At 38.8% G+C, this 72,089-nt stretch overlaps 1 protein-coding gene across 3 annotated transcripts; it reads left to right on the top strand.

Moving 5' to 3' along the window:
* The first annotated feature begins 16,773 nt into the window (after positions 1-16,773).
* esrrb (estrogen-related receptor beta) lies at positions 16,774-66,659 on the top strand. Of its 3 annotated transcripts, none has more exons than XM_060880184.1 (8): positions 16,774-16,864; positions 25,100-25,150; positions 33,971-34,392; positions 40,368-40,484; positions 49,526-49,636; positions 50,328-50,489; positions 61,350-61,619; positions 63,714-66,659. In XM_060880184.1, exons 3-8 carry the CDS (start codon positions 33,984-33,986, stop codon positions 63,956-63,958), a joined length of 1,314 nt encoding a protein of 437 aa, XP_060736167.1. In that variant the 5' UTR covers positions 16,774-16,864; positions 25,100-25,150; positions 33,971-33,983; the 3' UTR covers positions 63,959-66,659. The 3 variants fall into 3 exon arrangements, with proteins under 3 accessions (XP_060736167.1, XP_060736166.1, XP_060736168.1); XM_060880183.1 differs by lacking the exon at positions 16,774-16,864 and adding an exon at positions 20,771-20,880; XM_060880185.1 differs by lacking the exons at positions 16,774-16,864; positions 25,100-25,150; positions 33,971-34,392 and adding an exon at positions 36,685-37,363.
* Positions 66,660-72,089: the final 5,430 nt, after the last annotated feature.

Raw genomic sequence — 72,089 nt, 5'->3', positions numbered from 1 at the left:
ATTATAAAATGTTATATAAAAACTCCTCTTTCTTTCCAAAGCTCAAAGTGATGTCTCAATTACTCAATGCCTACAACGCACGCTGGCACTATGGAAAAAAAATTCAATCACTATTTATGTGCACTGGCCTCCCTTACTGTGTTGAGCAGGCTCTCTGCATCAGAATGTGGCCCGGACGACTACTTCTAAGTGTTAAGTTGTAGGAATTTTTCTCTTTTTCATCTCATAGCCTGGGGAATCTCAGTGGGTAGGAGTCTCATTTCCTCATCAAACACTAGGCGAGTGATTTGGAATATTTATGAGGGCTCCAATTTAAGTTAAACATTTAACAAAAAGCATCTGATTAAAATTATACTCCTGAAAGAGTTAATGTCCCTGTAGGGGAGGGGGGCCTGGGGTAAAAAGAAAAAAAAATCTAATATGAAGCTGGAGACAGGTTGAATGAAAGCAGGGTTTTAGTAAGAGGAGCTGTTACTCAGTGTTATCTTTTTCATTACAGATATTGAAGGTGTTAATGAGTCACTATCAGTGTAAATTGTTTGATAAATGCAAACCTTAAAAATGATTCAAATCTTTTTCATTTAATGGTGTTTGGACTGTCAAGATGCTATCTTGCTGAAGGGAATGTGACTTCATGATAACATCGGAGCACAAATTAATTATCATCCTGTTTAGAAATAAGCACGGAGAGGACGCCATGTCAAAAAAACTGGGACTGAAATTTTCTAAACATTGTATAACTCCTTCATTTCTCTTCATCATTACAGTGACTGGGGCTACTGTAGCACTTGTGACTTATGTTTGCTCCAGTTTAATCATCCCAGCCTTGGGGGAATTCTCTGGATCTATGATCCAGGTGAGAGAAAGAGCAATCCAGCTGGTTTGATCACCAGGAAGACAGATGTGCACTTCGGCCCAGTGTGTGAGATACATAAAATCCAACAGCATGATCTGAGACTATGTTATGTAAGGAATAAAAGCCAATGGGGCATGGTGTTACAGGAAAACAATCAACAGAAGCACATCTTGGAGTGTTTTATTGCTTTATTATTTTTGTAACCAGTGTGCAACAGCAAGTTAAAATAAAATAAAGAACTTGTGATGTTTCAGGTCTGTGAAACATTTTAGTTTGTGTTATTAGTTAAGAAATTGGTTGGAACGGCTACAAACAATCCTTCAATCAAAACTCTCTCTCTCTCTCTCTCTCTCTCTCTCTCTCTCTCTCTCTCACACACACACACACACACACACACACACACACACACACACACACACACACACACACACACACACTCTATTCTATCCCATGGCAAAGAATTTACTAACTGTTAGAAATAACTGACACTGGAGACTCCTTCAAAAAATAAACTTCTCCATGCCATCATTTCTACACTTCAGCATATTAAAGATGGTATTTTTTTGTGAAGTGTCTACAATACAAGTTTCTGTGTATGTTGTAGCTTTAAAAACTCTAACATACTTAAACAATCACATCAATATAAGCTTGTCATTCACACTCAGAGCTATTGCTGTAAGAAATGAGCGTTATAAGAGATAATGATGTGTGATGGATGGCAGTGAAATTTAGACAGTGAGTTTTAAATACACAGAGCTATAATTGAGCAGAATTTAAAGTTAATTATAACAAAAATCATGAATCTTAATCCCGTTTTTTACAAGAGTGCTAACTTGTGTTCAGTAAGAGAGACTACACTGTCAGTTAAAAAAAGAAATGCTATGCTGTCATTGGAATAAACTCAGTGTGCTCTGGATTCTCCTCACAGTAGGAGTTCACCTTGCGTTTGTATTGTGAGTGTGAGTTGTGTGTGTGTGTGTGTGTGTGTGTGTGGGAGCCTTCAGGGCACTGACTGATGCGTACTCCACTCTTCTATAGCCTCAGGGCATCATATGCTGCCCCGCTATGGCTCTTGACCTGAATCGTGTTTAAGTGTGTGTGTGTGTGTGTGTGCGTGTGTCACAGCATGTCTAGCTTCCTTTGCATCAAGTGCAACTCGTCTTTCTTACGACACAGACTTGTCAGTTCCATAAATGCACCTCCTGAGAGACAACTTACTGCAGTTTCCCTGACTCTACACTCACAGCAACACAATCACGCTGCACTAGTAAACATTATTTATGCTGTACTTCCTGCTGAACAATCACACACAAACCTAGTGTGAATATGGTTTGCTGGAGGGTCGAGGACGTCGTTGTGTTTTAGTATGTGATCATGCAAAATTCCTGGAATTGTTTTACTCAGACTCAGTTGGATATTTTGTCTTGAATTAAACGAAAGACTTGTGTCTAATGTTTCTTAAATGTATAGAAGAAATAATTTCATATGTTAAGATACTAAGATGACATATTATATGACCTTATAGAGTTAGACAAGTTTATTTATGTGGTGCATCATCCTCAGTCCTAACATGCTCAGAAATGCGTGGATGTCAAAGTGTCAACAACATGCACATAAACTGTAGAGCAGCTTACATAGCACTACACATGATGTAACGCATGACAATGTCCCACTTACTTTCAAACTAACTGCTGTAACTACTCACTAGATTTGCACAACTGCTGGAAAGGTAATAAATGAAAAGAAACGTTAAAAAAAAGAATCCGGAAAAATAAGGAAATCCTTTGGATAAATGATATCTTCATGGTATGACTTTTAATCTGACAAAAAATATGTGTAACTGTGTAGGAATTAGTACAAATGCAGTGATGTAGATTTATCCTTATGATCTACATCTGCCCGGAATTTGCATTTGTGTTTTAGTACTATCAGTCTGAAATCCTATATTTGAGAGGTAATATAGTAAACAACACAGGAATTTTATTCATTATTTATTTATTCTTTTAAAACCAATCTTTAATTTTTAAAACATAATAACAAGTGATTCTGCGTTTGTGACTCCTCTTGTTGTGCATGGTATCAAATGATAAGAGGTCACATGACCCACAAGAATATGAGCTCTCTTTTATCTGATGTGTCATGTTTAGCACTGCACCATAGTCTCTGATTTGCTCTTTAGTGATCTAAAGCTACAGACAGACTGCTGTACAGCTGCTTTGTGAGAGTGTCTGTTGATAAAGTCCTATACAATAACACTGAAATGATATCTATAACGTTGATAAGTTGCATCTGCTTTGACCTTATTTAGTGATGAGCCTTTAATTCCAATATTGTGTACAATCTCTAGTATTATTAGTAGAATTAGTAAATTACATCATACATTTTAATAGTTTGTAACACTATTATGTAACACTGTTTGTAAAGTGTGACCAGAATGATTGTAAAGCACATTATACTGTACCATGTCCTTATTATGTTACAACAGTATATGTAGCTGTTTTATACAGTAATTGTTCATTTTTACATCTACAGTAGGCTATTATTGGTTTAAACTTAGCCACAAGCTCTAAGCCAAATTGGAGGACATCCTTTAGACCAAAATGGTAAGATGAATAGATTTGAGACCTCTTAGACCTCTGGTGACCTTTTGGCAAGTTTGTTGGAGTTGGTCTGTATGGCACAGATGTGATTAGCTGACACGGCATTTGGGTTTTGCAAGCTGTCCTATTCTGGGATGGGGCAGACAGGCTGAAATGAGAATGAAGGTATTGATCCTTGGATGAAAATGATGCATCACAAGCTATTTTGGTAGTAGAGGGGAATTTGTTGTCTTTGAGTGCATTATGCATTATGACGTAGATAAGCTCTTGAACATAGCTTTATGATATTGGCATTGAACAACGTGGCTGCCTTTTTACATGACCTCTGGACCTGCTGATCCAAAATGACAGTTAAAATTGCCCTGGTGTTGTGATAGGGCTATATTCTTCATCTATTTATATAAGCCTTAGCCAGCAAAGTAAGCATTACCTGTAGTCAGCCATTGCTATATATACACCATATTCTTATATGCATGTCATTAACTGTAAGCTGTATTAAATATCATCAACTGTCAGCCATACTGAGCACAATATGCATTTACTGAATTGGCAATATATTCTGCTTACTTGTTCTACATGTCCTGTTGACTCAAAAATTGCCAATTTATGTTAAATAAAGCAATAAAACATGACGGAATGATAAGCAATGACATGGTAATGCCATTATCACCCAAAAGTCGATTATTTTCCAATAACAGCATACCGAATAAACAGAAGTGGTTTATTCCTCTTATTCCACAACAATCTGCCAATAATTACAAGCTTTAGTTTATTAACAAACGGCACGTCATATATTTTCCCCATTTATGGTTGCATTTAATGTCATAATACTTCTGTCAGTCATAATAGTTCTTATCTCTTGTCTTATAGCAGTAATAACCCATCATTCCCTCACTAGCGTCTCTTTTTTCCCCTCTCTTGAAGTTAATAAGACATAAACACTGCTTGTCTTGTTAATGAGAAACCAGAAAATGCCAAGTGTTCTGCCCTGAAGACTCTCCAGTGGTTATAAATTTATTGACTGTTACAAAGCACCGAAATCCTGAGACTCCCTCCATAAATGTCTCCTAATAGAAACCTGCATGATAGCGACAACCATATGTTTGCCTTTGTTAAACTACAGGATTTTTTCAAACTGTTTATGATTAGACTTAGATGATGGTGAAATGTCTTCAGTATATGTCCCTGCCTATGAGCTACTATTAGAACAATCATTTAAATTACAACCTGAGCTATTGAAAAACCATACAATTCTAAATAATTACTCAACAGCTTCTGACCAATCAGATTTGAGAATTAAACAATACTTTAGTTTTGAGAATTTGTTGATTGAAAAACAAAAATATGGAAACAACCTTGTAGGATTAAAAGTGCAAATCTCCATATATTTGTCCGCACACTGAGCTTGGTAGTTGACAGTGATGAATATTTAGCCAAAAGTTTGTGCTTCACATAATGATTTTCCTTAATGAAAATGGATTAAGGTGAAAGGGTGTGGTTAATGTGGTGGAATTGTAGGTTGTGGGCTTGATAGGGTTTACACCTCTCTAAAAAGCCATGTACGGATCAGTGCACCATGCAGACAAAAAAAAAAAGCATTTATTTTCTCTATTTATTAAACGGCTATATGATACAACACTTGTTTCAGACAGTAAAAAATATCCTATTGTATCTTGCGATATCATACGGAAGATTTCGTGCAATTTACCAGTGACCTAAGATCATGCACGTGATTAGTCAGTAATGCGACAGTTCTAGCCAATAGCAGTCATGTCAACAAGCAGCAGTAATAGCAGATGGCATCATGTGGATTTGAAAAACGATGGCCTCCAACGTGCCTCAGGCTATCCCAGAGGTCTGTGCACTAACCCCGCACCACCAGCCCTCCCCCCTTCACATGTGGCTGCCCACTGCAGACATTATCTAGTTAATGGTGTACTAGCTTATTGATATCACACGTGGAGGTTTATGGAGCACATCTACTTTTTTCAGGTGAATAGCTGAACTTCCACGTTCACATTTAAGCTAGTGAAAACACATTCATACACTTTTTAAGGCTTGAACAAACATTGAGTAATGAGTCATGAGAATAACCAAAGCCTGTATAAGCTCATTAGGAAAAAACTTTCCACATTAACACAAGTGTAGCATTTATTTCTCTGTCAAATATCATGTGCTCTCAGGTTATTTATTTAACTTTATACATTATTTCAACCTTCGGGCCTTCATCAAATATTCAGTTCACGATCAGAGGCAAGGTACTTCCATTACTTCCTTAAACATATTTTAAGTTGAATTATAATAGTTATACATTTCTCATCAGTTTTATGAAGGCTTACTGCCTTGTATACTAAGCTGTCAGAGTTAACTGTTTTTTTTTGTGTGTGTTTTTTAAGAATTTCTGTCTCTACTACTTTTCTTTTATTCATTTTTCTATTTGCGGTTACAAACTGACTGAATTGCTAACTCAAAAAAGAGGGACTGTATCAAAGTGAAGCAAAAAATAAAAAGCTAGAAGAATAGAAAAAGAAATACTAAAACTGTAAATGCTTTATAGTTATGATTAATAAATTAAATATGGATTAAAAAAAACAAAGCAGACAAAACATTGGACACTATTCAGTGCTGTGAGAAACTTTTTCGGCTGTGTTCACTATAACTATTTGTTTTTAAAAAAAAAAAAAAGAATGAATATAGGATTGTGGTGATATTTGTGCACCCGTAAAAATTATATACGGTGGATTTACAGACGTTACTCTGTACTGAGTTAACCAGATGCTTTCTGCCTCTAATCTTTCAGCATTTCATTTTATCTGAAGCTCTTTAATCCTAGATTGAAGGCCCAGCACTGGCCATACCAGTCAGAATGGAACTCAGATAGAGAGATAGAGCAGCTTTAATATCCAGCAGCTCTGTCTCTAATACGCAAGCTGGCAGAACGCTGAATGATGACAGCAAGACCGCTGAGCCTACTGAGGAGAACATGACCCCGAGCCCTGGGCACGGCGCCCTCCGCCTGCCACACTCCATTCACCATGCTGAACACTACTAGCTCACTCATAACTGCTGCATCCAAAGAAAAATCAGCAATGAAGGGAAGAGAAGTTCAGACTGAGGCCTGCTTTGTGTAGGTTATGCCATCAGGAGCTTTGTAAGGTCTGCAATTACTTGTGTAGTAAATGTGTATTAGTTATATTTCTGTATGTTTGTGTGTAAATGTTTTACTACAGTGAGGCTACTGTACATATGCTCTTATTATATAAATGTAAGGTGTTTTTTCACTGAGTAGACAGTAGTATATTGGTTTCGTTCTGGCACTACATTCTCACACTGTGTTCAACAGATTCACCACACAATGTCCATTAACAGTTTCATTTGAGCATTTACGCTCCTTACAGTAGAAATAATGTATCTGCAGCTGCACTGAAAGCCATTTAACCACTTTAGAGCTGGCTCTGTAATTGGATTTTAACTGCAAAACCTATCAAATGCCCGCAGTGACCATCATCTCCACTACTGGATTCTTCCAATACTTTTATGCATCAGGTCCTCGTCTGTATTCCTCTCGCTGTTCAAATGACATGCTTTTTAATCAGGGGCTGTGTAAAATGTCCATATGAATTGCACTCATCAAACCTGGACACACACGCTGAGCAGTCCATTAGCAGGCCAGACAGAAGATTGTCTCTAAAATGAAGTCATTAGTTACGCAAAGCCCACGACCAAGTGCTTGTTTGGATAAATCGGATTGATCTGCCTCTCGCACTGGATGGATATTTTAGCCAAAATGAAATTTAAACGCATGGAGGAAAAAAGGCAGCAAAACAAACAACAGCGAGGACAAGCGGGGGTAATGTGGGTGGGTGGGGGTTTGGATTAGAAGTAGGATGGTGGGCACAGGCAGGGAGGTGGAGGCGCATCGGTCCCCCTCTCAGAGCTGCAGGAGGAGGATTACTCCAGGTTGAGTCGACAGGGCTGATGATGAGCCACTGACGGAGGCTTCGGTCTGAATGCTCCCAGTTAAAGGAGAAATTACGGGCCGCGGAGAGGGGCTAATAACTGTTATTAACCCCGCGCGGGCGTCGCCGTAGAGAGAGAGCACCACGGTAACGAGGGCCCGCTGTCAGGGCCGTGAGGCGCGTCGTCGAGCCGCTCGCCCCCTAGGAGAAGCTAACTTATTAAAATAATGAATTAGCCCAGCAGATTACTGCAGCCTGCGGCAAAGGCAATTATCCCTCTCCAAATCCCCGGACGGGGCTCCCCGGCACAGCCATAAAACAAGCGCTTGCACAGAGCAGCAGTAGAAAGCCACACTCCAATGAAGAAGGCTGTTAATTAGGATCTCTCCCACTGCGGGCAGCCCTTTACTTCAGCCATAACACAGGCCCACAACGGAACAGTGAAACAGAAGCATTGAGAGAAAGCAGAGGAGTGTGAGATACAACTGCAGGACAAGAGAAAGGGGGAGTTATTGCATGAAGCAGAGGGAGAACACTGTCCCTAGAGACTCTTACAAAGTGCTTCTTCAGCTTGTTCTCACAGAGGAACAGTTCTGGGTGTCGAGTAGAACCTTATCTCGACGTGAGCTGACACTAAAGGAGCCCTAAACACCATTGATGGCTTAAGAATTTAAAAAAAAAAAAATTTCATTTATTTTATTAGAATGTTCTTTATTATATTTGTTCTATTTATAAAGAAGAAATGCATTGTACATATACATTAATAAAAGACTAAGAAACCTGCAACTGGAAGGAAATTTAAAAAAGCAGAGTGAGCAAGAGAAAGGGATAGACGTGGGGAAAAACTTGAATAATGTCACTCTCTAGACATAACCAGAAAACGGATACTATAAGTGGACACACAGTGTTTGTGGCTGAGTGCATGTTTGAGCATAAATGGCTGAATGGACACACATATATATGTGTGTGAATAGCCTAAAGCCTCTATTCTCAAAATGTCACAAAATGGATAAATCTCCCTTGTGTACTGTATGTGCTTTATCATGGTAGTAACTTCTATGCTGTGACTAAAATAAGTCCTTAAGGACTCCACTGCAGCTCTCTGATGGGCTCAACTCAATTCAGTTCAACTCAATTGTATTTGTACAATGCTTCATGCAATGTCCTTCCAAAGGGCGCGTCATGAAACGCTGTGTTAAAGCTGGTCTTGCTGTCCATGCTTAAGTGAAGGCCTCAGGACTGAATGTTTTGTCTTCCCAGCCCTTGAAGGTGAGAGGGATATTGGTCTAAGAAAGTCGGGCAAGACTAAGTGACGAGTGAAGTAGGCCAGTAGCAACACTGATAAAAGGGTTATTGTGCACACTGTGACATATATACACTTATAAATGATAACAAATACAAAACCTATCACACGTTTGACACTGAATAACAAACCAGAGTTCTCATCATCTAATGTCAACACAAGTAGAAGTTTTGAAGGCTGTTTCCACCTTCTCATGTACTGAAATTAGAGAAGTGAGGAATCATGAAGATAGATAGATAGATAGATAGATAGATAGATAGATAGATAGATAGATAGATAGATAGATAGATAGATAGATAGATAGATATTATAAAATAATGACAGCCTCACAGCACTGTGCTATACAGAAATACACTTTTTGTCTGTCTGCTTGTATTGAAAAATAATCTGTCTGCTGGTATTGATAAATGGCAAGAGTAAGAGCTGCGTCACACAACCCTGTCATTGATCATTTTCTTAAGTCCACACTTCTCATTGTGTTTTTCATGAATAAAATTTCTGCATCTAAAGAAGACAGAGCTGTAACACAACAAGCTGCAGTTTTCTATTATTATCTTCAAAGATAAGTTAAATAAAAGAGGCCGATAAAGGACCAACTATTTATAGCTGCTATAATGTAAGTGGATCCGTGCACAATATTGATATGGATTGATTAAAAAACTTCAATATGTTGAGCATTTATTGTAATCTAGTAATCATTTTTGTGGTATAAAATGAATAAAACATTGGAAAATAATCACCTTCCTACTGTGAAGAGTAAATCCATATCACCCCAAGCTGTATCACACCACCTGTCTTTATTATTTTACTAAAACAACACACACCTCGCCGTGTTTTATTCCTTATGTATCACGCATACGATTCTCTCTATACAAATCACAAGATGATGGAGAAAAGACTCCCTAATGCTGTTCAAATTTCAATCATTTGAAATTATTGATGAGACGCATTATTCAGTTCACTCAATGCTTTCACAGCTCAATTTCCACCCAGTACTGTCAGGATTTACATATTATTTATGAATGCAGGTCTGGATTTGCTTATGCATGAACAGCTTGTTTGCACGACCTACAGCTAGGTGATATTTTGACATGAACATGGCATCAAGATGCGTAGCATAGTGCTTATAGGAATCAAGATGCTAGTGAATAAAAACAGCAGGCTTGTATCTAAAACTCCTGTAACATGACTGACATTTTCCCACATCTACAATTTACATGTCCATATACAATGACCCTATTAATGTTTCATCCACAATGCTCAAACACTCAGAGAATATCCCTGCCATTCCAGTCGCTCCATGCACTGTGACACACAGATTGCCTGTGAAGAACAATCAAACAGCCGCCTACCCCCCACTATTTATCACTTTAAGACATTAGCAAGACATGGGGGGGAATATTAACGAGTTCCTTTACTGCCAAGTCCCACACCAGAGACTCTGCATGGTAACATCCATTTTTAATCAGCGGGGAGATTTAATTCCGTGTGTTTAACACTCCTTCGAGTCCACCGCTGATGCTTCTGAATACCTCAAAGACTAGTACGCTGATTGTGTTAGCTGTGTGTGCAGTCTCTCGAAGAACTTGTGCTCTGGAAGATCTGTCAAGCAGAACCTGACTCACTTTGAGCAGTTTGTCAGAGGTAGAACCGGTACTGTTGTCTAGTGCAGAGATATCAAACTCCATCCAGAAGAGCTACACAATTATAGAGTTTAGCTTTCTGTCTCATATAAAGCATCACATACACATAATGCCTCCGATACAGGGTGTTAGGAGAAGGACATTTGTGGCATGACCAAAATTAGACCAAGGAGAATCTTCTGGTGGTCTATAACTCTCTTTATAGATAATTTAAGTTGGACTCTTCCGATCGTTGACCACCACTTAAATACGAACTGTTGTGTTAAAATCAGACACAACTTCATTTCTATTTCTATTTCTATTTCCTTCATTCATATAGAATGAAAACTAATTCAAACACTTGTTACTTAAGACACCCATGGATGAAACATAAAGATGATGTTTCATGAATGAAATCATTGCCTCCTGAAAGCTACAGGATCCCTTATTCGGTCCTGAGATCAGGTTCCTTCCTGTGCAGAGTTTTGCAAGTTCTTCCTTTTCCAGTGTGGGTTTCCTCCAGGTTCTCCAGTTCTTCAGCTGAATGAATAAATGAAACAATGTTTGACAAAATTTAGAATCAATATTATTGAATTTTTATCATACCAACTAGCACTGCTAAATAATATATATTTAATTCTTTTTTTTTTTCTTTTCTAAATTTACAGTGTGTGTCGAAGGACAACGTAGATTCAGTGCAAATTCAGCTTTCATGTCGGATTAAGTCTAAAGGATCACGTTGTTTGGAGGGGAAATGATGCAAATCAGTTAAATTAGCTAAATTCTAAAGGAAGGGATGCTTGAGAAGCTTCTGTAAGCATGTATCAATCTCAATCCATCTCAAAGCCATGCAAATTAAAAACTAAGAAAGGCATTTTGTGCCCAATGGAAGTTTTCCTTCGGAAACTTTGCATTCCATTAAGAAGCAAATTAAGTACTGGGCCACTGCTCCAACTTCTATTAACCCCTCTTCCAGGACCTCCTCTCATTCTCTCACACACACATACACACACATGATTAATTTGTGATTTATTAAGTTTCAGTAACAACAGGATTGGCATGATAGAGAGAGAGAGAGAGAGAGGGAGAGAGAGAGAGAGAGCATGAGAGAGAGATCTACTCTTTTATAGGAACCAAATGCCCAAGTGATAGGAATAGGGTTGACATTTTTGACACATTTCAATGCTTCCTTATTTGTTTTCATTTGAAAGACTACATATAAATGTAATGTTATTCGTGTTTAGTAAAATACACATCAGTGGAGACAACCCATAAAGCTAGTATCGCAAAACTTAATGTGTGTATGCAGACATGTGCAGAACATTAAAGGTAAAAGAAGAAGAAAAAAAGTACAGAGCTATCATTCATGTTGATGGCTCAGCGCTGCATGTGACATGTTCGGTGACCAGCGGCAGACAGCAAAGGTCATAGACCAGCAGTCCCTCTGTCCTTTCATTTTCTATCCATATTTCTCCCTTCAATTATTAAGATAGAGCTATATATTCAGTATTTCAAACTGAACTCACAAGAGATTCATGTTGTGTTCAAATGAGCAAATGTGACATAGTTGGATTTTCATTATACACTTCTTCTATTAAGCCGTGCACGATGCTATGACCTGAAAGCCCATGTTATATTATTTTCATTCCCAACACTAAAAATCTGAGTGTAGATGATCACACCACTGTTAAGGTGATTATTTTCAACGTTATAATTCTATTTTTTCTTTTATTAAAGAATGTCACGTCACATTTTTACTAACCTTTTATACTTATGTTTAATGGTAATTAGCATCTTTTTTAAATAAGATGCAGCTTGTCTTGCGTTACCAAGAAACTTCAGAGGTCCGAGAGTTACAACTTTACCTGACTGTCACAAGGCACTGACACTAGACAATAAGCCTGCGATAAAAAGATAACAAATAATTACACATTTCTGATTCATTTACATAACTATCTACCATTTAAAGTCCCTATGTGATTTGTTACAACGGAAATAAAAATAATCACAATAATTTATTGACATTTTAATATAAACGTTGCAGTTCACTTGGTGTCAGAGCTGCTGTTATAGAAGTAATCAACATTATTAATTAATCAATAGTTAATCAACAGCACAGCAGCACTGTGGTCCGAAGACTTTAAACACGTTCTTTAAAATAAGTGGTCTACATACGTCTCAGAAATCTTGTTACATGAGTTATTATGAGTTTAGCTGCCTCCCCTGAATGTGTGCATTTTCAGGCCACTGAGCTGACACTGAAGCAGATAAAGGTGTGTTGCTCTGTTTTCATCCTCTCTCTTTCTCTCTTTGCCCTCAGGGCTGTCTTCTCTCTGCCTGCATGAAACCTACTAAAACGTCCCCTAATTAGTTTTTTACCACTGTTTCATCCCTGTGTTTGAGAGTTGATCTGAGGATTTCTCTCTCTGTTTTCCCCTTTTTTTTCTCTATCTCCCTAAACACAGACACATTCAAAGTGAAATTTACAACTTAATCAATACTATAAATGTGTTTTATAGACACATAGTTTTAACTCCCACAATCTTTTCGGTGATAAAGGAACTATCAACTACCAATAGTAGGCAATAATTGCAAAATCACAGTCAAAAGGAGCTGGAAGTATTTGATTGACCATGGCTATTATGCTGAACTGAATCACCTGCATTTCTCTGGCACATTGGGAGTGGATAAAGGTCCCCTCGAGCTACAACTGCAAATGAACCCTTTGTTCAGTACTCTGTGCTGGAAGAAAAAAAAGGCACTGATTGGAAAGCAGATAGCTCTGATCAATAAGAGGTGCACTTTCCCACTTTTCTTCCTGGTGCTCTTTCATATCTCCATGCTTTCTTTCGTCCATAAGGGGTCAGGTTGGGGTATGTGCGTCTGTTAGGGCACTGATGAGAGGAGGGGGGATGTAACTGTGTGGTGGTGAAGGCGGTCTCAAACCCCTTTATCAATCAGGATTTTAATTATACACATCCCAGCCGACAGCTAGATTAGAAACCAATCGACACTATCGGCCACAAAATCTAATTACTGTTTATTGACAGATAAGGCCAGGCCCCCTTCACTTTCCCAAATAAGATAAACCTTCTATTTTACCTCTCTTCCATGCTCAGAGGCCACCATGCTTACTGTCCATGAAAGACTTTGTAATGAGTAGCTTGTTAGTGCTGAATAAATGGTTTTAACACCAGGCGCTACTTACAGATCAAACACAGCTTGGATACAGTATTAAATGCATCTTAAACAAACAGTTGGCAATTACTCAGTCCAGCATTTTGGCAAAACATTAAAGAAACCACTTGGGATACCAACATGTAGACATGCTAGTACACCACAGGGCAACATATGCACACAGCCATTTATACTTCAGAAAATTTAGAGTTACCAATCCACATACATGCAGGTTTTTTGGATCCCAGAGGAAAAACAGGTGAAACAAGCAAAAAGACCTTTTCCTAATGCTAGCTTAAATAATAACCTAACTGTTACACACATTAGCAGAACTATTTTCTCTTCTTTATTTTCTGAGCTGATTAGACATTCATTGTCCCTGACACATGATGATGTGTGCATGATGTACTGTATACTGAACGAGGCCAATGTGCCACAATGAACATACTGCAATGGATGAGCCAAAAGAGTTGAGTGTATTGAAACTCTTTTATGTTAAAGGGGGAAAAAACTTTCTCTCTCTGATATTTTAATCAGCTTGTCTGCAACCTCCATCCTGTGATGAACACCAATGTCTTCACAACACCAATAGCTCACATTGTCATTGCTATCCTTTATAAATACAGTGTATAGCAGCATATTGTTGCCCAGATTACAAGTTTACCTACATTTGAGTCAAAAAGCTTATTTTATTTAGAGTATTTCTGAACACTTGGCCTGTGGATCTTTCATAGTGTCCTAACACTTATTATGTACAAGTGCCAGAACTCATAACAGAGTCCTGTAATGAACCAACACTCTGTTTTCTTCAGTGCATTACTTGACGCTTCACTGTTTAAAAAAGGCTGTGAATGTTCCTCAGGTAAATCTGCCTTAAATAATTGGATTATTGTCCTTTTATTTGGCTGTGTGATAATGGCTCAATGATAAACATTGCAGTGTATGGATTTCCTGTCAGATCCCATGAAGCAGACATCCTCATTTCGCCTTCATACCCCACCTCATGTGTGAAACAGGCTCAATTCAGAACAGCGAGAGAAAACGATAGAGTGTAAGAGAGAGAGAAAAAATAGAAAGAAAGAAAGAAAGAAAGAAGGAAAGAAAGAAAAATAGGGGATCAAAGGTGTATAAAGAAGGAGGAGGTCATGTGCCATAGCTACACTGCACTATCTACTCCAAAATCCATTGAAAGATTTCTAAAACCACTTAGAGTCTGCTGTCTATTTTTGTTAACCAAGTAACTTCACAGGATGAGGTGAAGTGGAGCAAGATACCACCATGGAGAAAGCTCGGTGAGCGTGAGCATCTTCCAAATGAAATTTGAAGATGCAGAAGATAGAGAAGAGTGGACAGAAGAATGACTCCATAGGAGAGCCTGGTATCTGATTCAGTTTGAGCACTGCAAAAAAAAAAAATGCTTAGCTTTTGAATTATGCAATATTCTACAGGGCAGGTTTAAATGGATGCTTGATTCCTTTTGAGCTGAGAACATATTTTATGTGTCTATCCACTCTAAATGTGAGTGATTTTAACTCGGTTTGCCATGATTCTGTAATTCATTCAGGGGGCATCTTTCTGTAGAGGAAAAAATAGCTAGAAACTCCTTTTTTTGTAAAGCAGCTATAGATAAGACCCGGACTAGACCTCTCTATTCTGTGGGTGTAGTCTTCAGTAACATATGAGTCAGTGTGTTTAATATTATATAATACGCTGTCCTGAGACAGGAATTGTTACGTTGATAATTAATAGTAAAACTGTCTGTTGGTAAAATCCACTTACTAGGATCTCACTTTATATTAGTATTGGCATACAACCAGCAATGATAGATTTTCTATGAAGATGTGCATTTTATGTTCAGCAGTTAAATCCTGAGATCTTTGTTTGGTCTGTGTGGAGTTTCAGTTTGGAACCTTTATATAATAATAATAATAATAATAATAATAATAATAATAATAATAATAATAATAATAATAATTATTATTATTATTATTATTATTATTATTATTATTAGTAGTAGTAGTAGTAGTAGTAGTAGTAATAGTATTAGTAGTAGTATTATTATTAGCTATTGTTGTAGTTGTTATACAATTCATACATTAATAAATATGATAAAATGTTAATGCCTGTAATATGAATGGGTTATTACATTAACAATCATAAAATCCTCGCGTTATGTAAATCCACAGACCTATTTATTTATGTATTTATTTATGGGGGGGGGGGTGTTTATGGCTTTAATTAGACAGCTACAAATCTAAGAGATTGCATTCATAAACAAAGACCTCTTTTGAACTCCTTTTGATTCTTGTGAAATGGCGCTCCCTCTAGTGGACCTAATCAAATGATTCACTTTGATTCTTGGATGCTTTAATCAGTTTATAAGATGTTTTATCCACATGGTGGCTTTTAATGAAATCACATTTGTAATGATAAGAACAACAACTATATTTCTCCTTTAGGGCAGTCAGTGTCATTCATGCACTTGGATACTTCTGTATAAATAAATACATTGTCCGTTGTAAATAAATAAATAAATAAATAAATAAATAAATAAATAAATAAGAGTAAAAACAGCTAGTTAAGAGAGTGTGACAGTAGAAGAAGTGATATTTTACTTGTGATATAGATACAGAATTTTGCGCACTGGACCTTGCGCGCACACTGTACCTTTGGAGACCGGAGTGTTTTCTGTCACAAAATGACTTTCTACACGGAAAACAGCCTTCTGACATTATGTACATATCTATTTTATTTTAATCTACTGTTTGGGAGAAGTGCTGGAGTTTAGACGAATGATACACGACACCGTTGCCAAACTCTTAGCTCACCTGGCCTCAGACGCGACGCTAACAGTTATCTCGTAATTTATTCATCGACGGTGGCGTCAAAGCCCGCTCTCTTTTCCCCCAGAACTACGACATGGTTCAAGATTGGCACAGTCTGTCAACCTCTCAACTCTCATTTCGTTTTCCTTTCGGTAAAACTACACGTAAGACAACCGTAACTATTAGTGAAGAAGAAGGAGAAAGGATTTTTGGGGAAAAGAAAGTCCCCGAACGCGTAAACTTCATACCTAAGGTTAGTCCTGAGTTTAAAACTACTCGAGCAATTAAGGTGTGATAAGATTAGTGTGTTGGGATGCAGTGAGTCGGAGCTGGAGGAGGGGTTTTCTCTCTCTCTCACACACACACTCACACACACAGACACACACACACACACACACACACACACACAGACACACACAGAAGTCAGTTTGAAAAGGTAAGCGCAGCCTGGACAGAAGACATCTCTCTTTGCGCACTCACACCTGCATGAGGAGCTCGAAAATGGCCTGCATGTGGGAGAAGGTAGAGTAATTTAACTTCACAATTCTCTTATTTTCTCTCCATGCTGTCATTTACCAAACCAGCTCATTTTTAAATATGTTCTTTGTTTGTTTGTTTGTTTAATTTAATTTGCGCATCTTGGCTTGGCGGGTCGTGTGCGCGCACAGAGCCGCGTGACGCGCAGCGAAAAGTTTTCTAGTTCTTCAGATATCAGAAAACACACCTTATCCGCTGTATAGTGCACTATGGAGCGTTTAGGATGACTGAATCAATCATGTAGAGTATCCAGATCACTCATCAAATCTCATATTAAATTGTAATTGGCCAAAAGATGAGGTCTTGGGGATACTGAGCACTCATGATGCACTTAATACACTCATAATGCACTAAATAGCTCATAGTGCATTTAATACCCTCATGCACTTCACAGGGAGTTTCCCAGGGGAATAGGAAGTAGGATACAATTTCGGAAACGAAGATCGGAATTAAGTTTTTACTGTAATTACTTGAAATCATGACGTTTTTAATTCAGTATTTCTTGTTTTAAAAATATCGCATCTCTCTCTCTCTCTCTCTCTCTCTCTCTCTCTCTCTCTCTCTCTCTCTCTCTCTCTCTCATTTATAGTCTTCTACAGAAGTTACCTTACTTACACATGGTCTCAGGTATAGTTGTGATACAGTATAGCATTGACATCATTTAAGACCACAAAGGAAGAGGAATTGATTTTAGTCAGATTGTGACTATACACTGACCCCTGTCTGCTCCCTCTGTTTTCTGTGTTCACTTCATCAGGAAGCTCCAGTGCACTAGATGGCTAAGTGTCTCTGGCTAGTGCACTGGACTGTGTGGCTTTACACTGTTGACCTGATTTTATATTGTACAGAGCAGTACAGTAAACACTTTTCTGTGACCTCTGTTACAATGAAACTGTCCAACTTTCAATTTCTAGATCTGTCAATCCTGGATTTTTAGCTTTCTCTTTTACGTTCAGTACATCACAAGAGTTTTTATTCACGATTACATATCGACTAAATTCGTATGCCGTTCTGATCAGTCACAATATAGCACAACAAATAGCTGATAAATACACAACATCTCCATGAAAATACATTTATTTTTTCACCTGTTTTGTAATTTGTTACACATTATATATGTTGGACTTGTCATGAATTTTTTCTGCATTTGGATTTCTGTCAGATTTCATGCAATTTCTCTCTAAATCAGGGATTAAATCAATACCCATATATCCATGTTTGACTAGAATGAGGATCTCTGATGCTGCCTAAATGTGATTTGTCTTTATATTTATCACTTACTATAATACTGACTAGTGTTGAGTACATGTGTAAGGCAGAGTGTAAAAATGCATGAGGCAGCACTTTTTTGTGCAGATCCCATACGCCTGCCACTTAATAAGCATTCCAGAGGGATTCTCTCCTCCCCTTAAACCAAATCAGGTGGATTAAAATCTCGGATGAATGACCTTTAATCCCATGTTTTGCAATTAAATTACAGTAGATTCCTAAATTCCTGAAACACCAGTCAGCTGTTTCATATGCACCACAATGTTGATGTATATAAAAATAGCTCTTTTTTTTATTATTATTTCTTTTTTATATTTATTTAAATGATCATAATTCTTAGGGGTTTTATAAGCAATTTTACATGCATATTGGAGCAAACGTGTGTTTGGTGTCTTAGCGTTTCTACCACATATATACATATAATATAAGGAGACGTGTATAAATACCGTACTGTAATTATTCTATCCAGATTTGAGAATATTTAAAGGAAAATAAAAAAATGTCAGCACTATTGATTTTGTCTGGATAAATGTAATCATTTTATTTTAATGCATCGTTTGGGTGTTGATTCAGATTCTCAGATGACATGAAGGACTTTGATTTACACTTTGATAATATTTTTATCCTTAGCTGTCATGTTATACGAACCTATCGTGCACTTCAATTCAGCTGTGATGTCCACCTGAATAAGTGATGTTTTATATGCAAAGTAAATTTGAAGGCCTGCAGTAGAGCTTCAATAGAGCCTGTGATGATCAATAGGGATTGCATGATGCTTTCGTATTGATTATGGAAACGTGAGCAGATGAATAGGATAGGACCGGTTTCTCTTAAGGTTATGCTGAACCGTTTAATAAGAAGACAGCAATTCCCCCCACCCTCACTGCCTTCTGGTATATTCCAGCTGAAATCCGCACAAACAAATAGAAAACATGCAGCTCTTTAGTTAGTTGGTATAAGTATGAAGTAAATAGACGAGCAGCTTCTGAATTTGCATGGCATGCCTCAGTCACAGCAAATGCTCTATAGGATTTATTCGGTTTTGGTTTTGTGGGACGCAGACAGTTACATCTGTTCATTTTACCCACTGCCTTTGCCAAAGCTCCTTTTTGGATGATACGGTGTGCCGTTGCTTTTATAAAATGGGATACAGTATCATGGAGACGCTCATCAACTGTGAAATGGTATCTGCATTCCCTGCATAGTTCCAAGGCTTGATCAACAGTGAGACACTGGTGTTTTTGAAGCCCCGGGACACTGAAGACAGGCAAGGATTTTCTGCCGCCTTAGAAGCTGATGGGTGTCCAGCTTGAGTTATTACTTGAAACATTTCTCACACATACTCTGAAACTTCCACAAGATGGTCACTGTATCAGAGTGCGCACGAAAAACCTCACACACGCTCTGATTTATGGCCAGAGCTGCAATACACTGATTATTGATTTGCCACTTTTCTTTTATTTTCAGTGTGTGGATTTGTCCAAACATCCAATGTGTGCTTTTAAAAAAATGATCTGTTTTCTCCTTTACTTATTTTTTGTCAAATTCAGAAATAAATATTGGTATAAAATGAACTAAATAATTATACAGGTAAATACAAAAGAAACCGTACATTACCTAAAATACCTTTAAATACTAGGCATAAAATATAATTCTCAGTTCAAGAATACACATAATATACAGAAATGAATTCTCTTCATTTATAAGCAATAACTCATTGTTTAAATGTGATAAAATAATATCTAACATTTATTAAGAATATAATACATTATTTTTCTCATTTCTAGGAACAACAGCCATTTTGTTCAATCTGGTCATTTGTAATTTTTAAACTAGTTGCTTTAATTGTATAATTATAAAATTGCTATACAAAACATGTAAGGAAAAAAGTTTTCAAAAGTTCATCTGTGTTTATTTGACCAAAAATAACCCTTTTGATTCTTTTTTTTTTTTTTTTTTTTTTTTTTGGTTTAAGTTAATATCTAATGACTGCTGCAAGTGTGTGTGTGTGTGTGAGAGTGAGTGTGTGTGTATGAGTGAGTGTGTGTGTATGTAGTGGACTATGTGATTGTCTGTGGGGGCATTTAAGCAACCAACTCCCCCACCCCTCAGCCCCCACCGGCCCTTCTCCCCACCCCCTCCCATGTGTTCCACCAGCGCTCTCTGTCGCTTTAAGTCCTGCCCCCCGGAGCCAGCCAACAGCAGCTGTTCCATATTCATCAAGCCCTTCAGTCTTAAAGAGCCCTATCCCGAGCATGGAAAGAGTCATTTCTCTCTCTCGCTCTCTCACAGCCACTCCATCTTACTGCGCTCTCCCACCTCTGCTGCTGCCTCTCTCTCTCTCTCTCTCTCTCTCTCTCTCTCACTCACTCCCTCTCTCTCTCTCTCTCACCCCCCCTTTAGCTCTCTCCCCCCCTCCACTCTCACACATCCTCATCCACACACAGACATATACACACGTGCACACACACTACTAACTTACACACACACACACGTGCACTCACCCACAGGCACACACTCTGTTACCTGTGCAGACTGGGGGGTGACGTGCTGCTGGCCGCTTCTGTTTTTTTGCCTTTTCCTCTGAAGGTGTCTGCCTCATCCTTTTTGGGGGGGAGAAGTAGGTGTCACTTGTTTCCTCTTTCCTCCTTTTCTGCTTCCTGGAATGCTAAAACTGGACTGATGGACGTTTCAGAACTTTGCATCCCTGATCCTCTCAGCTATCATAACCAGTAGGTGCATCTTTCCTGTCTTTCATTTCTGCTTTATTTTAACCCACCTCACTCACTGCGTTTCCTTTACCTCATTTTATTTTATTTCTCTGTCTTTCTTCTACTTTTGTAAAAGTATTTGTTTGGGAACAACTTTTTACTCTTATTCTAGAGGTTTTGCACTTTTAAACACACACAGACACACACACACACACACACACACACACACACACACGCACATTCTCAGTCTTTTTCTTTTGTGGTAAATGAGGCTTGAAGACATTATTAACTACAGGATAGCAGGTGCTCCGAGCTTGCTCTGTGTAGGACGCAAAGAAATCCTTCTCCCGAAAGCCGGCTGTTAGCTGTGTGTGGCACTCTTTGCACATTGCATTAACTGCGTAGCCAATCAATTAGAGACTCCTTAATGTGATTTCCTTTTATTTGTATGTTACTGTGTAAGTGTGTCTATGTGCAATAAAAAGAAGAAAAAAAAAATCAAAGAATTCTGACGGTACTTGTTCATGCAGGACAAAAAGAGTAAAGAAGCTGGTAAGCGGCACTCAAGAGTCATGCGTGCTGATAAAGACGTGGTAATAAAAGAAAGGAGACAAGGTTAAATAGATCCCAGGGAGATTGGTTGAGCTAGGATTATTTGTTGGTGGAGAGGGAAAAAGGAAAGGATGATCGCGGGGATATGTGCTCGCTGCGGTGCGGCTCTGGACTCTCACACTCCCACACTCTCACCCCTGTCCCGCTACACCGCTACTTCTTAAACTTCTGTTTTTAAACCCCCAGTGCGTTCTCATTGCCATCCACTTTTAGTATAATTTAACACTAATTTGTTTGGAGTATTGTTTCTGCACATATATTTTTAGGAGTCTTATTTTTAAAAAAGTATTTTTCTGTACCTTTTCTTTCATAATGTTTAATACTTAACCAATTTAATCAGACTATTATAAATACCTACATATACATTTTAAATAGCGTGTTCTTTCCTCCTGTCCTAGTGCAATATTTCTGACAATTTATAGCCGTCAGAAGTTAATTTATTTCTTTATTTTTGTGCTCACCAAGTAATCTCTACATGTACGGATATATATCATGTTGAAAGAACAATCACAAGCCATATTGAAAGCACTCATAATTTAAGACGATAACTCTTTTCACGCTAAAAATCCAATCATCCAAATGTGTGTGTTGTTGTGGCCGGATTATCATAAAATGATACACACCGTGGCAGCCTGAAAGATTGATATGATTGAAAAGAGTAATGGCAAGTAGCTCAGCTCTATGGATTTTTTTTTTGATTCTGCGACGTATAGGATTACAGAGACACCGAAGGAATGGAATGAAACAGGGCTAAATTGACAGTCCTGGTGTGTGTGTGTGTGTGTGTGTGTGTGTGTGTGTGTGTGTGTGTGTGACCACGCTGTGCCCCGGCCGAGCTCGTTAACTCCTTAGCCACGCATATTTTAATCTGCTTTGTAGCACTAAGCAGGATTAGAAAGGTTCAATAGAGCTCTTTTCTAGATACACACAGGACAGCCTTCGAGTCGAACGTACACACTCACACACTTTCTAAAATTGAATCATAAATCCGAGAAGGTTCTGCCTGTTAAAATGGTAGAAATTATTTCAGAATGTACATGTAGGTATAGCTTGGTGTTGTCTTTTATTTTCCTGTATGCTGGTGGATACTTTTTTCCAATTTTTCAATTAATATGTACACATTTCTATTTCATTATCAAGTGTGTGTGTATGTAAATATAATGAATGTTAATATGGAATGTATTTTCTGTATTAATCACTTAATTTATTTTGCTTCTACAATTTTACTCCAAACTTCTAAGTAATTAGTGGGAAATGTAATTTTTTTTTATTTTTTTTTTTTTGTGGAAAGTCCACATTAATTTAGCAAAACAAAACAAAACAAAACAAAAAACACACCACAACATTTACAGCTAAATAAATATTTATTTTACACCTATTATTCTATTTATGCCTAAAAAAAACATACCGACTTATGTACACTTTATACTATTTTACATTCTTACCTGTCTAGTTTTTAAAAAAAATGTTAATGTAAAATTATTATTTATGTATTTTTTTTTTAACAATGATGTTAATCATATTTAAAATGTATAACATGCTCACAAATACAGAGGGAACACAATTTTTAAAATTGTTACGTACACATTTTTAGGTAAAATTTGCTACACAAAAGCTGATCATATGTGTGTACAAGAAAAAGCAGAGCCATACAGTGTAATTTATATTTTTATATACACTGTATATATATATATATATATATATTTATATATAATTTTATATTTCTAAATTGTGAGGTTATAATATTGGCTGTGATGCACTACAGTGAAGTGTTTAGTAATGCAGGATCGAGGCAGTGTGTAATCACTGGCTCACATAGACATTATTAAAACACGCGACAATAACATGCAATGGGGAAATAGTGAAGTGAAATTTTCTTACATGGAGAGAAGGAAATTTGATCCGAATATCAATAATATGTTTAGGTGTGTGTTCTGTGTGAATCAGTGAGTTAGCTGAACATCAGTTTAGTGTGTGTGTGTGTGTGTGTGCTTGTGTAAAGCCTGCGATTCTTTTATAACATGCTCACAAATGCAGAATGCAGGGAACACAATTTCAATTTTAGTCTAGTCTATTTATAATAAAATTCCTTTTGTGTATAGATTAGATTTTAGGTGCTTGTGTCTGACATGGTTCCAAAGTACACCTCAAAGCGATTTATTTCTCTATTCAGTGTGATTACCTCTGTTTCATTTGGCTTTTGTATTAGCGCTAGAGTAAACTAGAAAAAAACTAGAAAAACTGAAACCTACTAGCTAATTGTAAAACTGGAAAAATGAGCTGATTATTAATAATTTACCTTGTTGGAAATTAAGATGAGGAAAAACAGAGAAATCGTTTCAGTTTAGGTTTTGAAAAATATAATCGCCTTTAATTTGTCTAATTCAATTAAATCGTACGTAACTACGGAGATTGATTTCGACCAAAATGTTCGACTGCTGTTCAGTGTGAGTGTGTTGAGTAGGCTGTTAGTGTGATACCGGTGAATTCAGTATAGATCTCATACATTGAGCTATCGTTTTATTCACACTGATCATGTAAATAACATATTTATTTATATCAGATGTAGAGATCTTATTGAGGATTAAATATTATTGCATGACATTTTTGTTGTGATAACACCAGCGAGTGTGAAATGTTTGTGGACCTCTGTTGTGTTTGGGCCATGTGGGAATCATGTTTGTCTGTTCCGCTTATTTTTATAGTGTCTTCTTTGTTAAGTTTGCATGCCGGAGTGCAAGCAGCAGCTGGGGGGATATGTCTCTGTTTATTGCCCCTCTCGAGCTGTTATAGCGCTTCTTTACCACTCCAAAATCTGGCAATATTGTGCATTGTCACTTTGAGTTTTTCTTTGCTCTTAGCATTCACAATGAGCAAGAATGAAAAGAGACAAGACTTTTCTGTGTGTTTCTCACTTACTGACATGCCTATCCTGTTTTCTCACTCACACCGTTCCCTCCTCCCGTGTTCGTCTACAGCCGAATGACAGTCCGATTATGTATTACTGTGGCGAACCTCCATAAGCACTCAATGATGAATTACACTTAAATTTGTTTGACTTCATTCCCGAGTTGGCGCATTGAATGCTTAAAATGCACATCCCACCTACTGCTTTTGCTCTTTTTTTTTTCCCACCCTCCGGCTCCTTTTTTATTGTATTAGCTGTTGAGAAAACAAGGCAACGGAATTGTATTAGTGTATCTTAAGTTAAAAGCTCCTTGCTCTTTGACCAAGTGTTTCAGTGCTATTGGGTTAATCAGATTTTTGCTGTCTGCGTGGAGATGCTATCATGGCTAAGCAGAGCAGCCCCCCACTCCGACACTATCCAGATGGGATCGGCTTACCGTAATTTGGTTTCAGAATACATTACCCACATGGGCCTGTGGCTGCGCTCGACCTACCTTTCCCCTAAACCGAGGGGTTTGATGAGTCCAGGCCGCGCGTGTATGAGCCCACAGCCGTCTGACTGATCTATGGCACGTGTTTCATCTCAGCTCTCTTTCTCACACAATGTACAATGTTCACCCTCTGTAAAGAAGTGCTAGGAAATGACATGTGCATTATTTTATTTATTTATTTTTATGTATTGCTATAACTCTGTTTCTAAACACATCTCCTTTACCAACAGGGCCTCCTTGTCCCATTCTCTGGCCACTCAGAAGGAGCCCTCTCGCTTCTGGTAAGCCGTGCACAGCACGCTCATTCCTTGCACTGTAAATGAATTGACTTAGTGGTTGTGCACCCGTGTGGCACACATGGGACGCTTGCCTCCCCTGAGGTGATTTGGGATGCGCTCTATATTGACCATTGCAAGCCTGCATTTTGTGTTGCACATGCTTCAATGCGATTTTTTTGTCTCTTACTTTCTCTCACACACTCATACATTCGCAGACTGATACAGTACAAACAGTATTTTCATGGACATCTCATGTATGTGTTTATGTAGACAGTTGGGTTAGTTGGTTATAACATGACCTTATTGAGCTGCTTCTCGTTGAGCGCTCTGCAGTCTCATTCCCTCATTCAGCACTCTCACACCTTGCGGCAGCAACCAAAGAAGCCCTCGTCACCGTCCCCTCTCATTCTCTCGAAGGTTACCTTGGCATCTGAGCCTCGCTGTGACAGTGTGTTTAAAAATAAAGCGGGGTCCATTAGCGCACTGAGGATAATGTCTGCCTGAGATGGGGCCAGATCACAGCGCAGTCTGGGGGCCTCGCATCCGCCTGCCTCCACCCGCCCGCAAGCAACTGCTATCACTGACACCGTGCGTCAGCACATCTTCCTGTTGCTACAACACCAAAAGGGCAGTCACGATTCACACACACCTTCTCCCACTTGGAAAAACATGAATGAGCTTAAAATGATGAGTTTAAAGTAGATTTATTTTCAAATAAATGTTTTGCAAAATATAATCCACTGCCTCCAGGATAAAATGTAATAAAAAAGTGACGACAGCGTAACAGTCAGTGCTGCAACTTCCATTCAGTGTGAATATGAGTTTCACAGCAATAGTGTGGATGTGTGCAAACCACACTGTCACTGTTTGCACAAGCGATTCTGTCAATCCCACAGACATCACGAAAACGATCCTCGTCCTGCTTTCTGATTTGCTTCCTAATTAAATGTTTATGGAGGGGAAAATGCTAAGTCCGCTAATTTACACTTTGTGAGGATGAGGGGGACGAACCACAACGTGCGTTGGGTGGCTATGTGAGCATTTATCAGAGAATGTTATTGGTATTGAACACTCAGCCATTTGAAGGTTATGTTTCTGAGCAGTAATTGAAATGCAAAATAACATTAGGATCGATGGTTAGCTCTGTTTATTTATGAAATCAATATTGAAACGGTTCGTCACAACACAGGCTCTGATTCTTCCTGACAGCCAAACTGAGTGCACGCTGCACCCGGCTACTGCAAGTCGTTCAGCCCCTGTAAAGCCCACACCTATACTGTCTCCACACACACACACACACACACACACACACACACACACACACACACACACACACACACACACACAGAGACAGAGAAACAACAGAAGGGAAATTTCACAGTGGTTTCAGTAGTGTAGTTTGAGTTGTGTTAGCATAGCACAAACGAACAGGCTAAAATTTATTTTTTACATTTTGTAGTATCCATTAATTATCTATAACTAATTATCCATAAGCTCTATTCAAGTGTGTATTATATGCAATAATATTCTGAGTCAGGAGTTTTCTTTTGCCTTTATTTAATTACACTAATATGAATATGTTTTTGTTTAGCAGAATAATCCAAAGCCATTTAAACCAGCTACAAGTCAATTGGGTTGTTATTGTGATATTCATCTTCTCGATTAGTTTCCGCATACATCTCGTATTTCTTTTTCTTCAGGTTTATAGTGCACCACACAAAATGGGAGCATAGTACTGTACACAGAACTATGAGCAAAAACATGTCAGTGCGAGACATGCGCTAAAAAATGCAATAAATACACAGGATAGCGCACGATATCTAGAAGCGACGACAGAGCTGTTTATCAAGTCCGTACATAATCATATGTCACATATCATATGTAAAATTACAGAAGTGTCACTTAGGCGTCTCACTCTTGTAACTTTTGAAACTTGTAGAAAAGTTAACCTGTCTAACTATCAGTGTGTTATCTCAAGCACATAAATCTTAGTCCGTTATACATGCTTTTGTTCTTCTAGTGCTCACCTGCGAATTGCAAGTGGTGAAGCAAAGTGTATTATAATGTAAATCTTATCCTACAGCGGCGTTATAAGAGCTGTTCTGCTCCTGTATCTGACGCATGTCAGAGAGTGGAGTCACGCTGGGCACTGCACTGGAAACTTTTTGGCAAATGCATTTGGGTGAAACTGCCAGCCAGCCTGAGCAAGTGACTGAGTGCTTGGACGAGGGCTCTGGTTTACAGACACCCCAGCTGTAGCTGTCATGTGTTCTTATTTGCGGTTCAGTATGTAGACAAATTTTTGCAACAGTGCTATAAGGATATATAATATTAAGCTTTAAACATCATTTTGTCGGAGGGCATGTAATCATTGTTATCTGCCGGTGAACTTTATTGAGTTTATGTTGTGTTCAGGTTGTTTATGATGTAACTTTATTATTATTAGTCCAAAAAAAAAGTAAGAATATATTAGGACTGTGAGATATGACAGTATGTTATAGAGATATATCTTAGATAGAGTTGTGGAGGTTGGTGTTAAATGTATTTTTGTTGAGTAAAAAATCATATTCTGTTTTTTTTTATTTTATTTTATTGTTTATAGCTAAATCACATTGCATATTATAAAGTTACTGCAGTATGAATATTTTTACATATTGTTCACTCCGACAGTGAGGTAAGAAGCTTCGGTTTGACTTTAGATGTCTGCCTGTGTTTTCTCGAAAATTGTTTTACTAGTTTGCCTTAAGTTTAGTTTGCAAAAAAAAAAAAAAAAATAAATAAATTTACTAAACTAAAAAAAAAAAAAGTTTGACTGGAGTTTAGTGATTGAGATTCAGCAGGACGAGTATACAATGTTTACGTCCCTGTTTATTGCGATAAATGTGGGTTATGTAGAACAATAGAGATCATTTTGTAGAAATGTTAATAGTGGGAGTCATTATCTCTTAATGTAGGGGAGAAATGATGGTACATGAGCATGACTTTACATAATATCTTCTATCTTTATTTATACGATTTCAAATTCTTCTTTAAAACTATTTTATTTATCTCAATCTTGCTCTATTTAGATGTAACTGGAAACAGCTTCGATGAAATTGTCCAGAATTTAGTTGACGTTTGTCAGTGTCAGTGTGTAATGAACAGTTTTTTGTCATGCGGACGTTACCGTGTTTCCCTTCGGCTCTCTTTCTTCATGACTGAGCATGAGTAAAGATGCAAACATTCCTACAGTTGATTGTTCAGTAATTATCAGTTGCACAGGGGCAAGTCAGGTGGATGCGTTCCTCTCTAACACAGTGTATGTATGTGTGTTGCATTTTCCACTGGGCATTCCCGGTGATGAAGAGAGTAATTGATGACTATGGAGCGATGGGCTCTTTGTTCATATCAGGCAGAGTTCCCCTCTAAACAAGGACAGCCTACGAGAGGAAGATTAATGAACTAATTTCATGCATCGTTCCTTGCTTCTGTCTTCGTCTATTTCCAGCTTATGCACTCAGATCTGTAATATACACATAATGGTGTGCCTTTACATTAATAATAATAATTCCATCTGTTGGGATTGGAAATGGATGGGCTCAGGACTATGTACATATGCATGAACTCTCAAAGAGCCTCGTATTCATTTAATGCATGTTTAGTTATCTTGAATTGACTGTGGTGGTGATGATTTGATTAGGAAATGAGTTTTCCTTTGTATCCAATAGGGCAGAATTAGTTTTTGGCTAGCTGATCATGTCTCTCACAGTGTTTAGGATTTGGAAGTCTGAGATTTGGAAATCAGATTTCTGAATCGCATGAAATCATCATCATGATACTTAGTGGAATGGAAATAGGCCTGAGAAGAATGCTGCATAAAGAACAAGTTCATGTCAGAGCCTCAAACTCTATCTGAGGATTTGATGTGTGATCTTGAAGCTATTCGTAATGTAATGTAGTTCCTAGTAATCCAAAGACACCCTGAACGATTTCTGCAAAGAGACACCCACATACGCATTTCCCTCCATTTCAGAGGCCTGGAATATATTTGATGTCAGCTAATTATTTAGCAGGAAAAGCACCATTATACATAATTTATAGTGTAAAACGAAAAAAGGGAGCGATTTAAAAAACCCTCCCTTGTGTGTGCCAAGCGAGGACTGAACTACTTTTTCCATATGATGAGCTGTTCAATTCAATAGGGAGCTTTACCACTGGGCTTGCACAGTTTCAGGTTAACCCGTTCACTGCCACAGAATGAACAGAGCTGTACACACTACACTACACACACGTTATAAGAACCAGGTTTTCTCATTGCATGTACGCACCATGAACAGTGTAAAGGTAAACAAAATTAGTCCTAATCAAAATAGACTCATATATGCTCTTATTGCTGTTACCTTCTTGACTTGAATAATATACTGCTACTTGACTTGAAAAACTATTATATCTCTCAGTCTTTGTAGAGCAAAGATGCAGTACACAATACTCCATTGGCACTCGGCCGTTCCGCTCATTAAACAATGCTACTAAAGTACCAAGAATCAGATTTTTGGAAATAGTTTATCAAATAAATCTTAACTTCATATAATACTACAACATACTGTACTATACATTTGCTACATACTTAACTAAAACTAATCTGTATGAAATAAATAAAAATTTGGGCATGTTAAATAAAGCACAATTATGCTATTTATGTGTTTACTCATTATATACGAATCTATGTGTATACTAATTAGGTGTAAATTAAAGTCTAATCGGTGACACAGACACTAAAGTTTTTTTCATTTCCCAATATTTGTGCAATTCTGTGACATGATGCAAGACTCCCAGCTGATCAGTGACTTCAGCTATCTGTGGAATTGTCTACAATTCACTCTTCTCATATGTGAAAAAGCTTACGTCAGTGTATGGAGTGTTCCTGTCTGAAGACGACCCCCTCGCTCCAGCCACCTCTCCTCAGAACAGGAAGGAAGGAAAAGATCGATAAATGTGATCTGCGTCTGGGCCGGGGCTATCAGACCAGGCAGGGGCAGCGAGCATGACTGGGGCTCATGTTGTTGTCGTGAGTGAGCTCATAGTTTTATAAAGACTGCAGTGGAGAAGCCGGGCAGGGGGCTAAATTTAATCCTGGGCTGCAGACGCATGAGTTTAATTGCCGGGCTGCTGGGCCGGGCCAGTCCCCCTTGTGGTAACCCAGCACCAGCCGCCACTGCGAGTAGCCCACACGGACTATTGATCCACTGCCCTATCTCTGTTTTTTTTTCTCTCGTTCTCTCATTTCTCTCATTCTCTCTTTGGGCCGCTCTGCTCCTCTGCTCCATCATCCAGATTATACTCCACTTCTGTGGTACGGCGTCTGCTCTTCCTATTTCAGTTTCTCTTTCAGTGTGTTCACTACTCACTCACTTATCCTTTTTTATTGCCATTGTAAATCTTTGTCTGGCAGCTATGTTTAAGGCTTTATAACAAAACCTGTTTTCTTTTCCCAATTTCTGTGTCATACTGCTTAGAAAATTATAATGAATTTGCATCTTTAAAATACAGACAGATCCTGGAGATCCTGTCTGTCTTGATTTCAGTGTACTCTTGCTTTTCTCTCTCTAACACACACACACACACACACACACACACACACAATTTTAAAAATTGCCCCCAAGGTCTCGAGGCCCGATATTCCCTTGGTAGCTGTTAACCCAAAGCATTTATGTGGCTAGGCAGAGGCATTCTCCATATTTCTTAGTGGTCCTCACTGGGCCAGTCTGGCTCGTACTTCGCCCCCCTTCCTCTCTCTAGAGAATTCACTTCATCTAAAAAAAGCCCCATTTCATTTACATGGTTTTGTGTTGAAACCAAATATTATCTTCACATGCAGATACAACACTGGCTAAATCACAAACGCGCTTTGTTGTGTTTGTCATGCATTTCACTGTGAAAACTGATTCAGTTGCTTCATTTTCACTGTTTAGTAAATTTTACCCCTGCTGTAAATTTGCCTGGTCTCAGTGTGAGCTCTCTACAACACTCTGTGCCTCCAGAGGAAAAGGGCAACGTGGCAGTGTGGCAGCTGCCCGTGAGGCTTGACTGTTGCCTGCGAGCCCAGAGGAGTGTGAGTGCCTGTCAGGAGTTAATTGAGTTCCTCCTCCAGTGGCTGCTCCCAGGCCAGACCCTTATCAGGCACATCGCCTGGGGTCCTCTGACTGATCCCCTGCCTCCTCAGAGGGCCATCTGATAGCGCCCTGTCTGCAAAGGACTTCCCGCTCTAAGTGTGTGTGTGTGTGTGTGTATGTGTGTGTATGTGTGTGTGGGAGAAAGAGACTGTGAGACAAAAAGAGAATGAGAGAAAGAGCTTGGTGGACTATATTCTGCTTAGTTAATTATGAAGGAATTGTGTACAGGACACACATACATCAATTCAGAATATGCTTGTGATTTTTATATTAACTGCATTAACTGTAATGTGGTGGCCCTAGTGGCAATGTGTGGGCACTTTTTCTGTAAGAGGTGTAAGGATTGCCATGGCACGGTGAGGTTGAGAAACAAGATGCCACTGAGGGTGAGAGACTCAGCATTTGTCCGTGGCCTACAGGAACACAGAGGGCACGGGATCATTAGAGCAGCTAATCTCCAGCGTCGCCGCTGCGGCACAATGACATTACAGCAGCTAAAATTCTGTTAGGCCCGCCGCAAGGAATCAGATTAGCCTCAGACTGAACATTATGCTTTTGTGGCCACCACTCAGCATGAATTTTGATGGGGGGTTCAGCGGATCAAAAGGGGGAGGTGGAGGAAAAAAAGAGGAAAAAAGGTCTTCCGTGTGGCACGAAGAGTGTGGTGACTTTAACGTAAAGGCTGTAATTTCTTTAAGGCTTTTTTGATGTGCTTAAAACATGAATTAAGTTTAAAAGTCAGTGGCAAAAGATCCTGATTATTTAAGAAGGTGTGATGTTAGTGGTGTGAGAAGGGTGCATTCATCTACAGCAATATTTTCATCATGTACCCAGTGCTGAGAGTTAAAACACTTATGCAATTATGTTAAGTGTCACCTCCACACTAACCCTTGGCCTTTGAACCGAGCCTCACTGAATTTGAGAAATAAAGGCTAAATTGAAATGTCATGTATTCTGACATTTTAAATATATAGCTTTTAATAGTGAATGTGTGAAAAGGTGCTCTCTCTCTCTCTCTCTCTCTCTCTCTCTCTCTCTCTCTCTCTCTCTCTCTCTCTCTCTCTCTCTCACACACACACACACACACACACACACACGGTTTTCAGAAACGTTTAAATCATTGACGGATGAGAATTCCAGAATTTGTATTGGGAATTCAGTACATATTATATATATTTTTAGTTTTTTTTTTTTTTCATTCTTTTTTTAATTTCTTATCAAACACTTTTTTTATGTTTGCCAAGAAATGAATCTCACTATACTGTCCTCCAAAAACGCTTTCGAGTGCTCAAACAAAGGCCTTATTCTGCAAGGTCAACGGTTTTAACAGGAGGCACTTTTTATTATTTATTTTAGCAGTTAACCTTTTTGTGAATTTCCAGAGGTGGTGGCAGCTGTGGCTGCGATGAATATACATGGTGGGTGAGAGAAGGAAAAGCCTAGCAATGATTTAACTTGACATGTTGACCCTGTATTCGCAGACACGGGAAGTCGGGATGAGAAACTAAGGGTGACCCCGTGACCCCAGGCCTTGAACCTTACAGTCACCCACACTTACAATTAAATCAGCCAGGGAGGGAGAGAGTAACAGCAGAGGGACAGAAAAGGGATATAGGTTTCTTTTTTTCTATCCTATAGCACATTCATTTTCTCTTCTCTTTCTTTTCTTCAAAGCTCTTCGGTTTCTATGCGTTTTCTTTGTTTATTTATTGCCTGAGAGAAACACATTGTTTTGCTGATGATGGGGAATCCTGACAGTGACATGTAAGCTCTTGTGTGTCAATATTTGCCATTAGTTAGCAGTATGCTAATTATGCTAATACACTAAAACAAAATGCATGGGGTGTGGGAATGCCACTCAAAAACTAAACCCAGCAACTTGATTTGCATAAAGTTAAGTGAAGCTCAATTTCGATAATGTGAGCAAATGCTGACCTCTCACCCTGCTGTCTACACCTTATACTAACGGATGAGTAATCCAACGCATGTCCGTCCTTTTCTTGTTGCGATGAGAATGAACATGTTTTTATTCCTGCATGGAATACACTTGCAACATGATGGATGGATGATTACATCTTTTTATTTTCATGAGTTAATCAGTGAATATGTAGGATTGGACTTTGTTTAAGCTACGGTCCACTTCTCAGTCTTTCACATCCCCGTGTTTCTGTTTTCTTCCTCCTCAGTTTGAATTCTCCATTCTTCCACTCATGTAGTTTTTTTGGCAGGCTTACAATGTGGGTGTATTTTTTCTCTTCACTTTTTTCTTTTTCTTTTTTTTTTTTAACATTTAATCTTTAAGCATGCTGTCATTTGTCCCAGAATCTGAGCTCAGTGATTAGATTACTATGACAGCAGGTCTCTTAGAAGAGGAAATGTCTGGACAAGCTTACACTCACACAAACACTGATGTTCTTCATAATATTCATAATATATGTCCATTTCAAAGCTGCATGAAAGCATCTCTTTCTGTTGCAATTTCACAATAGTGCATTTCTTTTTAGGCTTGAGTAATATAAAATGAAATACACCTCCTTATCACTTTCTAGTGATGACTGTGCCAGTAAAGTCTTGTGTACATATTATTAATATGTAGATCTAGACAGTTTATTTGAAATATCAGAATTCTGGATATTGAATTTCCTCTTTTCTCCATCTCTCCTTCTCTCAGGCTGTTGAACAGGATGGCCGCTGAGGAGCGGCACCTGCCCTCCAGCTGTGGCTCATACATAAAGACAGAGCCGTCCAGTCCGTCCTCTTTGGTGGACACAGCCAGCCACCCGAGTCCCGGTGCACACTCGGACGCCAGTGGTGGCTACGGCAGTGCCATCCACAGCCACTCCAACGGCCTCGACTCTCCGCCCATGTTCACGCCGGCAGGACCCCTCGGCGCAGCGGGCAGCGGCTGCCGCAAGCGCTATGACGAGTGCTCCAGCACGCTGCTTGATGACTCAGGCCCAATCAAGTGCGAGTACATGCTCAACTCCATCCCCAAACGGCTGTGTCTGGTATGTGGAGACATCGCTTCTGGCTACCACTACGGTGTGGCCTCCTGCGAAGCCTGCAAAGCCTTCTTCAAAAGGACCATACAAGGTACTGACACACGTATAAGAAGCTGTATGCAGTAAAACTCAAGCAGAATTACTGCTACATCTGTGTTCAAATAAAGCAATTATTATTTTTACTAATGAGCAGATTTTAGATCTCTGAATGATGCGACTCCATTCATTCAGTGATACACACACACACACACACACACACACACACACACATAGTGCATAGTGTCCCTTTTGGCAACACTGGTGACATCATCAACATAATCAATTCATTTGCTTGTCTGTAAGGCGTGTATTATTACACTGACACATGATCAGATGACCACACTGACCGGACATGAATAGAAATCAAAGACAGAACATTATTCACTGGCTTCTAGCCTTCAGATCGCATGAAGCCACTGAGGTCTAAAATTTAAAAGTAAATGTGATTATTATAAATGTAAATGAACTTGTTTTCAGAAGATTACAATACTGATTTTCCTGAAGACTGCAGTTTTTTTAAATAAGCATTCTAATATACAGCATTAATGTATTTTGTAAAGAGGTTGTAGATAACAACCTTTAGTAGCTGTTTTAATCAGTTGTGCCATTTTAGAGTGGAGAAAAGAAAAACAATGACATAGCTGGAGTTGTTATGTATAGCGAGGCATATCAGAAGCTCAGGGTGCAGCAATATAACATTACTATGCTGTTATGTTGCCTAGCCGTACTAAGCTTGTTCATTGACAAGTCTTAAGCCAATCAATCCATTTTAATTGTTTTGGTTGATTTAATTAATCTGGATGAGTCAGAGTCACATTTTCTGATTTGAAGCACATAGTTTATCTGTGAGACTTTTTTTTTTGTGAATGAGGATTAATTTGTGTGTCTTGTGCATTATTTGCACACGTTGAGCTATACGAGTGATACGAGTGCGTTGACTGATACACACAGTGTCGGTACCAACGACCAGCAGTGGGATCACATTGGTGTGGCGCGGGCAGTGCAGTCAGTGTGTTGTGACACAGATATTAATCAGATGAAGTCACACAGGTGTGTATGTGTGTGCATGAGGAAAAGAGAGAGAGAGAGAGAGTAAGGGTAAAGCATGACTACCCAGAATTACAGCATGATCTCATTGCTCTGCCATTGTAAACTTTTAACAACATGGTAATGCTAATGCATATCTCAAGGAATGGCCATATTACACAGAAGGATTTTGGTTGTGTTTTAATGTTTTAAATATCACAGTTAGATTGTGGAGATTCAGTGTGCACTTACTAATGGGAAAAGTTACAGTTTTTATTCAGGTGTTTGATTTCTGTTCAGTCGGCGATGTTGAATTTGGCCCAGTGGTCCTATCAGCTTTAAACAGTCTATGTACCTTTTTGCAGACAAACAACTGCCTTCGTCCAAATCCTTCTGTTTGCACTGACTTCCACAGCAATCTCCTCTATTGACAAAAGATGAGTATTTTCCCTCAAGTCACATATTTAGAAACAGGCATTACAGCCTGCTATAGCAGGGTACAAAAAGCTATTACACTGAAGAGACAAAAAAAGACCCTTGAAAGTACAAGCCATTTTAAGTGGAGTGATAGCCTAAACAATTAAGAGGAGGAACGTTCCTTGAAAGAAAAGAAAGAAAATGTCAAAGATCTTCTGCTTATTCCTCCTCTCTATGTCAAGTTGAAATTTTCTTTTCTATCCCTCCCTCTCTTTTGCTCTTTTCTTCCTTTTGGAGGGCTGCCTGTAATGGACCTAATCTTGTGCCGTTTGTCCGAGCCACAGGAGTTTTGTCAATAACAATCAGCGTTCAGAAGGAGTAATTAAGGCCGAGGCTTTTCATTAGGCCAAAGGGAGGGGGCTGTCTCTGGGGAGGACCGGCGCAATTAGAAACGCAGGCACGCGTCGCTGGGTAATTTCAGTGAAGGGGAAGGAAGAAGGGATGAAAAAAGAGGAAAGAAAAAAAAAACCTGCAGACTTTCTTTAGATTGGAGAGGGACACTGCTGCTCTATTGAAAGAGCGGGAGAGAGGCGGGCTAATGGCATAATAAGCAGACATGGTCCCAGACTGAACGCAGGAGGATTTTGGGGGTAAAATAAAGTAAAAAATGAAAAGAGCACTGAGGGTGGCTGAGAGGATGAGTGGGGAAGAGAACGGGCAGACAAAGAGCACTTAAAGGAAAAAACAGGGTAAGTGATGTGAATTAGACGTGATTAATTAAGTAAATAATGAGGCTGACGAGGGTTGTAAGTGTGAGCCGGCGTCCCTTTAATGAGGACAAAGCAGGAGAGGTGGCGTTTAATTTGCCTTGTCATTTTAATCAATTCCATTCAGCCTTAACGCTACTGCAAAATGGCTTTTTTACTGCCAAACATGTAATACCTTCTCCACATTCACGAGTCTTATTGAAAAATGAGTTGTCACAGCGGCACATGCTGCTTTTGCCTCTTTATCACCAGGACAGTATTGTTAAAAGAGAGTGATCTAAAGCCTCACAGTGAACAGCAGGTGAACTGCAGGCATTTAAACTCTCCAGAAATCATACCTGAGAATATTCTATATGAACTGTATGCCATGCACTTTTTCCCCAGACATCACTCTGCCTGCAAGTAAAGGCATGATACATGTTGTATATCGAAACCTAGAATAAACTTTTTATTGTTCCATATTTCATGGGCTTTATCTCTTTCTACACCTTCCTGAACTGAGCCACCACTTTTCTATAAACCAGTGTAGTTTAATACCAAGCTGAAAAAGGTCAAAGGAAATATAATCTAGCAATAAGTTGCAGTATTTTTGTCTAATTATTGATGTAGGATGGTATCTCCTAGCATGTGCTATCACATCGAGAACAGAATACCTTGTCATAAAGCTGAACAGAATTTTCTTTTCATTCTTTATTTCTTCCATTCTCCCTCTTTCCTAGCTTCATTTAGCTTTTTTTTTTCAGTTCACTTCATCCCAACCCTCAACCTCCCTACAGACAAAGACTCCACTGGCCTTACCTTTTCAAGGCAAAGGTAGAAAGCAAATCCATCTTCTGTCACCTATTCATCCACTGTAAAGCCCTTTTGAACTTGCACGTTGAGACAGTTACATCAGTCAGAGCCAAGCCCCAAATTAACGTCATCTCTGATCATCATCCATCCACGACCACTACCATCTTGATCCCCCCCATTGCCCCGAACACCTTGTGCAAACCACCAATCAAACACCATGCATCTGCTACTTCTGAATTCCTACCCACTCTGAACACAAGTACCGGATGAAAACTTACCATAGCAACAGGCCCACTCTTTCTTCTCTCCACTAATAGAGCTTGACAGTAAGCCTGTAAAAGTCAGTTTAGATTTTGATGAGAAATACCTGCCATTTTACTATAATTTACTTACTCAGCCTGTGCCTGCCCCACACCATGCCCTGGCACAGGTCCTGAAAAGCCATAAAATAAATTGAGACAGATAAATATTGAGAAGATAAAACTCTTTGCTTTAAATCTTTCTTTCTGCTCCACCTTATGCTTAATAAATTAACACTTATATGAAACCAGATCAAATGAAAAACAATATGTATATATATTTTTTTCTTTTTGGTTCTTTAGGAAAACATACATATTGGACTCAAATGCTGAACAACGTTGTTTTATTGAACATGCATTGAACATGCACTTTGGGTGTAATCGCATGTCCAGTGAATTTGAATAGTTTAATGTATTTTAGCCAAGCTGCAGTTGGTGAGTCCACGGGTGTAACAGGTAAACTGGAGCAAGCCGGACTTCCTAAGGGACTCGCAGGACGTCCTGCTGTGCTGATAAATTGTGCCAGTCAGGCAGCCAGGATGCAGGCTCCATTTACCAACAGTGAAACTCAAGATGCATTCAACAATAAAAAACACATGCCAAACAATAGAAAATGTCATTTTTCAAGAAACATTTGAGTTTGGTGCTGCAGTAAGAATCTGTAAGGGATGTGAGGTAACTTTGATCTTTGCCTTCACTTAACTAAAGTAGATAGAATCCAGACAGTACTTAAGACTGTACTGTAGATATCTACTATCCCAATATAGACATACATATATAGATATAGTATATATTTATATAAGATATGTATTTATATAAGATTAGGCTGTTCTCAGAAAACTGGAAATGAAAAACAAATCTGGGGACAGATGTGTTGAAAGAATCTACCAATCTTCAGCTAGCAAAGAAGCACATCGGAAATATATCTGATTACAACTGTTTTGTTTTTCACATCAACAAATGGGAAAACAGGAAGAGGAGCAATCTGACTTTATCACTCTAATTTTCACACCTTTATTTACTCCAACCCCAAAGAGATCTGTGGAATTTGCATACTGATTTGTATAACCCAGATAAGAGGTGAAATTTCTAATTATTTAATATATCTAGGGACCTTCCACTTGATCTGCGCAATAATGTTAACATAATTGCCCGAGTTGGGAATGGGAAATGGAGGAAAGCAGAGGAAACGACGGTAGCATATAGCAATTCTATTCCTACTTGACAAAAAAGAGGTAAAGCTAAATATAACATGTTCCATCTTATGTATCTTATGCAAGTTTAGAGTATTGATAATGTGTGAAACTTGTATTTGGACCTTTTCTCAGGTTTTGTATCTGAAATTCAGCCTTAAATATGTAAAATCTCAAGAATTATATGATGACCATATGCAGTTCACAGGTTTTAAGAAAGATATTCAAAACACTCCCATGCTAACCTAGTGTGGTATTGTAGTGCTTTCATATCATTCCCCCATTTATAGTGTACTGTAAACCTGAGAAAAGGTCCAAATACATGTTTGACAGATTATCATACTCCAAACTTACATAAGATACATAAATTGTAACCTGTTATATTTAGCTTTGCCTCTTTTTTTGTCAAGTAGGAATAAAATTGCTATATGCTACCATCGTTTCCTCAACTTTCCTCCATTCCCCATGTAAATATGTACAATCTCAAGAATTATATGATGACCACATGCAGTTCACAGGTTGTAAGAAAGATATTCAAAACACGCTCATGCTAACCTAGTGTGGTATTGTAGTGCTTTCATATCATTCCCCCATTTATAGTGGCCTGTTATTATGCATTCAGAGCTCTCCCTTGCCATTACCCATACACACCCTAATTGAAATGCCTCCCTCTAGTTAAACGTACCTACATGGACACACGTAGAACGGGATCGTATATCAAGCACTCTAGCTATTGTTAGTCGTACAATACAGCAGAAACAGCTCTTTTATTGTGTACCAATGAAACCCCTATTCATTTGTATCAAGCGCTGAAGTGCTTGACTTGAATAATGCATCAGTGCAGTAGACACACTATATGTAAATAGTGAGGGGAGTTTGCCACAGTGGGAGCAAGTTCAGATTTGGTGGAACATTATGTAAAATGCATAGGGCGGTGTGTGGAATTCTGGTTCTGGTTGCTGGGCTTGAAGGTGCCAACGGATGTTCTGCCATAATCTCAGAATTATGACTAAGAATTTCAAAAACATGTTTTTGCAACTCTACTCTTTTCTTCTCACAAAGATATTTAAATGACATGAAACACTTCAGATTTAGAAAAGCAGTGTTTTGGAGATGAAGAAAAAAAACAACAATTTAAGATGTACATCAGAATGGACCAGGATTAACCAAACATAGAGAAAGGACGTCTGTGGTAGGTCAATGAGTATGTTCTAGTGTGTCGTTTCATTTGGCCTCTCTGCTTACCTCCGTGTTCTCCTCTCTGCTTTCTGCCATCTCTTATAACCAAATCAATTTACTGAAGAAAATAAGAGCTCATTCTGCAGATTTATGAATGAACTATGAATGATGAATCATGAAATCTGATCTGATTAATATGTACTGGTGTAATGTCTAAATAGATAATATTGTCCTTGCCATAATAAGCAATGCATTTCGCAGGATCTTCATTAAGCTTGTATTTATGTGATCTCCAAGAAAATCAGGTATAAAAGGAGACATATCTGATATTTCATTTTCTTTTTATCTGCTCAGGTAACATAGAGTACAGCTGTCCGGCCACCAACGAGTGTGAAATCACAAAGCGAAGACGCAAGTCCTGTCAAGCCTGCCGCTTCATGAAGTGTCTGAAAGTCGGCATGCTAAAGGAAGGTAATGGGCTTCTTAGACATTTTTTCTCTGTGAACCTGACAGACGTGTTCCTTATTAACTGATGTGTAGACTCTTGAATCGGTTGTTTTATTAACTTTATATCAACATGACTCAAACTGTATTGAAATAAAGGGTCCAGACATACTATTATAACATTTTGGAACTAGAAATCAGAAATCTTAAAGAGTAAATCTTTACTATTTAATACTTTAAATTTAATCTTTAATATAATACTATTTTTTAATTCTGTTCTGACATTAATTGAAGCTTAAGGTTATCCCTTTGATAGCTTGACCAACCCTCTGGTAGCAAAGCCTTAGTATCTAATTTTCACTTAATAATACAACATGCTGGCATTTAAAGCAGCTGTCATGAGAGTTATTTTGCACACACAGAACAAGACACAGTTCTGATGCTGGTGGAAAAAAAAAATCAGTAGTAGACTGATTGCCAATGGGCTAATGCCAGGCCAGAACGGAGTTGAAGGGCCCTGTTGGCATGGCCCAGCTGTCCGCCCCTGTGTCCCAGCCACAGAGCAGTAAATAATGCGCCTGTTGGACAGAGAGACAGAAATATGCTGAATAGGTCGATCCCTGCATCTGACTAATAGAAGTGTAACAGTATTCCGACTGGAAGGGCTTCGGCGCAGTCCCTGAGCACACACTCCAGCCGTTCTCAGCTCTCCCCGGCATATTGATCCACTAAATGTTTTCCGAACATCTCAGCTCCCTTCCTGTGGATGCTTTTTTAAAGTCATGCCACTTGGGAATTCAGTGACAATTAAACATGCTGGTCATGGATTTTTTTTTTTTTATCTTGGACAGGTTTCTCTCTTTCTCCTTTCTATTTTAGCCCTCTGGAGGGCTCGGGGCCTGTGTTTGCTAGTTTGTCTCTGCCTGACCAGTATTGTTGTTGTTTTTTAAAAAATCAGGTAGAATTTCTGTTGAATGGAAAACTAAATTGAACGTTGAACTTTAATGCAGAAATCACACCATATGCAACAAATATAGTTTGCATAATTTTGTAAATGTGTGTGTGTGTGTGTGTGTAGGTGTGTAAATAAATATATTGTATATATAGGCAATATGGCAGTATATTGAGAACAGGTGAATAGAATATCCATTGTGGTGGTGTAATACACCCAATCCATCCATTTAGTGTCTGTAAATGGCTCTTCCTCACAGCAATCTATATGGACCTAAGTGAGGTAACGAAATCTCTCAACTGCATGTTGAGATAGAGGGAGTAAGAGCAAGAAAGAGTGAGAGAGAGAATAAGGGAGTAATCGCATTACTAGCTGATGAAAAATTAATGGAAATATATTATCTAGAGGAATAAGAGACTAGAAAATAGGGAGAGATGGTCATAAATGAATCACTAGTGTCAGTGCAAAAAAATGAAGCTTAGCTTAAACAAGAGCCAGTCCACTACACGGTAATAATCTTGTACCATACGTGACAGTGGGTACCCGGCAGAGATGATATGACGAGCAGACTTTTCTCTCAGTGGATGCTCTAGCAGTGGATAATGTACTGAGAGAAAATAAAAAAGAATTCAACTCATTCTTAGACTATGAATTTATGATTGTAGAATGGATTGAAATGTATTCTTCCACCTGCACATTATATTCCTTCTTTCTCTTAGATTAATCAGTTGTTATAATTTAGAATTGGTGGTTCTCATTTGCATATGAATGAAAGATTGAACAAACATATTTAGTCAATCAATCTGGTGTTTAGACAATTTTAGCTGCTAGTTTTTTTTTTTGTTTGTTTTTTTTTTTTTTTTTATCAATAAGACTAGTCTATAAATGCACACCAAACAGTTCTCAAAATAGTTTATTGCTCACAGGACCTCAATGTCTAAATGTGTCAGACATTACCACATGAGCTAATAGAAGCTTTTTAGGTGTGTGATTTATACAGGATAAATGTTGTGCCAGAGAACAGTACCGTATGGGGAACACAACACACTTTCTCTAATTTTCCTCTAGTCCTCCATTATTTAGAAAAGGTCATATCACCTGTCCTTACTCATTCCGCTTGCAGATATCTACATCCTTCTTCAATGTGACTCCAATACTGTCCTCAGTATACCCCTTATTACTTATGAACAAGTAACTTGTAGCACTTAACACGAAGCTCTTAAGCTCCATCTATGTCAGTGCCAAGCCAGCCCACGTGGACCAACACTCTCACCTTCACCTATAATTTCCAAACACTATCAAAATAAGTAAATACATTTTGCAAATGAATATGAAGACGTGAAAGGCATCTTACTGTGCATTTGGTATCTCTCCTCAATGCAAGGTCATGCGTCTGTCTTCCTGCCTACGCTACGTGAGCGCGAAATCAATCAGGCAATTCAAGGAGACAAGAACAAAACAGAGACCCGTGTCCATCTCTCTGAAACTCTTCTTGTCGCATGGTAACTGCTGAGGAGAAGGCTGCCTCCAGTCTGTAGTCTTAGAGTAGGTTAGAAGTGGAAAGGTCATGCAGTGAATGAACAACATCAAGCCTAATAATAACTGTACAGCTCGTAGAAAGTGCAGAGTAGACCATAAACTTCCAATGGTGCTGTCTTTAAGCCGCTGAGATTCTAGGGATTGTCATTGGCTCAGACAAATGCACATCTCTGAAGAAGGTTTAAACGCAGTGGCGTGTTTTGTTTACATTAAGTCGTTAAACGTTATAAAAATTTTTACAATTGCTTTTTATAAAGAAAGAATATTTATGCAATCCTATGATGTAACAGTATTTGGCTATGTTTTGGTGCGTGGTCAGAAAATGTAATGCAGTGTCTGTTCTTAGAAATATGCAACAGAAGTCAACCTGAAACTCCTGTGAAATTGCTTCATTTCCTCCCGTCTGTATAAAAGAGGAAGTGATCAATAGATCTACTCAAATGTCAAGGACTACGAGTTTTTTTTTCTCTGATCAATGGAAGAGGATCAGAGCTGAGATGATAGGAAAAGATACTAGTGAGAGATTACACTGATGTAATCCTATGGCTACAGTCCTTTAACTGACTAGAGGATCCATATATGTCTCTTATACATACATTGAGTCTGACATTTGGAGGAGAGAATGCTAAACATGCTTTAAAAAAGTAAAGCAACAGGAATATGCATGTACTGTAGATTTTTATTAAGTATTTATTAAAACGTGTAGAGACAGAGCCCAAACGTATACATGCATAGGACATGCATACTGTAGGAGAGCTAAAGCTAAGTGATACACATACAGAGGTTGAGGGATCCAAGCATTGATATGGGGATAGTCTTTCTTAGCCACATGGCAACCCATGGCTAAGAACAAGGCAGGTCCATTTGGTGACCTCAGAGATACTCTGACACCAGAGCAGTGTTCTGAATGTCTGTGGTAAGTGCTTAAGATGGATCCCCAATACCACAAATCTCCCAGGACACAGATACTGGATTCATCAGCTATCATAAGAGTTAAAAAAGACGTATGCTGAAGAAACCTCAGTGTCCAGCAAACGGCAGATCTGCAAAGAGCGGTTTTTTTCATCCAGTGGATCTGGACAGACAAGATTAAAAAGACTAATGATAACTACATAGTATAGTAGTTTATTCTCTCACTGATTCTTCTGAGGAGTAAAAAGAGCACTTGGTTCATCAAAATCTCCATGGCAAGACAAGCGTGGGTGGATTATTTGCAGTTTCCGATGGTGATTGGCCAGGACCTACAGATGGCAAACTGCCAGCAGGAGCATTGATCTGACAAGGGTCAGTAAGCAAAGTAAATATACGCATATTGGTGGACGTAAATGACTTCCATTTTAGAGGTAGCTGCTTTTATGACAAATTGCTTGGTGAGGTCTGGATGCTTAGGAAAAGGACCGAATCAAACTAGTTTCTGTGTGTATGGGTAGCTATTGCAGCAGAGGAGCTTGTGTACCTTTAAGAGGGATATTGCTGGAAGCTATCACCATATTGAATCCCATAACAAAGCCTAAAAGGTGTGGTTCCTTTATTGATTTTTGTAACACATGGCTTTTGTCCTGGACTGAACTGCCTTCACTTTGTGTTTATTCATCGCTACTTTGTTGAGGCTCACCACTTATTGTGGAATAAGAACCTTTTTCAGATTTTCATAGAGATGATTCTTCATTAGACAAAACATTGATTGTTTGATGTGTTGGATATGGTTTTCTAGGAAGATTCTAAACATTTCTACATAAATCTGTTCATAATTGGATACATCCCTAGTTCAGACTGAAATTGTATCCTCATTATCTAAATTCTGCCAGTATACTGTATAGTCTGTATTAAATGAGATGATCTATTTACAAAAGATTTCCAGTGCCCTCAGCAGTTCATTGCCCTCAGTGTAAAGAGGTGTACGAGTCTGTCAACTGTCTGGCTGCCAGTTCCACTGAATTTGGCCTGTTCCTCAGCCTAACAGGTGAGAGGATTACAGCAGGCGATAACACATGTTTTCCACCAGAGAGGGTTGGGAGGGAACAGGCAGAGCAGCCCACTATTTCATGAGTCCTTAAACGTTGTATATCATCTTTACTGGAAGACAGACATATGAATGACGGCCCAACCACAATTGAAGGCAGCTCTGCATGATTCACATTTGCTTATAAGACAAAACACAGGCACTTATAAATTCAGTAGAGAATAATCAAGGAACTTATGATAGTCTTTGTCCTAAATGGTGCAGTCGTGGTCTTGTGGTTCTTATTTGCGCATTCCTAAATTTGGGCCGCTAAGCCACAGAGTGTCAGTTATCTCATTTTGGGATTCAGATGGGTGCTTGAGTGACTAAGAGTATTTCAGGTCACCGGCAACCCATGACCTCATTGATCTAGCTGGTGATTTGAACATCACCTGCGTTTGTAGCATTTAACGTACGTATCTGAGTGAGGAATGACTGAATTTGTGCATTGCAATTTGTGATTACAGAAGATTTCAGGCTGACATGGTGTTACCTTGCCAGAAGTCTGCATGGATTCTAAACAGGATCATAGTGTCCAGTTTAGTGTACAGTCCAGTTTGATGAAAGTGCTACCTAACCTAGAATGAGTAACCTGCTTCATCTTACATGTTTCAGGATTCACTGGTTATTCTTTCACGCTGTCAGCCTGTCTGTTACCTCCAGTTCCTTCTCATCATCACTCATGAGAATGAATGCCATGACATGCTTGCAGGCATCAGGAGCTGCCAATCAGTGGTCGTGTGAAATAGTGCTGACGAGGGGGTTAGTGGCGGCAACCATGAAAGGCAGGGTTTGTTTGGCCCTGGGACATGGCCCTGTGCTTTTCCCAGCTAAAAACAAGTCTGCCTAAGCTCCTCTTGGCACTGCCAACCATCCCAGCCATGCTGACACTTTCCTCTCTCCTTAGGGACAGGCACCCAGAACAGGTGATAGACCCAAAAATAAGGTTCCTCACCAACCCTCGCTGGCCTTCTCGGTCCGGCCCACACAAAGTGAGTGGGGACAGGCCCTTTTGTAGGGGCTGTGCATGGAGATGGATTATTATTGTTTTTGTAAGAAAGAGGAGCCTGGGGTCAGCTGGCCCTTGTCCGGCCCCAAGCATGGGGATAATCCCCATGCAAATGCCAAACGCTTTGGCCCTGAGCCCTTCTCCTCTCTACCCGCTTGCTTTGAAGAACTGACACCCAAGAGCCAAGCACTATCTGCTCTGCACCAGAAGCAGCAGCAGTCAGAGCTGTACGACACACACATTCATGTTTGTTGATTAAGCTTACAGTACAGCTGCTGTGTCTGTAGTCTCATCTGAGTGAAGCAATGCTTGAAGAACAAGAAAAGAGTGTGACATGCTCAATTCCTCATTTGCATTTCGGCATGTCATCAATGACCTGTCTGTCTGCACTGTTTTTAGGTTGTGATAACTACTGGGAATTGACTAAAGCCACATTATGGCATTGCAGTTGTAATCTGTCGTGTCAAGAGTGTTTATTATATTACTTCCTCTATTGCATTGCTCTTGAATGAGGACTTAACAAATTTGCTTTCTGCACTTACAGTGGAGTAAGTTGACTTTGTATGATCAAGTCTTGATAAATAAGCAATTAAGCTTAATATTCATTAATAATCAATTGTATTAATATTATATAAATTATAGTCACTTATGAGTTTTATGTATTTTATACAATAAGATATATATATATATATATATATATATATATATATATATATATATATATATATATATATATATATATATATATATATATATATACATAAGTACTGTTTTTTAATTTGGCTCATAATGGCCAGTCAAGTGTCCAGTTGCCGTTACCTTCTATTGCTTCTGCCACTTCAAAGAAGTATCAGTGAGATCATGATTGTCCTATGATAAGCCACTAATTTTCCATTACAGAACTCTCTCACTCTTTCTCTCTCTCAAACACACACACACACACCCTGACCCTCTCTGAGTGTAAGAGAGACTGGCTAGTGCCAAGCTTTAATTCCTGTCAGCATCTGTTAATTATGGCGGGCACTGTTCTAATTAAAACAGGCACCCATGTACCTCGGAATCTTCACGCCAGCTTTGCCATGGCTGACACTAACATGTGACATAGAGATGAACATGGAATGTTTCTGAGCACTGGACTCACACTCAACCACATGCTCATCAAGACCTTCAAAGGAACAGGAAGAAACCATAGCATGTGCAAAATATGTCATGTCAGTGCTTTGCCAGATCACCTAAATAGCTTTTATTTAGGTGATATATAAAAGCTTACAGTTTGTATTTCTTACAGCATGAGAGCAGAATGAGAGATGTTAGTTGATGTCATGAATAATGTAATCATTAACTTGGTAAACTGTAATTTACTCTTTGCTCTCTGCTACAATGCTCATCTTCACGATTAACATAGTGAAATGAAAGTTTCAGTTAGGAGAAATGAGATTTTTACTGCGATTTAGCAACCGTCAAATGATTTCCCAGTGTTTGCTATGAAGGAGGTACCATAGGGACCAGTGGGTAATTAGGTTAGTGGGTTGTCAGTGTCAGGAAATTGAAAGACAATCCTAATCAGATTTCTGTTTCTAGGGAATCAAATAATTTATATAAGTACCAGAAATCAGCTTGTTCCTCTGGTAAAACAATAATGCAGTTTGTTTCAGCTGCCCTTTGTTGTGTATGTGATTATTTTAAGTGAAATTGGCCCTCAACAGAAAATTAAATGATTGCTGGATATAAGGCCAGGTTAAAAATGTCTAGGATGCAATTTTACAGGGACTGTAGTATTCTGTGTAAGTATTCTGGAGAACAAATAGAGGTTTTCCATCTTGTCATTTTTTTTTTTTCACATTTAAAAAAAAAAAAAAAATCTCTAGAGGTTAATTGTACATCATTCACCTTACCATACTCGACTGTGGAATTAACTGTAGTGAAATAGAGTCAAACATTTTATCTCCTCTCTCTCTCTCTCTCTCTCTCTCTCTCTCTCTCCTGTTTTTCCCACCTGTCCTCGTTTAAGGTCGTTCTTTGAGATGTTTATGCTTTTTTTTTGGGATGGCATTAGCGTAATTTTCCGTAATAACACTCCAGTCTCTAATATGAATGAATCATTTAGCAAGTGCTCCCCCATTCGACAGCTCAAGCAGTTGGATAAGCGTCAAACCAGTAAGCTTTAAACCATGCTTTAAACTCAGGAGAACATTATTTTCATCCTAAGCATTCGTAATGTTTACTTTCAGGTTAATAATTCATCTGAAATAAATAGAACTGTTTTTTGTAACAGTATGCATTTACACGAATGACACAGATATGGATTTGCATGGTGTGAAATATAAAAGTGTATTAACATTCTTATCAAATAATTGACTAATAAATAACAGATGTTGTGATGAGCATTGTGGCATTTACTGCAGTACATTAGCTCTGAAGTGACTCCAGTAGGGAAGCAGGGGAAATGCACTGATAAGCTTCTACACTCATTCTGCTAGTGTTAGTTAAATAAAACCAGGCTGATTTATTGGACCGTGTGTGTGTGTGTGTGTGTGTGTGTGTACAGCACAGCATAGTAATGTGTGCTCGGGTGTATAGGTGCTGGCTAGGCTGCGTGTATATGAAATGAGTAAGTTTCTCAGCTCTGCGGTTAGCATGCTCAGCGGCTCTGAAGAAAAGCTAAATAATTAGAAGGCCTGTCTGTGAGATCACTGACCTTCGTTTAAATATTCATGTGTTTGTTGTGCAGTGGACAGTGGAGCAGAAGCAGCAGACTGCTCTCACATATGGAGCACTGCCACTCCTGTGACACGCTCTACCAAAACAAGCACCAGCCTGCCTCTGCACACTTCCTCTCTTTTTCTCTGTCTCTCTCTACCTGTCACACACATGGGTCAGGGTTTGCGTGTGTTTGTTGTACTTCGGCTTTCTCTGTATTTCTTTGGTTTTAAATGACCGTTAAGGAGATGAAATAATTTATTTACACTATGATCATGTTACCTAAGAGGATGTTAAGTGTGTGTGTGTGTGTGTGTGTGTGTAAGAATGTGTGCAGACACAATTCTGGATTCGCAAACTGTTGCATCCTATAAATTATCTTTAAATTCCCTGCAAATAAGATTACACTGAAGTTATTTTAAATTGTCGATCCTTCATGAATTTATTCGTGTAATGTAACACTTTATAGTTACAGTCGTCATGCATCCAATGTAGACTTTCTGAGTGAATTTATTTGTACCGGTACTCTGACCCTTGGGTCACACCCTTGGCTACACAGCCCAATGCACAAAAACTCTGACTAACTGTGTTCTTGTTGCTATTCTATCATAGCCAGCATTAACTTTTTCAGTAATTTGTGCTACAGTAGCTCTTCTGTAGGATCAGATCAGACGAGCTACAGTAGCCTTCACTCCCAACCTGCATCAGTGAGCCTTGGGAGAAGTGACTGTTCACCTGTTGCTTAATATATCCCACCCTTTAACAAGTGCTATTTTAAGAAGATAATCAGTGTTATTTACTTCACCTGTTAGAGTTTTAATGTTGTTTTTGATCAGTGTGTGTCCTGCTGTTCTGTGTTTATCCAGGCGTTCGTCTGGATCGTGTCCGAGGAGGCAGACAAAAGTATAAGAGGAGGATTGACACAGAGAACAGCGCCTACCTGGGCCTCACCCTACCACCTCCTGCCAAGAAACCATGTAGGATTTCTCTTACACACTGCACACACTGCGCACACACTGCACACACACATCATTTAGACTCTGCTAAAATAAAAACTGGGACTGGGACATTACGAGCACATTTTGTCTTTTTTTGTTCTTTACAAAGCTCTAAAGATATATGTACGCACACCAGATTTTAACCTGAACAAAGAATAAATGTGATTGTCTCATATATGTACACACTGGTCACACTAAGAAAAAAATTGGTGATATTTTCTGTTTCACTGCCTCTTTTCTCATCAGGGAAAGCTCACAGGCCCTAACATTGTTCCATATTTACAAGTCTTCTGAATCAATACTCAGTTGTTGTTGCTGTGTTTTCATTCTCTTTATGCTGCCTAGACTGGATTTAAACGAATGACCTGCTGAGACTGCAGATTAATATAGAAATCGTCACACTAATATAATATTAAAGTAATATTTTCATTTCAAATCAATAAAGTCATTTCCATTTATTGACTTGACATTAATATTTACAGTTCAGCTCCTGGCATAATTACCGACTAACACACAACATGGTGGTATAGTTCATAAAAGTTCCAGCTATATGATCATGTGTTAAAATGCTCTTTCATGTGAGGTGTTTATTCACCTCACTTTAAGGATTAGTTGGATCAAAAGCTAATTAGAATATACATGTGTCTCCTCTGCTACTCTTCTTTCTCAGTGACAAAGATAGTGTCCCACCTCCTGGTAGCAGAGCCAGAGAAGATCTATGCCATGCCAGATCCCACCATGCCTGAGAGTGACATCAAGGCACTGACCACACTCTGTGATCTCGCTGATCGTGAGCTGGTCGTCATCATCGGCTGGGCCAAGCATATCCCAGGTGAGTTCACATTAGCAGTGTTTACACCCAGGCAAATAATCTTAGAGTCAAGAGTCTCTAGAATTGGAATAAAAAGCCTTTATTTACAAACCTCAGTCAGAGGTCAGGTTGAATAATATTTATATCTAATAAAAGACCTGTTAATAGTCTGTTAAATAAATGAAGTATTGCAATGTAATGTTGCACTTCTGCATCTTTACATATACTGTATTCTGGAACATGTGCGTTTAATTCATGGCTTTGAGACCAAATGGCTGGTGCAACAATCTGGACCTGTAAGAAACCGACATTCATGATTCAGATTTGTTTAGACTGATTTTTATATAATTGTCAAATTTGATGTGTATGCAACAAATATTTTGATGCACAGTGGAACAATCCAAGCAATGTCACTGGAATTTCATATGAAATGTTAGCTCTAGAAATCAAGCTTCTTTGTTGTTACATTGCTTCAAATGATTACTGAGTTTATAAAGTTTAGTTTTGAGATTTTTAGCGTCATTCTCTGCATAGGCATACAGGCATACAGTAGAACGACATCGCTGTAATTCCCCATGGCGCTGTGTGACATTACAGAGGTCACAGACAGCAGTGTGCACAACTGACAACATGTAGTGCATAAACTGAGGAAGACAAAGTGACTACTATACAATAGCAATAAATACAAAGAGTGGAGCAAAACAATTATTAAAACACAGCACAAGTGGTGCAGTGAGTGGTGTTGTGGTGAGCAGGACATAATCCCATCAGCAGCGTAGAAGCATCGAAGTCCCAGAAAATAAGGTGAAAGTGCTGTAACTGATAATACTAGTTTCTAATAAGGAACTAATTTATTTGAGTTGGATGTAAATAATGTGCCTGCAGTACATGGAGTTTAACTACAAATGTTCACTTTTATCTCATTGGTTATATGGATATATGAATAGTATTTATTGCTTTTGGGTAGCATTTTTTGTTTGTGAATTTTAAATGGTTCCTTATGGCTGGTCACTAAAGGATTTCTGTTTTTTATATCTTTTAGTTTTTTGTCTAGAATCGAGAATGACAGAAGAGAATGCACGTATAGCAGCAAAAATACATGCTTTCAGAATGAAAATGTCTGCTTTTTGTCTGGGGATCAACTTTTACTTTTGACTAGTAATTCCAATCTAATATTAGATGTCGTGACAAAAATTGTGTATTTCATTAGATCACTATCAAACATCATGTAAACAGATTTTGCTCACAGACTGGTAGCTATGAATGATCAGGTACTAGTTTGTTAGCTAGGAAGGCATAAACCGCCAGGCATGGATGTGGGTCTCAAAATCTGGAACTCACTGTAGCAACGTATTATGGAAAAAATTTATGCAGTGCCTCATCCAGACATATTTCTTTTACTTCTAAAAGATAGTGATTAGCAGTATATGTTGTAAGGATCACTGTACTGTGATAGGATAAATTACATTTAGAATTCTTCAATATTTCACATCTTATCTTTCGACGCCTGACCAAATTGTCACAGTGTCATTTTATTATGGAATTATATATCTCTTGGAATCCACATTAAAAAACAATATATTGTTATTTAGAAGTTCTGGCCACATATATAGTGCCTGTTAATAACCGTGATAATTGTCTGGGTGAGCTTTTAACATCTGTGTTAAAAATAATAAAAAAACAAAAACCAAAAAAAAAAAAACGGGAAACTGACCAACAGAAAAACCCAATACACAGCTCAGTGACGTTTTTGGGGAAGATGGTAATCAGAAGCTTGGTGAAATGTTATCTAGTAAGAAGATTAAGAAGACTTTGATCCCCATTCAGTCAACCTCACACAGACACACACACACACATACACAAAGTGCAGTGCTGTGTCAGCGCGTAAAGAGTTTAGCAAGAAGCTTAGCCACAACTAGATCACTAATGACCCAATAACACAGTCCCCTCCTCCTGCCATACACATCTATCTATATATTATCTCTTGCAATATCTATCTATCTATCTATCTATCTATCTATCTATCTATCTATCTATCTATCTATCTATCTATCTATCTATCTATCTATCTATCTATTTTAGTGTCAGCCTCAGTATTTTGTATATCATTATTTCAAACACTTTTGCATGATTCACAGAAATCCAGCCTCACACTGGTAGTCAGGTTTTAAAAATAATAATAATATACCTAGGTAATACCTAGGATCTCTGATAACTACATATTTGTAGATTTAATTCAATTTAATTGTAGTTAATTGGAAAATTAGCCATATGCGGGTTCTGCTAATCTTAGGATGTAGCAACTGGACAAAAATAAAAGATGGTTAGAGTTAAATTTACATTGTGCTTTCAATCTTCTCCCCGGTGACAATGTGCTGCACATGGAGGCTGATTGAGTTTGCGCATCGCTGTTGTATCGCTATGATTTAACCCCAACAGCGAGCAGGCAGGCAGTGGCTCCTCCCCACTGCGAGGCTACTGATTGCATTCTGATAGATTTTCAGCCCTTTGGCAATGGGATTAAAAAAGATTAACAGTTCATTATAAAGTGTGGTACATTGATTAGGATGCTGACAGATGGCCAGTGACCAATGTCCAAAGGTAACAATTTATATGTCAAGAAAATTGGTACCTAACTTCCTGAATTGATTTTTTATTGTCCGTTTTGCGAGGATAACATTTGAGCAAACGGGTTATAAAAAAGTGGCAAATTTCTCTAAAGTGGTCCTATCAAGCACTAATCTCAAAACGTTTGAGAGATTCACTTGGACAACATCAGCGTGTAATCTTCCTCACATATAATGGATCTGAGAGAGTGCAAAACGATCTGCAATACTGCTAATATTACTTTACAGAAAAACAATAAACTAATTATTGATTTAATGTACTATCATATATCTTCATCTTTTGACCTAACTCCAACATTTCAAGTGCATGTCATACATTGAGGTCTGTAAACAATGACAAAAAGTCTTCTGCACCGCCAACCTACAACCAGTTAGGGTCAGGAGGCATCTGAACTCACCTGTCACTCAGTAGTTCTAACACAGAAAGTGTGTATGCTGTGTTATGGTAATATAGTTTAAATATAAAATTGCTATTTTTTTTTTTTTTTAAACTTACTGCCTACATCCTGAAATAAGTTTAAACTCTTCTCTCTTTCTTATCTCTTATATGCTGCACTTCATTATTATAGGATTGGGCCCAATATTACTAAATGTGATACATAGCTGTGATACATAGTTTGTCACATTTATTATAGAAATAGGATTCAGTGCACAGTTTTGTCTATTGGATCATCTAATCATCATGGATGCGTGCTATGTATTGTCGATTCTTACCCAATCTGCCGTAAATTGAATTGATAATTAATCCCGAGTTGAACAGCTCAGCACTGGTTGACCTGGCAGTGCGAGAGTGCACTCTGTAAATAGTTTGAGTGACGTTTGGCATGGCTGTGCTTATTAAGGTCGATGTGTGGGAAATGTTGACAGATGGCCTTTTTACTCCCGAGGTGCTAAAGACCTTTGACATACATACCGTCGTTGCTTGTTCTATTCCATCTCCAATTTCACAGTGTCCAACTGACAGAAGCATTACTGTAGTTACTTACAGCCTGACACACTATAAAAATGCAAGCTGGTTACCGATTTGGAGAAAGTACAAAGAAATTTAAGGGCTGAAAATAGAAAACCACTCTAAAGTATCAGTACTTTGCACTGCTATGGTGATCATACTGTAGTAAGCATGGAAAATGGAAAATAGTGGCAGCGCTTTTATTGCAAGAACTTATCACAGTATCAATAGTCAGATTTGTTTGGCTTGAGTGCTACACTGAATGGTAATGTCATATGCCATGGTTTGGAATAAGGCTTTACACTCCGCATCTTGTGCAACCCAGTTGCTTCATCACATTAGACAGCTGTTAGTCACCTGCCCCCAAGCCCCAGATTCAGAGGGCAGGATTTTTCCTCTAGGGAATTCTGGGCTGAGAGAGTCTAGAGAATTGTTTCCCACATGATCTTGCCATAGCCACGTAGTAGCTATTCTTGTCCTGTGATGCCTTTCATTTTATGAGCGTCATCTATGATGGTTTTATATGAGCCTACACACTTTAAACCTTTTTATTCTTTATACTTTCTAAATAAGAAAATCTGAAGCTTTCTAGGAAAGGTCAGTTATTTCTAGTAAAATCAGCTATAGATAGACCTCGTAGGTATAGAAAGCTGGGGACCAAATATACGAAAGTATTAAAAATGATCACCTTTCAGAGCTTACAGCTATCATATCTCAGCACACACCTCATGGCACAAGATTACTCCTATCTTACCCCCCATTCTCCCCACCCACCCAAAGCTCGCTGTTTTCTCTTTGCCATTAAATTGTGAAATCTCCTTACTGTGTTGCCGAGGCTGATCCCTCTCAAGCTGTGTAATCTCCTTGTAATGGAGTGTGAATACTGCCGGCCGATAAATCAGCACCTCATCAGCGGCCTTTATTAAATATAGACACCAACAGACAGGCCTTAGTATATTCAATTTACTCACTGACGGAGGCTTTAGCAGCCCAGATCAAGATGGATGGAGCAATCAGGTGTAGGCCCAGGCCTGACGCCCCACGCTTGAGATGCAGCATGCAGGGATGGAGATTTGAAGGGGGGCTTCCGGGACCATGCAAGGGACATCTGCTGCTCTGGGCGGGTTTACACTCAGGAAAGGGCAAGATCTATTTTTGTTGTGTTAGCGCTGTCAAAGGAGAGTTTGTTTATGTGCATGGGGGTGGTTTGTGGGTGTATGTACACATTTCTACTATAAAAACCACCACAAATACAAACAATTCTCTCTTATTTATAACTTGGTTAAATTTACCCATTTGGTTAATGCTTCATGAAGGCAGCTTACAATTGAGATGATAAACCTGAGCAGCTGAGGGCAGAGGCTTGCTCAAGTACCCAACAGCATTAGCATGGCAATGCCAGGATTTGAACTCACAACCTTCTGATCAGATTTTAATACACTAACTGCCCTAATCTGTGTGCAAGGCGGGAATATACACTGGATGGGACACCGTGTATCACAGTGCACCATACACAAATACAGTGACACAGTTATTCACACCTTGGGGTGGAGTCAGCAGTCCACCTTTTAGTGGTGGGAGAAAACAGGTGAACGATCAGTAAACCCACATGTCTAAAGAACAGGTACAACTCCACTCAGACAGTAACCCAAGCTCAGGACTGAACACTGGACTCTGGGGTACACTAAAATAACCTTAACTTGAATTCATTGTCTATTCAATTAGTTTTTTTCTTTTCTTTTTGTGAGAACTAAACTTCAGCACATTGCACTGGGTCTTTTTTGGCCAGATCTTTTACGCAGTAGTCAATAGGACATAGCTGCTCATTAACAAGTGAATCTGCTCGGCAGCAGAAATAAATGAAGTGTAATTACATGACTGATTAAGGTTCTCGTCTCTTCCCTGTCACTGAGCTAAACAGAGATATATAATGTCCAGTGAAGGCAGTGGCTCTCTGGGGAAGACTAAGTAGCAGTGGAGTCAGGTCAGAAGGTCAAAAACAGCAGATTAAGACAAGGGGATTACTGTATTTAACATTACGAAACTTCATATCGTTCACACTCCAGTGGCCAAATGACCCATCATCCTGGCATGTGCTCATGTCTAATGGGCTTCTTATCATTTAAAGCACTGATACTGTAGATCTCAGCTTGAAGAGGCTTTCCGTGCTAATATATTTTGTTCGAACCGATCTGTACGTCAAAGTTAAATATGAAATTTGCTCAATGCTTTGTTTTGTTTTATTACAATGCTCAGTGAAAGCCAAGACATTTCATTTCAGTAATTGAAAATAACTTTGAAGCCTGTAGTTGAATATGGTGCATTTATATGGGTTGAAAAGCAATTTGATCTAATCTAGTGTGTGTCTAGCACTTTCACTGACTCTCTGAACAGACTCATTCAAATTATTTATCTCAAGCACCATTAATGATACGGTCATGCAAATTCCTAAAGAATTGTGAACATTAATAAGGAGATTATTTGTATTTATGTTCTGTCCCTTTTTATTATTTCAGTGATTATTCATCTCTTTTTTCCTACACATTATTCATACCCAATGTGCCCAATGACACAGACATGCGGTACTCCTATATTATATACATTTATATAGAATGTGACCTTAACTCGAGGTCAATGAAATGGCAGAGGCTTGTTTGAGTGAAAAAGCATAAACAAGTCGGAGCATAAACAAGTCGTTCAACGCAGCAGTGACAAGCGGGTGAAGCGGGGAAGCTCATCAGACAGCAGACTACTTTTGGAAACACAACGGTGGAGAAGAGCCTGCGGCTGGTTATGCCTTTGATAGCTGCTGGCTAAGAGTCTGAACGGCTTGTCGCTCTGATTAGGAGCCATGATAGAGCTGTTCTGTGTCTAAAGTGCTGGAAGTGAAGCCTTTTCTCTTTTTTATAGCTCCTTTTCTGTCAGTCTACCTCTCTGTAATTTATCTGTTTGCTTTGTTTTTCTTTTGCTTTTCTATTTTTTTCAGTAAAGCTCTTGAATTGTGTTAAGCACTTCTCTCTCTCTCTCTCTCTCTCTCTCTCTCTCTCTCTCTCTCTCTCTCTCTCTCTCTCTCTCTCTCTCTCTCTGTTTTTCTCTCTCTCTCTCTCTCTCTCTCTCTCTCTCTCTCTCTCTCTCTCTCTCTCTCTCTCTCTCTTTCTCTCTCTCTCTCTTCTCACACACACTTTCACTCTCTCATCAGATTGAGGGTGAAATATGAGGGGGTGCAGCTGGAGGGGGCGACTATACCTCGTAATTACATCTCTTTTTATGAGCACTGCTAATGGTCCTCGGGGATAAGGAAACAATAATAAATTAATATGAATATGAAGTTCCGCTCAACACAAATGTGCAGTACTTAATTTCAGCCTCTCTCCTGGTGGACAAAATGACAAAACGCGTCCTACTGATTGATCACAGGACAAGGGATATGTGCAAATGCCACATCACGGCTCCTATATCTTTGGGAGCCTTTACATCTGATAGAAGGAGTTTGAATGACGAGATTTGGATTCGTCTCAGCATTTATTCCTCGTATCCCACATTGTGTTTAGGTTAATGGCCGTGGAGGGCTGTTGTACTAAACAGTAGTTAGTAAGTCTATCACCCTGAAAAGAAATAAACATCAGCAGGATTCCACATAAACTCAGGAGGGCATGAGGTCAAGGAGGAAATACAATTTCATATATAAGCTTGTAAATGTGTTAGGATTAAAACTTGCTGTTTTGCTGTTATTTTATTTATAAAGGACTTCTGGGGCTGTAAATGTCTTTCTTCTTTTCCAGAGCTGAGGCTTTTACCCCTTTTCAGAAACGTTGACTTTGAGTCAGCAGGCATGAAATATGTCACTGAGAGCCAGCCAAGCCTGTCTTTGTTACAGCGGCTGTTTCGAGCGATGAGCTTTATTGAGCTGCATAAAAACAAGCTAAAAACTGATTACTTTTTATACCGGTGTTGAAGACAGACCACACGGGGGATTTGTTCACAGACTTGATGAATTGAGTTTTCAAAAACATTTCGGCCTGGATGCGAAAGTGTGCTGGTAAGTGTGTGGGAAGCTTCACGTCTCTCCTGAACACAGAGAAACACTGTTAGAGAATTAAATGCCTTTTAGGGCTTTTTTGTTGTTTGTTTGTTTGTTTGTTTGAATAGTAACAACTAATACATTTGAAAAATATACTAAATACCAAAATAATATGAAAAAAATCTTTCCTGGAGTTTAATATAATTCGCATATAGAATGCTTAATTAGGCATAATAATAGGTCAAGTCAGATGCCCACACTACTGTATGGTCACGGTATATATTGTACGTGTTTCCATACTATTTTGCAGCTATGTGTCGGTGTAATTTCAAACCATGATTTGTTCAATTCTGACCAGTCAGATTGAACATAAAGCCCAGTATTGACTACCTGTCTCTAACTGAAAGACTGAGATACTAAATTCATTTTGCCTGCTGGGTTTGCGTAAGGTGAATCATTTTCATTGTGTGGAATCTTCTCCAAAGCTTTAGAGATGACTCTTAATTCGCTCGTTTCAGTACAGTTTCCCAATATATTTTAATTTAAAAATATAAAAAATTTATCAAAAATGTCAAAAATTGTTTGACTACCTACAGGTGACCTGATTTTAAGCAAAATAAATGCATAATTAACAGAGGAGATTAATTATTTAGAGAAAAATTCAAAAGCTAAATTTAAGAAACGGTACAAATGGTGTGAATTGCGCTTTAAAGTAAGAAAGCCTCATAGTCTAATCAATGATTTAAAACCATGTTCAGTCATTTTCAGCTAAACAATTTTTTTTTGTTGTTGTTTTTTGTTTTTGTTTTCATGAAGTCCTCTGTGATAGGTAAATACTGCTGTAAATTTCTATATACATAAAACCTTCAAGAATTTAAGAAGAGATACATGACTAAACTGCGAACATGACTAAGATTTGCATATTTTATTTATATCTGTCAGAAATCAATTTCAGTAAACTTTTCAAAGCCGTGTGGCATTACCTAATCATGTCGTTACCCTCGGCGGTGGCTGCAAAACATTTATTTTCTTTACAGTTTTCCATCCCTTTGCCTGAGGCCAATGTTTCTTACTGAAAGAAATGGCTACCAAAACTAAGATGATGAGCAGCACATCGGCATCTAGTCTATAAGGCTAATGCCCATCGACACTAAGCACTCTATTTGTGAATGTGCCAAAGACATAGACCCAGCAGCCAAGCCCTCCAGATTGGTCAATATTGTGTCATGTTTTGTCAAAGCACGCAGGGGCAGTTGGTCGGAAATTAAGATGTAAATATTGATATTTCATTAACGCAGGAATCGCCAGCTACTCGTGCACTTCAGTAAAGCTCTGCGGAAGTGCCAAGGCCCGAGCACCATTTGACCTAGAGAGTCGGAAAGTCACTTCATTACGTGATTAAATTGAGTGGAAAAAGGCGAGAGGAAAAACACAAGATCCCATTTGGAGTGATAATTCAGTACTGTGGAAGGAAAGAGAGTAGGGGAGAGATGGAGAGAGAGATGGGGATATATATATATATATATATATATATATATATATATATATATATATATATATATATATATATATATATAGACAGACAGAGACTGGGTGGGCAACACGCACCGTTCCACACTTCACCATCTCACAACTAACCGTAACAGACGATTAAACGCCAGGCCTTTCAGTGTGTGTAATTGCTGGCAGCTGAGTCTGATGGGTGTGTAGAGCTGGTGTATGTGTGGTGTTGAGTGGATGTTTGGTTGTGTTTTTGTGCATGTCAGACATTAAACATGGTCCAAGGAGAGAAGCAAGGCTCGTTGCTAAGCTGTATTTGTGATTGCCATTCAAAATTCACAAATGTTCACATGCAAAGTTGTGACGCAACACCGTTGTCCACATCTCAGCTTGTAGAACCCATTTAAATGCACACACCTGTGACCGTCTCTGACAACAGTGCGCTTCCTATTCATATCTGTGTTTCTATCATTATCTGTTCGGTTTAAAATAATGTATTCGCATTCAGTTACATCCCCGGTATGCGTATACACTACACGTAAACAGATGTTTTATATCACAACAGAGCAGACGATAAACGATGCTTAGCAATCGCTTAGATGTACTAAGTGTTTAATCGTTAGTCTTCACTTAGTTGGGCGGATTTGTGCGTTAAGTTTGTTGTCAGGTTTCCTCTCTGTCTTTTCTCTTTTCTCTTTGCCACCTCTACTCTGGCCCTATTGATTCCCTTTCACATTGTGAGGGTCCCTGCAGCGCTGATCGCAATCTGTTAATTAACGTATCCCCCAGCACGCGCAGCCAGTGTTCGCCCCTCTGATAAGGGAAATTAAACACTCAGGTACCCCTTTTTTTCCTTTTGCCTCTTCTTCTCTCCTCCATTCTCTCTCTCTCTCTCTCTCTCTCTCTCTCTCTCTCTCTCTCTCGTCCTGCCACCACTCTAAAGTGTCACACGCCGAGCAGATAAACATCACCCTCTTCAACTCTTCCTCAATCAAATCATTTATATGAAAGCAGGAAAACATTGGAGGCAGGTATGCGGTGTGACCCAGTCAATACTGTAATCTATCACCTTCCTAATCACGTAGGGGCAGACAGGACTGCAACAGTAAACTTGTAAAAGCAATCATTTTAATCATCAGATGCTGCAACCAGCGCTAATATACTGTCAAGATGGAGATGCCTGGCAGGCACTGGGTGAGGGGAAAAAAGAAAAGAAGGGAGGGGGTTTCAGTGCTGGCAGAGGGCTGTGAAGAGTTTATCGACAGGTGACGGCAGAGGAAAAAAGGGAGGAGATGGTTATCAGTGCATCCCCATGACACACTGTGTCTTTAGCCACTTTGAAATCAGTTAGCTTGCCACGGATTAGTGATTTGCTTCACTCAGGCATTGTCTTAATTTTGTTTAACTGCACAATTCATTGTGGTTCTCAGACTCGGTTTTCCAAAATAGCTGCTAATTTTGGCTCAACCAATAAACGATTCAATATTGACTCAAACACTGAGTCTGCTTTAAAGGTGTCAGGGTTATGGGCAAAAATATCTAGCCTATTAAAATTACTTAAACATCAGTTGAAATTTTTTTACACACCAATTCTTGCCCTTTTTTCTTTTTATTAATAATATTTGACTATATGCTCATAATGCAGCAATCAGACCAAACTCATATAAAATTCAATCCTATTTTGTATTTTTTTTCCCTCTGTACAGACTAAGACTTTGTTAGTAATGTTGGTAACTCTGGAGCAGGCATGACAAAATGAACACCATCTCTCTTCTGGGCCTTAGGGTTTTCCAGCTTGTCTCTGGGAGATCAGATGAGTCTACTGCAGAGCGCCTGGATGGAGATTCTGACCCTGAGCATCGTCTTCCGCTCGCTGCCCTACGAGGACGAGCTGGTTTACGCTGAGGACTACGTGATGGACGAAGAGCACTCTCGGCTCACGGGCCTGCTGGACCTCTTTGTCTCCATCCTGCAGCTCGTCCGCAAGTACAAGAAGCTGAAGGTGGAGAAGGAGGAGTTTGTCACACTCAAGGCCATCGCTCTCGCCAACTCAGGTACAACTAAGGCATTAATGACTAAAGCATACTATTGTAATACTATTGTATTACATTATTGTATTATATAGGTAGCTTTAATATTACAGACAAAACTAAAAAATAAGGGGATATTTTACAGGTTCAGATGAGCTCATGTATTTTCTTTATTTTTATGTTACTCTTTAAGAAAATGGTAGTTGAATACCTTGTTTAAACTCTAAAACTACCCTGATAGATCTACAAAATTGAACAAAAAACCCCAAGAATAGACTCCATCCTGAATGTTCTCTAATCTGCTCCATCTTGATGTGGCCTTCTAAATTGATACAGCTGAGATAAACATGAAGGACACAGAGAAAGAGAAAGCGGGCGAGGGAGGAGGGAGAGCCAAGCTTTTAATTGAACGCCTTCCGTGTTGTGGCATTCCTCCATTCGTGCTCTCTCTATCTCCATAACAGTAGCCACGGGGCCCTGCAGCCACAGGAGATAAATTTAGCATTTCATTAGGAGCACAGGGGCTGTCAATAAAATGTGTTAAGTCGAATGGAATGAGTATCAGGGAGTGATGGGCCTCGTTTGTTCCGGGGGAGAAGACGAGGCGCCCGTATCGACAGCATGCTTTTCAGAAGGCACGGACTGTCCCTCTCTGATCAATGTCTGGACAGAGCCCGCGAGCAAGCATTCTCTATCCCTCGATCTCCCTCCATCCCTCTCTCTCTCTCTCTCTCTCTCTCTCTCTCTCTCTGTGTCTCTGCCTCTCTTTTTGTTTGCCGGAAAAATGAAAAATGCTGAGGGAGGGCTTTGCTTTACTTTCGGATGACAGACCATTTGCAGAGAGGTGGGGCCGGGAGGATCAGGGTGGGGGAAGAGCAGAGCGTGCCGAGAGCTCGAACAAGGGCTCTGTGCAAAGGCTCTCATGGGAGTGCCTCTGTCTGACAGCTGTGAAAATTCATAGCGATTGATTTTGTAATTAGCAGTTTATCAATTGGATCGACGCGGCTTCTCTGATGGATTGCAAGGAAATTGTTTCTTCAAAGTTGTTTTTTTAATGCTCCCCATACACTCTATATCTCTTGGGCACAAATATACGAATGCTCCATCCTTTATTTCTATCTGTCCTGCTCCAACACACACACACACACACATACACAGACACACACACACACACACACACATACACAGACGCACACACAAAGTAGGAATGCATATGAGAATAAATCCTAAGACATTGTAAAATATTTATATCGAAGCAAAAGCTCAATATTATGTGATGGGTTTAGTTCTTCCATTAGAAGTCATTTCAATCATTTCCTCAGAACAGTACTTTTTTATTTGTGAAATCCATAGACTTTTACACACAGTTTTTTTCTCCCACTGACTGTCATCACCTCATTCTCTTGTTTCAAAAACCTCCTGTCATTCGCCACTAAGTCTCTCAAATGGTCATAGTGAGAAATATCTCAAGGTCTTGAGAATGCAGCTGTTCCACTCAATGAATTTTAGAATTATGAAATCTGTTTTCCTTTTTATTGTCCCACATGGTGAGATATTCACCAAGGTGAGATCAGCCAGGCAGCCAGTCCCATCCCTCCTCAGAGGTGTCAGACACCCCTTAACAACTGCTGTGTCAGTGTCCCTCTGAGTCTCCCTCTCTCTACAAGAGTGTGTGTGTGTGTGTGTGTGTGTTGGAGCAGGACAGATAGAAATTTTTAATCACAGTATTAGAGATTGTTTAGAACACTACAGGAAATATACATAAAATTTCATCACAGAGAGTAAAATATGATTTTCATTGCGAACAGAGTGGGCAGTGTGAACTTATTGGCAATTTTGGAAATAACCAGTTATTTTAGTTAGTTCATTATATTAACTATTGTACAAATACTGTTAATAACCGTCGCAATGAGTGGCATAAATGTGGCTGAATTAAAGAGCACAATTTTGAAATTCTTTGTCATTCAATTTTTGTGAGGAATCAAATTTTTCGTTTTTCTTTTATGAATATTTTTTAATTGTCGTTTCATGTTTGTGCAGGAATTTCATTACTGTTGTGTAAGGAAAGTGTTAATTAACATGTTTTTTATTTTGTGTGTGTATATTTTCCGTCATTAGACTCCATGCACATAGAGGATGTGGAAGCAGTTCAGAAGCTGCAGGACGCTCTCCATGAAGCGCTGCAGGACTATGAGAACAGCCAGCACACAGAGGACCCACGACGGGCAGGCAAGCTGCTCATGACCCTGCCCCTGCTGCGGCAGACCGCCACCAAGGCCGTGCAACACTTCTACAGCATCAAGGTGCAGGGCAAAGTGCCCATGCACAAACTCTTCCTGGAAATGCTGGAGGCCAAGGTGTGAACAGGCCGGGCTATGACGGCCAGGACTTTAAGAGACACACTAACTGAGGAGAAACAAGAGGAGAGACACACTGTTGATTGACAAGCAGGTTACAGACTCACCTCTCTCCCTCTTTGTCTTTTCAAATCTCTGTCTCCCTCTATCTCTCTCACGGACATGAGATGTTTTTAAAGAACAACCTTAAAAAAATAAGCAAAATGAAAAACTCAGTATAAATATAAATGATGAAGAGTTTAAAAATATATAACAAATCCTATGTACTTGTACAGTAATGATTTTTTGTTGTTTATGGTCTGTGATTATGTACGAAGAAAGAAATCTCTCTAAGTCGGAGTGTTCTCAATAAGGTGGACTCAATAAGGCTTTTTTATTTTCAGTTTTTGAAAATCTAACTCTATACATGTCATGATTCAATCGGAAGCAGTATGTAACGTGGAGCATCACATGCCAAACACGTGTGATCGTTCAGGCCGGAGAACTCATCCAGGACTTGTAAATATTCATCACAGAGCGATAAAATAATGACTGGCAAATGTCGGGGAAAATGGCAGCCATGTTGTCTTGCTCTGCTCAAAAGGATGAGAAGACAAGGATGTAAATCATAAAATGTTAGCTTTTTTCACTTTAAATGTTCTTGAATATACCTCTTCAGAACAGTGAACCTGCAGCAAGGATTTAATCATACCATGTACAGTACAGGAAGTGACATAACTGGTAAACATGTTTAAACAAACTAGTTAAGCCAGGTAGTCAGTCGTCTTACTGTGTAGTAACTCAGCAATAAAGGGAGCTGATGGTACAGATTTAATCGAACTGCTTCGCGATGCTGCTGCCATTAGAATACATTTCATGTTACATTTCATACATTATGTGTACATTAAGTGAGTGCATTTCAGCAATAAATTGCACCACTTGCCTGTTGCACTGTGCTCATTTGCTGATGGTTGTTAACATTGCTGATGTTTCCTTCAGTCCAAATTTGGTCAGCGGTGTAAGCTGGTGCTAAATGTTAGCTGGCAGGCTGACAAACAGACCTGATTTGGGCAGAGTGAAAGATGAGTGAGGGATTGGTAAGGGGGAAGGCTGTGGAGAGGGGAATGAGGTTCAGAGGAGGTATTAAATGATTTATGCCAGGTGGCATAAGTCCAGGAGATTCCATGTTCAAACAATCAGAGGCCCATACGTCAAAGGAACTATTCTGGGTGTGTTAAGCCGTGGGTAAAGCCATCCCGCACAGAGGAAGAAAGGTGCCCAGCATCTGCTCAGCCCATTTTAGACGTGACCAGGACTTTTTATAGCCGCGGCACTTTTATAGCAGTGTATCCAAATGAAGGTGAACAGCAGGTGCAGGTTTTTCACACCAGCGATATTTTTAGGCCTGCAAAGGTGGCAGAAGCCTGAAGAATAGTGTGTGCACACATTGAGGGCTCCTGACCCCATGTTGACACAACAGCACTGATGCATTGATTACTAAAAAGGGCTTTGGAGCATAAACAGCTAATTACCCTCCTAAACCTCCCCCTCCAAAGGTTTCCAACTATGTAAGTGGTCATGATGGATGACTAGAAACCACCGGCATCACTCCTGTCTGAGAGCAACATAGGAGCAACCATGTGAATTACGCTCGAAAGAGAGCCGCCATGTTGTTTTGTTTGACCTTTGTGGTGCATGATTGGAAATGTAGTTCAGTACTGTAGATTTCTGTCACCCCCCCCTTTTTCCTCCATTTGAGAGAGTCCAGACAGAAAGGGATGGCTTATACTACTGATGTCATTTTATGTGATGTTGTAAATTGTGGCGCTGACACAATTTGATACTGTGATCAAAGGAACTGACATAGTGACGGGTGATGGTGGCCAGCTCACTCACTATATCAATGGCCATGGAGAATTGTGCTGTACACTCATTGGCTACTTAATGGCTGAAGACGCACCTGTTCAATAAAACTGTTTAAACTTGAAGTGGCCACAGTCCTGTGTATGGAAGAGGTTCAGCCAAGCAAATATGGACAATGTAATACAGGGCATTTTTCATTTTATTGTGCAGATGATGTGGGTGAAAACAAGGACCAATTCTGACTACAATCATGCTGTGATACTATTCCTAAATTATTCAGTACTGTTGCTTTGTTTTGTTTTGTTTGGTTTTGTTTGGTTTTGTTTTGTTCAGTTTTTTTTTCCATACTGCAGTTCATAAATTAAAAGTACACTTGTGACTCCAGCATGCAGTTTGACTTTTCTCTGTGATTAAAACTCCAGTTTTGGCAAGACAGCTATTCCAATACACACCTTTGTGGTCTATCTGTATGAACTCTAACTTACTTGAATTACATCCTGTTAACTTTTTCACCATTTAAATCTCTCTGAATCGACGTTATCAACACATGCATTATTTTGAAAGCCCACTGTAGGTTTCTTACACACTGTAACTTCATGGTAACCTTCAGTTATTCCTTAACATTAGACAGTTATTTGTATATTTGTAATGCTAATTGTAATGTTAAAAAAAAAAACAAAAAAAACAAAAACAACCAACAAACAAACAAAAAAAAAATGTTCCCACTCTTCTAAGCCCTTTAAGCATGCTCTAGTCAGAATTGGTCCAGTCGAAAATGAAAAGGGATTTTATTTTCTCCTAAAATATATTTATTGTGTGTATTATATCACTTTGTTCACACTGTACAATAATATCTCTGATTGTTCATTTAAGAATCATGTGTCACATTTCTTTGTTTTTTGTTTTGATGTCAAAAAATTGAGAAAAAGGAACAAAGAAAAGATATACTCCCAAAGTGCTGTGGCTGTTTTCTCTCTTGTTGTTTTGAGCACACACCAGACACTGTACATAGTGCAACACAAGCTCGGTGATATGGAAAGGCCTGGGACTCTCCTCAAAGCATCAGTGGGCTCCCCAGGGACGACTGAATACCAATAAGAAGCTAACGCCAGCCTGGCTATAGATTCTAGTCAGAGATTCTGACTTTTCCTACTATAACCTTGCATTCCTGAAAATTCACAATTCGTATATGTACTGAGAGACAACAAAAGCCTGACTATTATAAGCGATGGTGATGGCCTTTAGCTTGTCTGTTCAATTTAGAGGCTCGAAGAGAAGCCTCAAATACAGGAAGTGAGAAAATATAAATTATGTATTCAATTTAAAACGTGCGTCTCCGGATATCACTGCAGTTTGCAATGAAATCATTGTTTATACATTTTTTCATGGCTTTTATGTTATTTGTAACTTACTTTACCTTATATTTCACCATCAGTATTATTCATCACCAGAAGAGTTTGATGTATAGGGAAAGCTGTTATATAATCGAAAGAATAAAAAAAAGAAATACAAAATACACACATACTGTATAAGACTTACGTATGCAATTACAAAATTTGGTGCAAAATGCTTTCAGGAAATTATAAAGGATAAATAGTCAAAGTAATAAAAAAAAAACAATTCAGCAAACCCCACATTTGTGTCTGCTGAAGTCTAAAGCCTGGTATTATTCCTTACATTATACAATGCATTTTCTTTTTCTTCAACATAAAAATGTGTAAGTTAATGACACGTATTATCTGGTAAAATATTTAGGTTTAAAGGTTCATTTGCAGCTACTGTAGCTTTTGTGTTAAAAGACTAAAACCTGCCTGTAATTATCTACCAATGTCTAATGATATCTTTTACATCTAACATCTATAATCTCTTTAATATTGATATAATATTGCTTTTATCAACATGCTCAATAAATAAGAACACAATGCAATTTTAATCATAGCTCTTGCCACAAAGCAGCTTTACAAATTGAGATTTAGATCTTTACATCACTGCACCAGAGATGACAGTCACAAGGCAAAAAAAGCTCTGGTATAGAATAAGGGAGAATTATTGAGAGGATTCCTGCTCTTTTGGGTGACACCGGATAGTGGCATTATAAATTATTACTCACCCAGAGCTATATACAGTAAAGTCAAACAGCACCAAGTGTATTGAAAGCGCATTGTGAATAAGACTCCTGGAATGAACACAGACAGAAAAGAGGTTCTAATAAACACTGCCATGTGCTTAGATTTGGACATGTTTGATGTTGTAGCATCAAACATGCAAAAAAAAACCTGCAAGGTATCGAACAACCAAACTGGACCGTATTGCAAAAATTAATACACTTTGTGTGTGTGTGAGGCATATGCAGTGTTAGGGCTTCCCTCTGTTCCACTCATAGATTACCATTCATCAGGATGCAGTCCCCATCAGTATGTGTTCAAGGCCTTTATACTTCCTAACTGAGCTCCATTATTCTCAGTGTTGATGATGGCCGGAGAAAGAATTGCATGTCAGTGTGAGTGATTGGGTTTGAACTGAGCTGCAGTATACACTTTGCATAAAGCAATGGTTCAAATTACACTTAGGATTGAAAACGGAGCGTGAGAACGTCCCCTGAGAGCTTGTGGCACAGAAATAAAATATAAGCCTCGCTCCCTCATCAGTCTCTTGCTTTTCTCCTCGTCGTCGCTGCATCTCTGCCACGTTTCTATTCTTCTTAATGTTTTTATCCATTCTTTTCTATATTCTTTTGTTGTGTTTTGCACAATGATGTATGTACCTCTTTATTCGGTGAAGAATATCCTTATTCTAGCCTATTGCAGAGAAGAAAAGTGTTCACCAGGAAAATCTTACTACTTCAGATGCAGTGGTGTAAATGGATGCTTTTACATCACTGCACATAGACAAAGTCCACATAATTCTGTACAACAGGTCTGTGTGTATTCGACACACAGTGGGAAGACAGACGCAGCAATTTGTTCTGTCAGACGCAGGGAGATAGAGCTTTAAGATTGAACAGTACTGCAGTTGTTCCTAAAAATTGAATACAATTCTGTGTTGTATAATTGTATACCTGAAGGTTTTTGGTCTATTCAATGCTTGAAATTGAAAGTTAGACACACCCAGGACTGCAGTGTGGTGCAGCAAATTCTAATTTATTTGTATAGCACTTTTTAACAATATTATACAAAGATTAATATAATACAAAATTTCAAGATTAATATTAAACTTAGATTTAAACGTGTTTGTGTTTATTTCCAATGAACAAGCCTGAGGTGACTGATGTCACTGTGGTGAGGAAAAACTCCCTTAGATGGAAGAGGAAGAAACCTTGAGAGGATCCAAACTCAAAAGGGAACCTCATCCTCACCTCATCCTCATTTGGGTGACACTGGAGGGTGTGATTATAAATTGTGTATTGATTAGGAACTCATTTTTCTCACATGTAGTTGGCATCTCCAGCAGGTAACATTATTGCCTTACATATGCAGGGTCTCTGGTTTGTGACTCAGGTTAGTGTGTGTCTTTGTGGAGTTTCACATATTCTTTGGGTCCTCTGGTTTCCTCCCACATCCCAAAACATGTAGGTAAGTGGACTTACCTCTAAATTGCCCCAAGATGTGTATTTGTGTGTTCCTAGAAAAGACTCCATATCCAGGTGAAAGTGATTACTGAAAAAGAATAAATAAAAGAATAAGATAGACATGTATATCAATCTAAAGTATAATATTTGCAACACTATTTTAGGAAAGGATCAAGGCAACCTTACATCCAAATGTACGATACTTAAAAAAATTCTAACAATAAAAAAAAATCTAAGAATCTCATAAATCTTCGCAAGAAGATAATAAAAATAAAAATATGAAAAAAAAATAGATATTCTAGAACAATTGCATAGCATGCCAGTTTTTATAATATTCCTACAGTATATCAGGAATTATCTATGAAAGAGTTTTCATCTAAATGAGTGAAGTAAAGTGACACATATTATATTGCGCAATTAAAGATGACATATTCAAAAACTTGCACAGCTGACTTCATGCATACACAAGCATGTAACACTGCACATTTATGATCCACACCTCCAAATGATTTAATGATGCACGCACAGCTTTAAAAGTCTCAACAGCATGTACTGTAGGAAAGTATTTTAAACACAAGTGTTTAATACATAATACTTTTCCCTACTATTAGAATTTTTCCTATCAGGTTCTGTTATTAAATGTATTCATTTGAGAGAACCTGTGCCCAGATGAAGGTAAGCAGAAGCAGAGAGCTGCACAAACACACTAATGGAGCAGAAATAGTGGGGACTGCTCAGGGCTTGACGCTCAGGACGGACCTGACCTTTTCTGCATGTCAGCCAAAGGTTAGAAATCTCCACTGGCCGTAAAGGAAATCCACGTTTGCCATTACGCTGGAGATCCTCCTAACTGCAGCAAGTAGGAATCTAGGGATGATCCCATGAGAGGCTGCATGGCATTCATGTGTGCATGCAAACCCTCTTTCATACTCTGTTTCTTTTCAGCACTTTCACTCAATGAAGTTGACATTTCTGAAAAATATACAAGACCTACAACATTTCAGAAGGATCATCAACTACATAATAAAAGTATTACTACAGACATGAATGCATATGTATATAGAACCGTGACAAAGGAAAAAAAGTCTTCCGTAGTGTTTTAGTAAATGTTTCAGTGATGAGCCACAACACACCTTTGAATGTATTCTACTGAATGGAGTCTCTGAAACTGAAAAATATTCCCTCCAAAGGTGTTTTGAGGATATTTGTTTAGAGCATTTTCTAATATCTTGCTCCAAAATTTCTCATAGGTGTTCAGTTGGACTGCGAGCTGGTGGCTGTGAAGGCCAAGTTTTGATTTACATCATTTTCATCCTCAAAACAACGTTCTCTCATACCTTGAGGTCGGAGCCACGGGCATCCTGGAAGAGCCTGCTCAAATCATTTCAGAAATTTGCACACTAAATATATATGACTGAATATCAGTCAGAATTACGTTGTGTATGTATGCATTAAGTTGCCAGATTATTAGCTCTTTTGATCTACTGACTAATAGACAACTCTGTTGTGTATCTACTGCTGGAGCATGCATTTTATAAATACACAATCTGCCCCATGCTGCTTTCTTTAACCCTCAAAAAGTGAACATGCACAGAGCTGGGCACACATTGTCATTGTAAATCTGACCTTATTTAACAGCGAAAAGCTGAAAACACTAAGGCGCACTTTGTCTTTTACAGATGAGATCAAAAATCATAAATACTGGCCTGCTTACTTGTCTTGATCTCATGGACATACTTTATGCTGTATAATGCATATGACCAGCCATAATTCACACATTTATATTCATAAATGTGATTTTGTATTTAAAATATGACCTATAAAGCTTGATATATGGAAATTGACAGATCATATGTGATTCCTGGATTAAATGTCTTATAGATCACATGGTTTATGTCATTTCCCCCCCTCTCGCTCGCCTCGCTTGGGAACGGAACCTTGACCATGCAGGTAATTTACAGTGTTATGGGATGAGTGCAAAACATGCTGTAAATAAATAAGAGTCAAATCCATTTTATTTTAGGACGTGAGGGGGAGGTTAGACATACCACCGTCTCCCGAAACCACACACACCACCACCACCACCACCACCACCACCACTTTCTCACACTGATGTCCTGCAAATGGTGATGTTCCGTCACAGTTCATGTCAGCATATCATTGAGAAAGGGAAGGGCCCACAAATGGGCCAGAGAGCTGAAGTGTGCGGTCCATTTGCTAATTTCAATATGATCGCCGTCTGCACGAGAATGGCCTTGGGCGCACTGCTTCTGTCTCCTCGCTGTCCGCGACGACCTTGTTTCCAAGAGCGAGACTTTCATAAATAGGCTGCACTATGCTGTGCGCATATCCACTACACTCAAATCCCGTTCTCTGTCCATAAAGCATGGAGCAATGCGTTCTGGGTCAGTCTGAGAGGTCATTTGCAGCGTCAACGTGGATGCCATAAGGAAAGGTAACATAAACATACACCCATGAATGCATAATTTAAAAAAAAAGGACATTTTCCTGCAAATATACAGTATGCATGCACACATGTATAAATAAAAAAATTAAAAAGCTACATATACACTAAGTATATGAAGCTATTACACTCTTGTAGCAACCCAACCAAGATTCAGAATATAAGCAGGTCGGTCAACCCTCAACTGAGGTTTCACAGTAAAACTTGCCCTGACATCTGAAGGCTCTTTGTGCTTTATAAAGGGAGAATGCAGTCGAAAGTGT

The sequence above is a fragment of the Tachysurus vachellii genome, chromosome 10 (genome assembly GCF_030014155.1).
Source record: "Tachysurus vachellii isolate PV-2020 chromosome 10, HZAU_Pvac_v1, whole genome shotgun sequence".
Lineage (NCBI taxonomy): Eukaryota > Metazoa > Chordata > Actinopteri > Siluriformes > Bagridae > Tachysurus > Tachysurus vachellii.
The sequence above is the reverse complement of the archived record's forward strand: the minus strand, read 5'-3'. Positions and strand labels throughout refer to the sequence as shown.

Coding starts and splice junctions, on each gene's coding strand:
- esrrb (XM_060880183.1), top strand. CDS start 20,831: ATGGACGTTTCAGAACTTTGCATCCCTGATCCTCTCAGCTATCATAAC. Junction 25,151..33,970: donor AAGGAGCCCTCTCGCTTCTG/GTAAGCCGTGCA, acceptor TCCTTCTCTCAG/GCTGTTGAACAGGATGGCCG. Junction 50,490..61,349: donor CTGGGCCAAGCATATCCCAG/GTGAGTTCACAT, acceptor TCTGGGCCTTAG/GGTTTTCCAGCTTGTCTCTG.